This window comes from Cololabis saira, chromosome 7 (genome assembly GCF_033807715.1).
Source record: "Cololabis saira isolate AMF1-May2022 chromosome 7, fColSai1.1, whole genome shotgun sequence".
NCBI lineage: Eukaryota > Metazoa > Chordata > Actinopteri > Beloniformes > Belonidae > Cololabis > Cololabis saira.
The window spans coordinates 22,677,383-22,749,471 of NC_084593.1; the positions used below are offsets into that span (position 1 = coordinate 22,677,383).

The 72,089-nt window shown below is 39.0% G+C and overlaps 3 protein-coding genes across 3 annotated transcripts; 1 reads left to right on the plus strand and 2 right to left on the minus strand.

The window, feature by feature from the left end:
- Positions 1–1,853: 1,853 nt before the first annotated feature.
- On the minus strand, positions 1,854–36,191 carry abcb7 (ATP-binding cassette, sub-family B (MDR/TAP), member 7). The gene is made up of 16 exons (XM_061725088.1): positions 36,031–36,191; positions 32,395–32,466; positions 32,231–32,308; positions 31,010–31,123; positions 22,081–22,213; positions 20,256–20,524; positions 18,242–18,330; positions 18,020–18,107; positions 13,414–13,588; positions 12,733–12,890; positions 10,381–10,544; positions 10,126–10,255; positions 8,209–8,380; positions 5,476–5,579; positions 4,678–4,785; positions 1,854–3,305 (listed from the first exon to the last, which is right to left on the minus strand). The coding sequence occupies exons 1-16, from the start codon at positions 36,178–36,180 to the stop codon at positions 3,087–3,089; spliced, it is 2,223 nt and encodes a 740-aa protein (XP_061581072.1). The 5' UTR covers positions 36,181–36,191; the 3' UTR covers positions 1,854–3,086.
- Positions 36,192–36,205: 14 nt separating this feature from the next.
- uprt (uracil phosphoribosyltransferase (FUR1) homolog (S. cerevisiae)) lies at positions 36,206–43,411 on the plus strand. Its single transcript, XM_061725091.1, has 8 exons — positions 36,206–36,551; positions 38,536–38,772; positions 39,381–39,423; positions 39,512–39,581; positions 39,750–39,812; positions 41,013–41,174; positions 41,826–41,924; positions 43,003–43,411. The coding sequence occupies exons 2-8, from the start codon at positions 38,537–38,539 to the stop codon at positions 43,107–43,109; spliced, it is 780 nt and encodes a 259-aa protein (XP_061581075.1). The 5' UTR covers positions 36,206–36,551; position 38,536; the 3' UTR covers positions 43,110–43,411.
- Positions 43,314–50,903, minus strand: zdhhc15b (zinc finger DHHC-type palmitoyltransferase 15b). The gene is made up of 11 exons (XM_061725090.1): positions 50,765–50,903; positions 50,394–50,420; positions 50,016–50,110; positions 49,665–49,785; positions 49,332–49,401; positions 47,236–47,268; positions 47,028–47,148; positions 46,739–46,871; positions 46,441–46,567; positions 46,007–46,125; positions 43,314–45,108 (listed from the first exon to the last, which is right to left on the minus strand). Exons 1-11 carry the CDS (start codon positions 50,880–50,882, stop codon positions 45,065–45,067), a joined length of 1,008 nt encoding a protein of 335 aa, XP_061581074.1. The 5' UTR covers positions 50,883–50,903; the 3' UTR covers positions 43,314–45,064.
- Between the last annotated feature and the right edge of the window lie 21,186 nt (positions 50,904–72,089).

Here is a 72,089-nt window from a genome sequence, read left to right on the forward strand (position 1 = left end):
CTCCGAGTGTAAATCCATCCAAGATTGTTTAGTGACTTCAATACTTGCGTTTTATGTTCTTAATACAGACAAAGAGAAAAAAAGGAAGAAAAAGAAGAAGAAAAGGCAATGTGTAACATCTGAGGCTCTTTCACAGAACCCTGGCAGATCACAGTGAGTTATGTTCTCTGAATAATTAGCGAATAACCTGTTTGGGGAAGCAGCTAAACATTGCTGGGAGTCACTAATGAATGGTCTAATAATTGCCTCCTAGGTTAGATTAGAAGGACACCATTAACATCAAATCATCTGCCCGGACATCTGACGCATGAAAGGAGGCCCATCCAAGCGTAATCATCCAGTTGGTTTCTTTTTAAGCAGGGTTTAATCAAAGTCTTCTTTCATCTTTAACGTGTGACTTCCTCTGGAGGTAGAGCAGGCTGCACAATGCAGCACAGCGGGGCTGGGGCTGTCACGTCGTGTGGAAGTTTTTGTCATTGTCGTTTTCAATTATAATCCCGCCGAAAGGGCTCACAGAAATTGTAGTGTGATGTCTCTGGTCCCAGAGGAGGAACCAGAGAACTGCGGGGGTTCTGGAGGGAGATCTAATGTCACTCCATCCACCAGACAAGGAACACAACAGGAGTGTTTTAGTGCCGCTGTTGTGTTGATGTCCTGATCTCTTCAGCCTCCACGACAGATCTCATCCACGCAGACTTGGTTTGTCATTTATATAAATTGTTTCCCCTTGTTTGACAGTCCTTGCCTGCTTAGTTTAACGTAGCTGTGGACTTCATACCGGATCAATGTCGCCAGTGATTGGAAACAGCAGTAATATCGAGATTTACTTGTACTGGCTCCTCTGAGATGCATTTTACTTGGAGGTCATTGTGTCATAATTCTCCATCTTTATTCAGTGATTTCTTTTTGCAAATTTTACAAGATTGTGACTGACAAAACCATCTGGGTGTTACTTCTGAGAATGATTCCTTTATTGAACAGATACGCATCCATCCTCATTAAGAGGAGTTTTACATTTTCAGATTAGACAAGTCTTAATACATAAATCAACATATAATTACAAATTTACACTGCAAAAACAGTCCCCCTAGAAATAGGCCTAATATTTCAGAAATATGCTCAAAATTGTCTCATTTTAAGCAAAAAATATATTTGACAATTAGGTTAAAAAAAATCTTTAAAAAAACCCAAACAGGCCATTTCTAATTTTCTTGAAACAAGGTTTAAAAAAAAAATTAGTTTGGAGTGCAAATAATTAAAAACAAAATAGCTTGGTTTTATTGTAGAGACATGAAATGACCTCACTGTAGTCGGGTATGTTGGAGCAGAACAACATGAAACATGCAGTGTGTCAGTTAGACCAGAAATAAACTACATTTAAACAAACCAAAGTTGGGCTCATGATTTTTAATTTTTTAATGTTTAATAAAAGGAGTTAAAGACGAATTCAGTCATTGTCATGTGGTTCGTGGACTTTTGAGGTCTCAAGCTTTGGATTTGGCCAGTGCCGTCAAATATTGACAAGCTTGATAATCAATTATATGAAAAACATCCACGGCTGATTTAAGGGGAAAACTAAATAAAAAAAAATAAATAAAAAAAACAAGTTATAGGAAGGAAGATGGTACTTTTAGGGACACTTCCATGTCATCCTTACATCCTGAAGATTATATATATAGATATATAAATTTACAATAGTTTGCAGTTGCCTTTCTTTTCCTTTAAAAAAATAAAAAGTATTTACTACAGGCACGTATGTCACAAATACAGCTCCAGCCTCCCTGGCATCCTAAACAGGGTGAGTGGGTACAGAAAATGGATGGACAGGACAAAAGAAAAGAAAGCATAAACGATGTGGTTTCAGGTCTAAAAAAAAAAAAAAAAGGATGATGAAGATTTTATTTTTTCATTCAAAAAACATTTATTAATCTCTCAGAAGTGAAGTCACACATCAATATAGCCCAGAATATTTTGCAAAAGGTTTCACATTGCGTGTTGTACAAGACACCCAAATATTACCATTTCCTTTCTAGGTACAACTGCGTGGCAAACTGTCTAAGAAAATGCGCAGAACGGAGACACAATAATCCTCCAAAGAAATCAGGACAAATATGTTCTGTCAGGTATTACATATTTACTTGTAAGCGTCAGAATGAAAACTCTGTATTTTTGGTCATACAATCTAATAAGCTGTCTTTGATCTGGTAAAACCCCTCAAATCGCTTTGCGTCAGATGGATCGGCCAAGGGTGGTTTAAAACAAAACAAAAACACAATACCACCCATTATGGTGCAAACCATTTCTGATTTATTTAAACTTCTACCTGTTACGTTACGTTTGTGGTACACAACTCTCATACGAGCAATTCATTTGTCAGTTTCTTCCACAGATCTAAACACTGTTATGATGTTAATGTTATGATTTAATTGTGTCTTTAATTCAACTATCTGTCAGATTTGACATTTTTAGAGCAAATATTCAGGACAGTGGCATTATGACTAAATCTCTTAGATGCCCTGTATCTGCTTTATAAATAGTGTTAAAATGTGCTTCAAAAACTCATTTAATCCTGGTATTTACCTGTGATCTCCTTAATGCCGAAAAAAATTGATATGTACACACCTTTAATATAAAACGCAAACTAAAAGTTCTGTTTATTTCATGAATAATTAAAAAGAAAAATCAATACAAATGTGTCAACATCAAGGCATGTTGTCATATGTCTCCAGTGAAATTGAGGATGTTAATAAACCTGATTTCAAAAATAAAGAGGGGAGGGGCAACAATGATGATTGACAGCTCTACCTGTAAGAGATAAAAAGTCTCTTATATTTTGCTTTAGCTGAGACAACGGGCTTGTATGCTCTGTCTCTGGCTTAGTCGGTGCAAACTGCACTCGCTCCCTGCTCTGTTCTGCTCCTCCTCGATTTTGGTTGAGCACGTGAAAAGGAGGAGGGGTGGTCACACAAACGGGGGTTTGGCTGGAGTGGGTTAATGGGGAAGTAAGCCCACCCTGTCAAACAGATCAGGGATTCCAACATAGGCCATCTGCGAGGGAGGAAGAAACATGGCGCTGGGTGCTTTTCTCAACAAGAGCAGTTCCCACAGCCCTTCACACTGTTGAGGATCTCCTCCTGCAATTTCTTCCTCTCCTCCTCCTTCTGGGACAGCCGCTCAGTGGGCTGCTCTTTAGAGTTCATGCTGTTGTTGAGGATTTTGCTGTTCTGAGCATTCCACAGTTCTGCATATAAGCTGCCCGGGATGTTGAGCAGGGTGTGATGGTTGCCTCGCTCCGCCACTTTTCCCTGTCGAAGGAAAAAGGAGGAGAAAAGATACGGATTAGAACAAAAAGAAGAAAAAAAAAAAAAAAAAACGGTTCGTGAAATGAAACTGAAAGAGTCCAATAGTTGGCTTCTTTTTTTATGACACAATACTGACCAAGCTCTGCGGAGAGTAACCCCCCCCTCTACAATCCCTACCGCCTCCCCAACAACTGTTGCGTTCTTTTCATAAAAACATGGACTCGCAGACACACGCGCGCATATCTGCACGAAACACACATATCCCTCCCACGCAGTAAAAACACAAATGAAAGCACCCCTTCCCCCACCTCTCGTGAGCATGCAGAGGTGTTGGCATCATCTTTAGTGCACCCGAGATGAGCATGTGACTGCATCTGCTCATTATTTTAATGAGCACCCCAGGCAGTCCTGTGCTTGTGACACTAGCAAACGCTATGGCGACATCACACGCAAACGTGCCTCCTCGCCACGACCCTCTGATCCCTGCCATCTGACTCTGGAAACATGGAACCAAACATGCTCGGCTCGCCACAGTTCAAAGAAATCTCTTCTCATTTTATCCTCTCACTCCAGCACTGCTGGAAAATGTCACCTCACCTGTGTTACATTCTGTATTAACTCTTACTTTCTAGATAATAACCAACTTCACTCGTCTCTACTGGACTTTACAGCATCTCCAAGTACCACTCACTGCATGTGGCAGCCTTTTTTTTATTCAATTAGATATTCATGTGACAGCAATGCACAGAAATGATCAGCTTGTGTCAGAGTAAAACAGACAAGGCTGTGGGTCTGTGTTACCTCCACTCTGACCCCCCGATGAAAAAACTAAAAAGCTGTGAAGAAAACTGGTTTGAATGTGGACTGAAACACTGTATATAGTCCTGAATAAGGCCTCATCAGTGTCTGGGAAGCTGGCCCATACATTATTAGTCACCGAGACAAACAAGACATGCCATCTGACCAAAACAGCTAGTCGAGTCTGACTGCTTTAATGAGCCCTTATGGAGAGAATAATACATTCTCTTTTACCAACAGTGGCCTGTTGTCGAAGTTAATGAGAAAAGCTAAACAAACCATGTTTTCATCATGTACATTGAGGAAATAAATCAGAGCTTAAAACAAACAAACAAACAAAAAAAAACAAAAAAAAAAGGCAGCATGTGAAATTCTTGTCGCTTCCAACTATGGTGTGTTGAAGGTTACGCCGAGTACAGGCAGTTGTCCTTCTCTTCAGTGGAAAACAATTTAATTGGACCAGCGATTAACACTGTGCATGTTTACGCTCCGAAGCTCTCAACCTCAGTACATTAAATCAGGAAAAATGAAGTCAAAAAATATACGTGAAGTTGAACAGAAGCTGATGAGCTCTTACCTGATTGAGCACTAAAATCTCATCTGCATCTACGATGGTGGAAAGCCTGTGGGCGATGAAGACGGATGTCCTGTCCATCACCATCCTCTTCATTGAACTCAGGATGTGCTGAAAGCACACAAGAAAAATACCGTCATCACTCTTAAGCCTTACATGGATATCCTCTTGATCCTAAAGAAAATATTTTCCAGTTTTCAATAATGGTGGTCAGAAAAAAGCGCATGAATGACAGAATATATATGAAATATATTCCCAAACTTTGATTTGACAGGGAAACTGAGTCAATAAAATGTTGCTCAGCAACATTCACCTTCATATGCTTTTCTTTCCAGAGTTTACATATGATAATTTAAAGACATCACTGTGATGAAAGGCAATAGAAACTCAATTAACAACCGCGTCTACTGCCCCGCTCTTTTTTTCTTCAAGTTCAGAGAAGGCTTGCTGAACTTTCTCATTAAATGTAACATTTACAAAGACTGTGTGGTTTAAGCTGCACTGGAGATTAAGTAGGAGAAAACAGAGGCAGGTGGCGAGGGAGAGCATGGGGGTGGTGTGTGTGTTTGCCTGTGTGCAGGGTTCGGGTGTGTGTCACAGCAGGTACGTGACGCAGGAGTGAGATGAATTATTGTGTACCTACAGCAGGTGACTGAGTGGGTGTTTGTTCTGCTAAATGTGTATGCTGGCGCAATGAAGTGTCAACCCGTACGCCAAGCACTGAACTGGCATTTGTGGGTACATTATGTATGCATGCCAATATCTGCCAGTGGAAATGTGTTCATGTGCGGTCGGGCCAACCTCTTCAGTGATGGAGTCGAGGGATGATGTTGCTTCGTCATACAGCAGGATGGGTGGATTCTTCAGTATTGCACGGGCGATGGCGACACGTTGCTTCTCCCCTCCTGAAACAGATTACACGTTACACATACCGGGCTAAAAAGCCAAAAAATGTTTGAAACATGTGAAGTTACATAAAGTGTCTGTCTGCTTCTTTCTCAGCAGATAATCACCACAAACAGAGGGCCATGGCTCGGATATTACCAATGCTTTGAGGTTCAATGCGGTAAAACAGACTTTCATTTAATTGTGTGGAAAAGTCAGCAGGGCTCAAAGACTTCTCCCACTGTGTATGACTCGGCCTTTATTACATAGGAGGGGCGTGTGCGGCTGCTTCAGCGAGTGTAAACATTGCTGGTGGAAGAGACGGGAGAGTTGGGAGCCTCAGAGCCCAGACCCTCCACCCCCACTGAAAAACAAGTTAGTCACGTCTTTATTTTGTCTGTTCCCTCATTCACCCACCAAGTCCACATAGACAAATCTGTGCTGATGCCAACTGTTTTAAAACGTTGAGTGAAACCGCACACATTCTGTTTATGTGGGCTAAATAAGCTGCTTTGATAACAGGAACCTAATTTTACACCATCCTGTGCAGATCAAACGAGGATGAATTCAACTCTGATGGTAATGCAGCATATAATACTCAAAGTTCAGTCCCAAATAAATAGCTTTGCAAGTAGTCAACATATTTTTAATGTCCTCCAGCGAGTTTCACTTTGTTTCGAGTGGTTTTAAGTTTTGTGAAGTAACTTTTTTTGCACATTAGCGTCACAGCCGTGGAAGCGTCTGTGTACTTACACTTGTTTGCTTGTTATCTTTTGTTTAGTTTTCAGTATTTCAGTGTCTTATCATGAGTTGTGTGCAGTGCTTTTGCGTGCACTGACTGCAGCATAGCAAAAACATTTCAGAGGATGCATGTTTATTTTCAGCGATTTGGCACATTGGCTACATAGCACCATGTTGCTACAGTGAAAGCAGGGATTTCAACCATGCTTTGCTGTTTCAATATAGAAGCTTTTTTGTTCTTCGGTGTGCTGTCGGCTTTGATGTCTTTGCTGGTTATACTGGGCTTCAGGTGGTAAACAAATCCACATGTACCATTTTCTGACTTGCATTTACGACAGTGATGGAGTGCAGCTGATCTGTAGGGACCCCTTGAGCAAATAAAAAACAAAACAAAAAAAAAACAGAAAAACAACACAATTCTTCTGCAGTGCTGCTTTATGAAAACACACTCCTGAATGTCTTTTTTACCCTCAAATCTATTGCTCCCCTAAGAGTTTTATAAGCTCATGTCTACAATAAATACTATTTAGAGATTGCATTTTCTATTTCTCTACTGAAGTAATGTATAACATCCATGTCTTGGTTTGTATAAAAAGGGTTATTTTATATGCGATGATTCCTTATGCAACCTAGGTTATATTTGCAGCATAACTAACCTACATGGAGAACTGGAATGGAATTGCAATGGGTAAAGGTGTTTATTTCTGATGACAAACTAGCTCCTAAGAATGATGAATTTACCTGTGAAGGTTTTTATTTTTCCTAAGTTAGAACAAATGCCAAACATTTAAGTGATTACGTTTACATGCAGTCAAAATTCGGGTTATGGTCAATATTCAGGTTACTGAAACATTCGGAATAATCTGTTTCCATGCGTGAGCAAACAGGGTTATCCCTGTATACATGGTAATTAATCATTTGGGATATCTGGATCAAAACAGCGACGCGCGGAGAACGCAATTCCTGCATTTCCGCTTCTTCCTGTATCCAAATTCAAAACAACAACAACAACAACAAGCAGCACAGCGGATAATCGACAGCCCAGTAGAAGTCGCGGTGCTTGATCTGGTCTGGCGTTCGTACAAATCCTGCTTCGTGCAACTTAATTTATTTTGGTTAAATGCTATGCAGATGTGTTTGTCGGCTTGAAATACTGTTGAAGTCTGTGTCTTGCGTGCACACACACCATTTTAACTTGATGTTGTCTTTTGTTGTTGTTTGTACTGTATGTTAAAAAAAAAAAAAAGAGCAAGATTCCTTTTAAAAAGAACATGCGCAGATAACAAATTCCTGTTCCTTTTGATGGGGATATCCCGTTAGGGGTTAGACATGACCAAATATTCGTGTTAGAACAGGAGTAACCCAGGGGTCATATTCGGGTTTTTAAAAAGTGGAATATGAGCAAATTCCGGTTATTCAAAGGGGTTATTGGTGTTTAAATGGCCGTGCGCAACCAGGTTATTGCTAATATTCCGGTTAGAAAAGGTTTATTGACTGCATGTAAACGCAGTCAGTGATTTAGATTTCTATAAGTGTTGCTGTTTCGTTGTCGCCTTCTTTTTTAGGAGTGAGTGGTTTTTATTTGGTCAAAATAAAAAGAATCTTTTTAGAAACTGCCTACATCTTTAAATCTTTCTGAAGCCTTACAAAATCAGAGATTAGAGACAATAATTATCAGTTCATTCTACAGTGTAAATAACATGCCAGACAACATGCAGTATGTCATAACATTTGCCTTCTTTTTATTCCTTGTTGAATTTCTATGTTGGAGTAAAGCTATAAGGAGATAGCAACCAAATCTTTTTCTCCGTTTTGTAAACCACCCAGGGAAAAGGGTGAAACACGGCTCCGTCACTGATTTGAAGTGAAGGACCATATTCAAACAGCAGACATAAATGTGCAGCAAACCTGACAGCTTGAGGCCCCGCTCTCCAACCTGGGTGTCATAGCCGTGGGGCATCCGGAGGATAGCATCATGGAGGCCAGCTAAACGTGCCACTTTGTACACCTCCTCTGGTGTAGCATTAATGTTCCCGTATTGCAGGTTGTAGAAGATGGTGTTGTGGAACAGAACGGCATCCTGACAACAAGACCGTTAGAGAACAAAATGAGGCTTCAGAGAATGTTTTTATTGCAGCAAGGAGACAAACAGAGCACAGATACATACAACAGAATAGGAGGGAGAAAAGGAGGAGAGCAAATGACAAAAATATGTTCATGCACCATCTGTTCAGATAAGCCTCTGAGCTCACTGAAATGAAAACCTACAGTCATGTGAAACAGAAAGCAAACGCTCTTTCCATTCCAAGTTTTTATGCATCAGGAGATATTAGGGAAATAAAGAAATGATATTGTCCTCATCAGAGCTTAAAATGTGGCAAATACAACCTCAGATGAACAATACAATGTATTACCCTGTGGCATTAGCTACTGAACAGAAATTAAGCCAAAATCCAGAACTACTCAGTTATTAAGAAAAAATGATTTTAAAAGAACAATAGAAACGGCATGACTCAATAGCTTTATGAACCACTTTTAGCAGCAATGACACTGCTACAGTTTACTGGGGTTTGCAGACATTTGCTTATGCACAGCTTTGTTTTTGTTTGACTGCTGTATAGAGGAATTCACCAACAAGTCAATAACTGCAAGGTGACTAGGGACAGGTATCGTTAAGATTTCATCAATATCGGTTCTGCTCGGCAGAGCTTCAGCTATGACTAAAGTGCAAAAATGTAAACCAAAGTCAAATGTGATGTGATGCCAGGTGAGCCATCATCAATAACAGATGTGAAGAGTTTACTTTAAGTAAATAACAATAATGGTACTGTTTGTCTTGGAGCTCAATGGTACTGCAGCACTAACCAGCCAGAAGCAGGACCAGTTTAAGACCATAGATCAATACCCATCTCCAAAGGTGTCTAGTTCTTGTTGCTGCGAAACAAGCCCAAATCATCACAGCTCCACTACCATGCTTAATATTTGCTAATAAGGTATTCAACCTGATATGCTGTTCGATTTTCACCATACATGGTGCAGTGAATTATGGGCAAACGTGTCCAATTTGGTCTTGTTTAACTAAACGTCAGTGTCCAGAAGTTTGTTTAGTAGCAACTTTGCAAACCTAAGCTGTGCTACCACGTTTCCTTATTTGTACTCTCATAAACGTCAACATTTAACATGCTGATTGAGGCCTGTAGGAGGGGTGACATGCAGCTCTTGGGTTTTCCGCAATTTCTCTGCAATGCGGAATCCTGCTGACATGTTCACTACTGGAAATAATGTCTTGAATGTTTTCCACGTATGAATAATGTTTTATATACTGTATAATTTAATATATGCATTATAGATTGTAACACTGCTTGTACCAAAGTAGGAGTACTTGTAAATGATAAAACTGCACTTAAATAGCAGTACCTGGCTGCTATTTACCATCTTTATTTCTGACAGCAGTAGGGCTGTACTTTGTTTTTCCACACACTCCTTTTAGTTGCACAGTCTCTTTCTTAAAATCTGATTTTAAGACCTTTTAAGGATGACTAGTTCCTATTTTTTCCCCCTTCTTTTAAACCACATCCTGGTGTTTTCCCATAATAGTAATTTACCTAATTTCTGAGGTTATTGCTAAAGGTTCATCTTAAACTGTCCGATGCTTATCGTTGTGTATAATAACTAGTAGTAAGTCAAAAATATATCACTCTCTATTTAGGATCACGATACAAATACACGATATATCTTGGATATACGCATTTAGAAGAATTATCTATGTGTATCCGTAAAATTACTTCTTAAATGTTTCTTTTACTGTGTTGGTGTGTCACAGACCTGAGGCACGACCCCCAGAGCTTTCCTCAGGCTGTCCAGGCTGATGTCTCGGATGTTCTGCCCAGCTATGTAGATGTTTCCCTGCTGGGGCTCGTAGAAGCGGAAAAGCAGCCTCACAATGGTGCTCTTACTGCAAACAGATGTCAATTATCAGAATCCTTCTGAGGTCCTGGCATCCACATGTGCATGGAAATGGATGACAAACCTGGCTGAAAATATGACATTCATAGTATGCTTCTTTAAAAGGTGACCTACCCTGAACCACTGCCACCGACTACAGCCACCTTCTTTCCTGCAGGCACTTCAAATGACACTCCATTTAAGACTTTCTGGCCCTCTAGGTATTCGAAATAAACGTCTTCAAAGCGGATGGTGGCCTCCTGCGGCATGATAGTTAATGGTGGAGCAAGATCCTTCTCCTAGAGGAAACCATCAGAGGGTTGAGACAATGCAAAAAAAAAAGTCCTCACATGATACACACAAACTTCAGGACCTTGAAATGGACATAATGATGGGGCATATGGGCAACATGAGGTACATTAAGCTGAGACATTCACATTTACACATTTGAGAGGCCATTACGATAGAGACCATCTGATCTTCACTCTGTCCTTCATGGTGACTGAAGAATCAATAGGCATGAAAACTTTTGGTACATACTGATCTCAGCTGTGCTGTGCTGCAGATGCAGCCAAGGTCAGCAGTGAATAAAACTCTGTCGCTAGCCTGAGAGTGAAAACCTATTCTTCCCAATGTCTCTATACTACCTCCTAGCAACAAAAATCATCCACAATCCATCTCTGTTAATTAATACATAACAAACAGACCATTAGTATAAATAGATGATAATTTTACTCCCTACAACACAAATATGAATATTTTATTTTGTGTCACAGTTTCAAGTGGGGGAGTTTTGATAATTGTACATCTAAATAATAGGCCAATGTGTTCCATATTCAAAAAAAAAGAAAAGGAAAGCATTCAGACGATAGTGGCTGTTGGGCAGCACCATTCCACCGGGAGTCACAATGGAGAGGAATATTACTGATGAGTGAAAAATAACTGGACAGATTCATTTCTCCTCCTGTAATTACAGGCTGGAAATGAAAATGGCCCTCTTATTGTTTGGCACCAGGCACACATTTACAGTTAAGCGGGCTCTCATAACACAAGATGGACAGTGGTATTGTATTAAAAACAAGATAAATGCAATAAAATGTCCAACAAAAGCAACTGCTAGCTCTGAAAGGGACGAAATACAAGGCTTATGTTTTTAAAACCTCAGCTGTTTGGATTTTTAATGCTGAATTATGAAAGAAACAGATCTGTTTGATTTTGGTTTTGATTGTGACATTACCCCTAATTTATCGTGTGTAATGCAAGTGAGGAAGTTGGTCGTCACTTGAAAGGCAACCAAATAATCAACGGATCCGTTGACAAAGAAAAAAAAGGCGAAAGAGATACAGATCCGAACTCCTAAAACCCTGGACTCCATAATGGAGATATGAAAACAAGTGATACCCCATCAGTAAAGTTAAAATGGAAAAATACAAGATGTTGCTACTCATAGTTGTGCTGAAATCTGTCATAATATCAGAATAGAGACGACTGAGTCAGAGTAATGTCGCCAAGTTGCTACAGGTGGTAACAAATCGAGCACCTGTGTTACACCAAGCATGTAATTATCATGCTTTTATGTTACACTAAAACACATCTTTTTTTCCCCTTTACTGTGAATCCCACTGCATCCTTATCCAAGAAGTTCTACCCAGTGATTAAATGTTTTTGCTTTTTGTGTAAATGTTACAACACAATCCAGGAAAATACCAGTCGTTGTTAATGGAGAACAAAGAAACAGAACCGGGAGTACATGGAGGTTTGTTTTATTGTTTTTTGCAAGTGTGGAAACCTAAAAAGTAGTGATTCCCATGAAATGCAATTTCTATCTTTAGATATAATCAATTAATTACTGTATATAAATGACCATCCAGAATTATGTGGCTTTTGGACAACCTCAAAATAAATGAAGATGATTGGCGACCTGGGAGCCACAATTTCTCCAGCATGAAGAGGACATTTCTGGACCGGAGAGATGAAAAATTTACTCTTCCAGCCAAATGGCTGAATTTATGATTTTTCCATCGAGATTCACAATATTCGATGCACTTATCCTCTCAGATGTGATTCCGTCTCCTATTTATGCTTTTATATCGGTTGTGCTTGTTGCTTTATTTTTTTGGGGAGTCTTGAAATTACTTTTGACCAAAAATCTGCCTCATAGGCAACTGAATAGAGTAGGTTACATAGAACCTTCTGGATGAAAAAAGGTACAGCAGGCAGTCAGGCTTCAGTTGGCCCAGCTCTTGAAACTCACATCAATCTTGTTTAAATCAGTCATATGGACACCATCTCAGTATCCTTCTGTCATCCAGCCGAAAGGACAACTTAGCCCCTGTAAAAAATACTTTACTTTCTTTTTGTGTTACTGCTAAAAGCATCTAAGTAAAAGGCCTTACAGGTCTTTAAGTTGGACTGAACCCTATGCTTTTGTGGGACGATTTAAAAGAAAAAAGTGTGTGATAATCTTGTGTCAGGTTAACAAGTTACCTTGATCCTTGGGTCTACACTGAGAAGGGTGAAAAGAGTGTGCATGTCAATGAGGGCCTGTCTGGTCTCTCTGTACACCGTCCCCAGGAAGTTAAGAGGAAGCGAAAGCTGGAAGAGCAGGCCGTTGACCATCACCAGGTCTCCGATGGTCATGGTACCTATGCAAAAGCAACAGAACAACTTACAAATCCAGCTCACATCGATGCAATTTTAGATGTAAGATTTAAAAAACATTCATGTCAAAAAAAAAAATTCTCTTTCAAGCTGTAGTGAAAGCAGGAAGAGTATATCCACCCCCCTGTGATTTCATTTTCTGCATCAAGGCGATTTTATTTCATATTCATGCCACTTCTTCATGCTTGCTGTGCCTTGTTTTCATTTAGTATCCGTTATCGAGTTCAGTCAGGATTTTTACTTGTCTGTTTCATCTTTTTGAATTTGTTTTGAGGTTTTTCTCCCCCCTCTACTTCCAAATTGCATCTCCCCCATTGTGTTGCTACTGAAAATCAAGTGTGGAAAAAAGAATAAGATTCAGGTCAGGTGAAGTCCTTTCCCCACTCTTACTCTTGAATGCTGTTAAAATTTTGTGACAGCTTACATCTGAAGGAAATTATTTCCAGGATCACTGCCTCTGACCTTAACTTACATTTATGCATCACCTACATCTCCAAACTTTCTCACCTGCTGCAATGCCTTTGCTGGCCAGTAACATGATGGAGGTGAGGCCGACGCTGAAGATAACACTTTGTCCAAAGTTGAGCATGGCAAGAGTTGATGTGGTTTTTAAAGAGGAGGACTCGTAGATCTTCAGGTATCCATCATACCTTTCAGCTTCATACTTCTCATTGTTGAAGTACTGCATACAAGAAGAGAAAGAGAACAGGATGAAGCACCAGCCATAGAAAAGATGAACAGATTTACAAAAGTCAGGAAAATTTAAGTTCAGAAAGAAAGATGGAGAAGCACAAATATGGATGAGGTTAAAGGTTAGGAAGAATGGAGAGCAGAGTCATGCAGATAGGCACTTTAGCTGAACCTGCCTCAAGGCTGCATTTGTTCTCAGTGACCGCACTGAACATAGTCTGGCTTGGCCTTTAAGGCACCTTTTCATGCGTCTATATCTTCATCTGCTCCCAAAAGACTTTAAAAGGACATCAAGGGCGATGGAACGAAATCAAAATCCAAAGCCTGCTGTACGAAGCAGGCAGTGGATCTGAAGCGTCTGAAGCACATCGTGAATGTTATAAAACAACATTTACAAATATTAGACAGCTATAAGTGTGGGGGGGACCCTAATCGTCACTTCCAAGTTAAAAAAAAAAAGAATTGCTGCAGGGTAATCACTGCAAGCACTTACACAGATGTCTACACAATCAATAGATCACAGATAACTCTGCTAAGAATTACATCACACAAGCAGCACTAATTATGATTAAGACAACTATCATTAAGAGAAATAAAAATGTTCATAGAACGCCACAGCTCTCATATTCAGCTCATGTCATAACAAAAAACAGCCCTCAAATCTGCTCCTACTTAGTTAATACTGTTGCTGCCCTGCCATTTCTTTGGGTTGCATGTTTGTTTCTTTGCACTGTTTAAGTGGGCGATTTTGCTTCTCCAGCTAACAGTATTGGTTCAGTGTAGCTACCGACTTGTCACTAATTTGCATAGAAGGAAATGCAGCAAATCAGACGGAGAGAGACTGACAAAAAAGTAGCACATGGAAGACAAACTGAAGCAGTGTAAGGCTCCGTGTTCAGGTTCTCTTCCAGCCCTTTGTGGAAGTGGAACGGATTTCTGAGTGGGTGGAGATCTAATTACATATGCACACTCACAGCTCAGAGTGATGCTAAATCTGGCCGCATTGACACAGATGACACAAAATAACACTGAACAAAAACAGGACACAAAATTATACATTTTGAATAAAAATCTCCTGGGAACAAAAAAACATTTGGAAAGGGTGGCAAAACATTCAAAACTTGATGGAAAATGTGTTTGTATGCACAATGAGGTTACCTGGAAAGAGCCTTAAAAACAGCAAAAGATGCAGATAAATAATTACTATGACACAGAGTGTAAAAATAGAAAACCCGATGTTCATATATCACAAGACATCAGGCAGGAGTTAGATTCTTTCACTCAGCCTCTAAACCTGATCCTGATCCTTTGTTTCTATTTAAAATAAAGCCATCCACATTTTAGGTTAAAACTGCAACTTCATGTTAGTCACTGTTTATTTATAAAATCTAATGAAATAAATTTAGTAAAATGCCCAGTGTCCCGAGTCAAATAGCTTATTGTTTAAAATGAGTGGAGTAACATCTATTGATAGGTGGAATCTTTCAAATAAATATGACTACATTTAAAACCAGGAAACAATGATCTGTCTGTATTTTTGTTGTGTGTATAATGTAATGAATGAAAAGGATGCATTGTTTTTAGCAACTTTTTCTTTTATTCCTTAAAATGAATATCCCTCTTAGCAGCACACAAGTATGTAAAAATATGAATCCATACCCGAACAACTATATCTACCTCTAATAACATTTTATTGTGAACTAAAGTTCACAATAAAATGTAAAACTGAGCAATCCCTCAGTTTAAATGACAACAGTTTAACTGTATTTGTATAGTTCATACAGTGAGAAACACAGTCAAAAGTATGTTCTCAGTTATTTTGATGGCTGTATCATTCATCTCGGTGAGAAAGGTTAAATATAAAAACATGGAGGTGGAATGGTTATGGGAGAAATGTGAAGGTCTCTTGGTTCTAAGATCCATTGTATGCATGCATATGACACATTCTGCATAATTCCAGTGACAATATAATGAAGCCTTTACAACCTACACAAAATTTTTATTTTTGTGGCTAGAGCAAACAATAAATTATGGCTGATATTGTGAATTACACACAATGTAAAACACCAAAGAGAAGTAGGGTAGCTCCATTAAGTTGGTGGAAAACACCAACAAAGGGAAAGTAGTCACATGATCTTCATCCAACATTATGCTTGGATCCTGAGACCTCTTCTGTTCAGCATGCACATGCTCCTGCGGGCTCAAATTATAAAGTACAACTAAATAAACTACCATAGCTATGCAGATGACACGCAGATAGATATCACAATGTCACCAGGAGACAGAGGCCCTGTACAGGCTCTTGGTAAATGCATTGAGGAGATGAATGACTGGATGTGCGACAACTTGCTCCAGCTAAACAAAAACTAAACTGAGGTAATTGTCTTTGGAGCCAAAGAGAAATGATTACAGGTCACCACAGAGTTTCAATTTATACACTGAAAAACTACCAACCAGGCCAGAAATCTGGGTGTAGTGATGGACTCAGACCTAAATTCGGAAAAAAACACACTAAGGCAATAACAAAGTCTGCCGACTATCACCTCAGGAATATATCAAGGTTAAAAGATCTGATGTCACAGCAGGGTCTGGAAAAACTAGTTCATGCAATCATCTTTAATGGCTTGATTATTGTAACAGCATCTTTACAGGTTTACCTAAAAAGTCAGTTAGACAACTGCAGCTCATCCAGAACTCTGCTGCTCCAGTCCTCACTAAGACCAAGAAACTGGACCACATCAGTCCAGCTCGGAGGTCTTTACACTGACTGTCTGTCCATCAGAGGATAGACTTTAAAGTTCTGGTGTTGGTCTATAAAGCTCTGAATGGTTTAGGACCAAAATACATCAGTAACCTCCTTTTATCAGTTCCCAGAGTCAGAACCAGACATGGAGAGGCTGTATTCAGCTTCTATGCTCCACATGTCTGGAACAATCTCCCAGAAAGGCTCAGATCAGCTGAAACACTTGGTGTATTTAAGTCCAGGTTGAAGACACACTTGTTCTCAGCTGCACTTGAATAAAGCTCCAAATTTGCAGTTCCAAAACCTAATCAAACTTTTAACTACTGATTTTATTTTTTGTTTTTCTTTCTTTCTTTTTTGTTTAAAATTTTAAAATCATGCTTTTTATTTCTACTGCATGTTTGAATGTCTGTAAAGCTTTTTGAATCCCTTGTTTAATTGCGCTATACAAATAAATCTGCCTTGCCTTGTGTTAGTTATGAATGATAGACAGCAGATATACTGAGATGGGTCTAGAAGGAAAAAATGAACACAAGTGTGAAATCTGACATCGGGACTTAGATGGCATTTTATTTCTTAACAGAGAACACCAGCTAATTAGAAGGATTACTGTGTGTAAAATCTGCCTCGCAAAAATGTAATACCTTTGTGACACAACTAATATGAGAAACCACGTTTGGCGTTTTCACCCTAACTTAGCAGCTGCCACTTAAAGGGGGACAGTCAGTCAATTAAACACCTAAATTAATAAAATGATGTTAATGTTGCCTTTTAACTCTGACCTGACAGAATCACCAAATCCAACATACTATATTACAAGTCTAACATATGTTTACAAGGTAAATTCTGTTTAATTAATAGCTTACTTGCTCAAGAGAAGTGGAAAGTCTTTATATGAATGAGAAGTGAGGAGTTAAAGGAGATGAGACCAAAGTGGTCACATGATCTGACTATGATGGGCAGCATCACATTTGATAAAAGCAGTTTATCAGCACACACACCTCATACCAACTGTCCAGCATTTTGATCTGGGAGTTTTGGTTTGGGGTTTTATAGACACATAACCTGGGCCAGTACGTCAGACAAGTACTCCTCTGTGTACCAATTACTGTTGATATACAGGGGACAACTAATATTACTACTGTTCTACGGTCAAATGTGATGCCCTCAGTCTGACAGCTGAAGCCTGGTGGAAATTTGTTTATACAACAGGATAATTATCTGAAGCACACCAGCAAATTTACAACAGAATAACTGAAAAATAATAAAAATCAATGTTTTGCAATTGTCTGCTTTGAGCTCACAGTGAGCATAAATAAATAAAATCTCAAGAAAGTGAAGCAATGTTGAAAGAACAATCAAAAATTCTCCCAAAACACTGAGACATTAATAATGTCATAAAAAGTGTAGGATATACTTAATTTTGCACAGTTGCATGCATCATTCATTCATTTCCACACACTGCTTCTAAATTGTGACACAATATTTGTTCAAGAAATGTCAATATTCAGATGAGGTTGTGTCAAGGCAATTTCAAGGCCTGGTACAAACCAGATCTTACTCTTTTTCTTTTTCCAATTTATGTCCTTGTACATCAAACCTTAGAAGCAAAAGAAGATGCATTGTCTCTTTCTCAATTGTAAATGTAGGTTTGTGGCTGAGTGGAGGGTTGGAGCTTACCTTGACAGTCTCATAGTTGAGCAGTGAGTCAATAGCTGCATTGCCTGCTTCATTGTCTGCTTTATTCATCTCGATACGGAAGCGAGTCCTGCGTGCAGAAAGATGCAAGTGCTGTCATTAACACCTTTTTGCCTCCGAGTGACCATTTTCCAACCCAGTTGATAAATAACAATCCTGACATAGGGTTAAAAACAGAGAAAGTGAAGAAGTCATCATTCCTACCTCCACTGAGTGATAAGAATTGTGAAAATGGTATATGCTGATAAGGTTCCCAAGGCCGCTGCTGCAAACTGCCCACCACACTTGTAATACTGCAGAAAAGAAGAATGGAATAGAGCATCTTTTATATTCTGTAATTCAAAAATGTTCTTTTAAAAATGTCCACAGAACTCATTAACCACCAAGGAATCCAGTTTAGCACCAAACTGCGTTTTTGAAAGGGTTCAATTTATGATCATTCTATTACGCAATCATGCAACAATCAAACTTTACTAAATCACACTGTTCTATGCAATAGGGTGAAGAGAGGGTAACTTAACAGTATATGTACTTATGCCTCATTTGTTTTTGCAATCACATCTGGGCTCATAACAAGCAATCTGACTTCCAGAATACAATATCACGACAAAGCTGTCTGATGAGCTGTTCTTTCAGCAGTGTTCAAGAAGGGCGTGTATGGTAGGGACATTCTCCACAGGAAGGCGTTAAACTGCCACAATGCCTCTTTGGGATTCATTGTTAATTATAAATGACAGTTCACGGGTATTCGTTCTCCATTTAGAATATATACTAGACGATATCTCAGAAATGTATACCTGTTATCAAAAATGTCACGAACCACTTAAGTCCCCCTCAGAAATAGTTCTCATCTTAAAATGTCTACAAGATTTTTTCCTTCTTCCTATTATTATTTTTTGCGTGGGCCGCACAACAGCAAGGTGGTTAGCACTTTTGCCTGACAGCAAGAAAGTTCCTGGTTCGAATCCTGGCCACACTTTTCTGTTTAGAGTTTGCATGTTCACCTATGCAAACTGGTCACACACGCAAACGTGTGTGGGTTTTCCTGCTTTTTCCCCCACAGTCCAAAATCATGTATGTCAGCTGTTAACTGGTGATTCTAACTCCTGCCTGTCGCCCAAAGAGGGCTGGGATAGGCTCTAGCAGATCCCTGTGACCTCAAATAAGAATAAGCAGGTATAGATAATGGATAGAATAATTGTTGTTTTTTTGTGTGTGTGTATGTGTTTTACAAGAAACATCATGAGCTAAAAATCAGCTATGGTTGGGAATTTCAGCTGTGAATCTGCAAAGCAGCCCCCAACAGCCTCAACAAAGGTAAGCATGTACATTTCATACAAAACATTCACAGAACCAACCCTGATTGTGTGGAGGAGCTAATTTTTATACGCTTTGGGAACTGATGAAAATGAGGTGTTAGGTGGAAAAGACAAAACAAGCCAGGAGGAGGAGAAGCTACTTGGTGTGTTTTGATTGTTCAGTTTAAAGCAGTAACAGCATAAAATCAGACTCTATAAGCCTTAGTGTCTCATCAAAAGATGTGAAACTACAACATAAATGAATTCAATTTATTTGGAGCAATACCAGTATCCCATGATATTTGACCCCAAAACAGCTAGCTTTTACCATTTAACTATCAATAAAGTAAGTTACCTTTCCAATAATTGATTCAGGTGCAATTATGAGAGGGCATGTCCATGAACAAGTAATGTTTTTTAAGTTGTTTTCCCTCTTGTTCACACTTGCTGCACTCAAGCAGCGAAGCCTTTAGTTCAATGGGTTGCACCTGAGTGTAAATATCCCTGGTGTGGATCGTGAACAATGCATTTTTACTATGATTTAAAGTGACAGAATTAATATTTTATGATTCTGATCCTTCTACTTGGATGCAACCCTGTTTTAATATTTTTGAGAATCCCTCTAAACATGTACAGAACAATCACCCCAATATTAGAACTGGTCATTGCATAAAATAACAGCGTTTGCTGAGTCACAGGGACAGAGCTGGCCGTGTTATCTGCTAGTGGGAGAGATGTGGCCAGAGCTTTATTATCATATTCATAACATCCTGTTCGCTGAATGGAGGAAAAATGGAGATACCCCCCAAAAATTTCAAGGTCACAAGGGCTCTTCTTTTTTTTTTTTGATGCCCCAAAACTAAATAATGAACAAATTTGAAAGGATCAGATGATTTTTAAAGGTGATTTATCAAACTTACCAAAATAGCACTGACAAGTCCCATCTCAAAGACTGTGGGTCCTAGATTGAAGACGAGAGCACTGAGGACAAAAGAAATGCCCCGTGTGCCGCGGTCGATGGCCTTGGACAACGCCCCGGTCTGGCGGCTGAGATGGAAGCCCAGATCCAGATTGTGCAAGTGGAGGAAGACATTCTTGGCAATGCGTCGGATGGAGCTCTGGGCCACTTTGCCAAACACCGTGTTCCTCAGCTCGTTGAAGAATGCCGCACACGCCCGTGAGGCACCATCTGGGATGGTGAAGGAGACAGAGATTGTCAGGACAAACTAAATATACCATTTAAGCCTTTATGTGAAAAGTAGGTAGATTTAAAGAGCACAGTGACCTTGTGAGAATCTATTATCCTGAACACTGAAAACATTCCTGACTGACACTTTTTATTGAATGTCATACAAGATATCAAGACAGCTCAGACTAGGCAGGTTTTAGTTTGTTTGACTGCACTTAAGTGAACACTTGCATGAGGTGATGGGACACCTCTGTCATATCTCTGGTCTGCAAGCATTGCAATAAACTTAAAATCACAGCACCCTTGAATTCCTCTCTTACACAGCAGACTGAAGAAAGGAGAGATTACCTTAGACTGTAAAAAGTGTTGTGTGACCGTGAATGAAGCTACATGTGTGAGCAGCGTACAAGAAGAGGGAAATAGGTTAACTAGAGTCATGGAAAAATGCATCTTGAAGTTTTAAATGAACAGGACTCATCTCCGCACGCTTAAAGTTATTCTTTCACTGAAGGGTGGGGGGGGGGGGGGGGGGGTGCACTCAGCAAAGACTTTTTTCAAGAACATAATTCATATGTAGCAAAACCAAATGGTTAAATTCAATGAATTCAAGTGGCTCATGTTTAAAAAAAAAAAATAGATTATTTGATTCGATACCGCTCATACATTGGTATAAGCAGGACTATCACAAATTGATAAAAGTCTCCATCTGAGTGATACACGGTCCTCCTGTGGTGATTTCAGTGTGTTGAGTGAATACACACGGCTTGGTTGCTGAGACCAAAGTCACAGTGACAATCGTTGTGTCTGCTGGCCTTCACAGGGCTGTAATGTGGCGTTAAATAGGAATGCTCATCTAATGAACAATGTGTCCTCATGTGACAAGGTGGGATGAGTACTGTGCAACCTTTCCAGCCAAATTACACCATTCACTGCAGGCTCAAATACAAAGCCCCAGGTGTCCAAAAAAGAAGCACAAAGAGCCTAATTTCTCTCTTAAAGATCATCGGTACAATCTTCTTAAACAGTAGTGTACAATACCTTCTGTAAATGGCCTCATCAAAATAATATTCTCCTGGGTGAAGAGTACAATAAATCACCCAACACCAACGTGACTTGTAGTCGGTGTCAGGTTCGCACTACCTATTCATATATGTAGTCCTTTTTATTCGCAGTGGGAAAAAAAAAAAAACATACACTAAATCAGGTAAGAATTTCACATGAACTCATGGCCCTATTTGAACAACAAAAGATGTACTTCCTAGCCACACAACGCGTAAAATCATATGCAAAGGACGTACACAATTTATTCCCCCCATGCTTTAAAACTGCATTCATTTTTGAAAAGTCATCAATAGTCACAAAATGGTTGTAGGGATTGAAAGATTTGAATTTAAATGCAGAATGAAGCTTATAATGTAAATACTTTGAGGGACAGGTTGCAAGCAGCAGTGATGTATATGCATATGGTGGGAAAGGTCAGCCTGTAGATAACAGAGTCTCAAAGTCCCCTCTGATGAGCACGGCACCTGCCAATGTAATACAAGTCTGGAACTTACAGCCGATCAGCACAGCCGTTGCCATGGTAGCCACAGTGCTTGGCGCGTCATTCAGGTTCAGCATGTGCCCCGACATCTGGTTAAGCTCGTCTACTGCATACTTAAACATGAAGGGCACCATCACATTGGTTAGCTGTCAATGAGAAGGAAGAAACATTCAGAGGAGGAAGGAAACAGTGGAAGCAGTTTCAAAAAGTAAATTACAAAGTAAAAATACTCGTTACAAATGACAAGCCTTTCAATATTCAAGCATAATCAATATTTTTTCTTTACAAATTCAAAAAATAATTGATAAAAAATATAAACTTTTCCTTAAAGAAGTATCACAGTTTTTGATGTGCTTTTTGCAGCCAGGTAATCCCTGAATTTTACCAAGTTTGACCGATGTGATCACATGAGACAAGATAAGTAGTTTTCACAAAAATGTAACACCGCACAATTTAGAAGCATCCCAGAAGTGGCTGTTCATTTGGCTTACGGGCAGGAAGTTAAACACGCAAGACAGCAAAGAGAATTAACTCAATACTTTAAATAAAAAAGCTCATGCAAACTCACAATCATAAAAATGATCATTTATCATTCAATGCAGCTTTCCTAAATGCAGGCAGTTTGCAAAGTAGTAATTAAATGTGACAATATTAGATTTTTGCTCGACAAAGACAGACTTCTATCGTCTGGCAAAAGAAATTCAGAACTTCTGAAATGCTCCTGATACGGTGTGAAGCCCTGAGGGGAATGAAGTAAAAAGAAATAAAATATGTTGCTTGTAAGACATTGTAGATAATGCCTGAGCAATAATAGATTGTTGTGGCCAATGTATTTTGCCAGATATTTAGCAACATATGCTGCTATCAAAATTCATGATTTTAGGCAGGGATTTCAAGGTCACGACCAAATATGCGCTTATGAAGAATCTTGCATGACATGAGGCTCTACGATGATCTTGGTCTGTAGCTGTAAAGTGGCTATGAGAGCAAATAGGGGACAGTCTTTTCTGCTTCTTGGCATCACAAGTAAATTAAAACATGTTTAACATTAAGTCTTCTTTCATTCAAAATGTGTGATTCAACGACATAGTGAGTGTCAAGAACCGATAGGAACATTAGTTGTGGGTTGTAGTCACATAAATAATGACCCTACAGCAGTGGTCTTAATTCCTGGTCCTCAAAAGCCACACCCTGATACAAATGACTGTCACCACCAGAGCTGTGCAGACCTTGATGATGACCTTTATTTAGAATAAGGTGTGTTGATGCAGGGACACATCTAAAACATGCGGGACAGTGGCTCTCGAGGACCAGGAATGGAGAAAACTGCCCTACAGGATCCTAAATCATAGAGAAATCTTTAGCTTGCAACTTGAGACAAGGCGTATAGTCTTTTGACATGAGAAACCATAATATGTTAATCATAAAAAAATGGTAAAGTCTTTGCAGAGCCATGTAGTGTATAGCTGGCATCACTGTGAGGACTTGACTCCTGGTCACTGGTCTGCTCACCACTAATGTATATCTGACTGCATTAGTGCTTAAAGCATTTTTTACAACATAGTCAGAATGAAAAATTGGCAAAATTCTCCTCAGAATTAGAAAAACAAGTCTTACTCAAGGCTTATGAAGACAAAAGGAAGAACAAAAAGGAAAACAGAAGAAAGAAAGTTATCATCTAAAAAGGCAACGGGCTACCTGCACATCTGGCAGGGAGACAGAATTACTGATCACATAAACTTGTGCATGATCGTTCACATGAACAACACAAAATGCAATCTGTCATTTCCTCATTGAACAGCATTTAAATGGAGAGTAATTAACAGTATTTGCATATATGTTGTGGCAGCTCTGTGGTGTAATATTTAAAATTCCAGGCTCCAAAATATTGTTTAAATTGCATAAAAGATTTGATAAAACAAAATTAGCACTGTAACAACTGTCGAAGTGAGATAACATCATCATAATCTGATCATCTTCTCCTGGTGTAAAGGACGCTTATTTGTTTTGCCCGTATATGTTTTGTCAATCCTCAAAAGGAAATGCCATTTTGTGACCAAGCCCCAGCCTTAATGAACGTGGGCTTAAAATACTCCACCTAGACTGAACACAATCTACCTCCCTCCAGGTTAGGTTCAGAGGGCTTGGGACCAAGTTTTTTTAACCAGATAAGACTTAAAAAAAAAAAACTTACTGGAACACTCCTCTGCTCTTTTTAACTTATATGCCAATACTGTTATATCTAGATAAGCCCCACACCTGGTCAAATTAATGGGTCTAAAGTCTTTTTATCCTGATAAGAAGATTTTTGATAATCTTTCCTGTAAGACTTTTAGTTCTGGGAAATTCTTGGGCCGTCTCACATAGAGTGCCTTTTTGCGACCATCCACAGGTTTTCTATTGCCCCTTTCAGACATGAGATATGGGACATAAGGTGAATGGGTTCATCCATCTGATAAGCAACAGCATTTACCCACAACACTGGTCACTTTTGTGTTAATCGTCCTTACAGCCATTTTCAGACATGCTAAGAAAGTGAATAAAGATCCACGGTGCACATGTATCATCTGTAAAATACAAGATATTGGGCAGTAATCAAAAGAGTTGTAATAAAATAGCATGTCCTTTCACCATAACAATTCGTATTGATGTGCTCAGCACTCGACAACAAACTTCAGTTGGAGAGGTCATGAAACCTCCAAAATGTTGTCCAAAAATGGACAAAAATTTTGCCCAACATTTCTCTGTTCAGTACAGAAGCCCAACAGGATACAGTAATGGTCCCTTTCCTTTTCATCTTCACAGTAGATTTCTTAAACCACGCAACAGACTGTTACCTGAAGAAATTTAAATTAATTCCACTGGCCCGGAAAAACATTTACAAAAAGTCATTCATTCCATCTGCCACAATCATTCTGAACAATATCAAATAGATTGTTGCACTTTTAACAGGCACTGTCATGTCTGTTCTAACTTATTTACTGTTTTTTAACGTATTTATTCTTTTTATATTGTAACGTGTCCTTATGGGAATGTGTGAATGTGGTTGTGAGGAATTTCTGTCACCATTGGGACAGACAATAAAGTATTCTATTCTATTCATTCAATACTTTCATTAGTTTAATTTCAATCACTGGACTCATCACAAACAACGGCCACAAGGGGTAGAGAATACTGGTGCAGAACTTTCTGGACTGGTGATCGAGAACTCATGTTCAGCTCAACGTTGGTGTTGGTACCTTAGTCTTCAACTGAATAACAAACTACACTCGAGAAAAATCAAACCATTGCCCTTTACACAAAGGGCCACAGCAGACCCCACCTGCCTCCAAACCTAGGTGCTTTGAAGTTCAGGGAGAACTCCCGAGGACCTCATATGACTCTGTGCTGGCATCATCGAGAAAGAAGCAGCTGAAAATATCACGGTTCAAGCATAGCAGGTGTTATAAACAAATTGCCAGATAGAGTTTTAACTGCACTACTAATTATGTATCTTATAACAACTGTAAGAAACTAAAATACTGTACCACAAAAACTCTAATTTCACTCACTGCAATTCCTTCTTACAACTTTGCACTGATATGTATTTTTTTTTTCTCTTTCAAGTAATGCAAAAAAGTGAGCAACAAAGTGTTAAAACGGTGCATGGGCAGAACTGAAATAGTGATGCGTGTGAAAGGTAATGGCAAGAGAGCAAAAACATCAAGTGCAGATCAAGCACTCCAGACTATTTATGTTCTCGTTTATTTGGCTCAGATGCTTAGGCTAAATGACAAGGGGTTGTAGTTAATACAGAAAAGCAATGGTGTAAAAACTGTATCGACAGTGCAATTATATTTATTTTAAATAAATTAATCTATTGATACTACTAGCTGCTATTTGTGTATTTCCCTAAATGCAGCTGCTGCAGTTCTGCCTTGCGCCGTGTATAAAGTCATTTAAACTTTTCTACGGTAGATCTGACCCAGTCAAACCGCCATCACAAAATTTAGAGCGTCATTTAGATGTGAAGCTGGCATGTTCAATTACCATCAGATTAATAGAAAATAATGCATGTTTGAGAGGGAATTATGATATTTAGATCAGGCGAATAACAGTTTGTGCAGTAGCTCATTTGACGTGTGGTCAGGATTGTCACCATGTTTTAAGCATCATCCTGTTCCATCCAGCCACTTTCAATGCCTGCTCTACCCTGTGCAGGGTCATGATAGGGCTGGAGCCAAATCTGTCTGGTATTTAATTGGCTGCAACACAAGTCCAATACATTATCGATCTGCACCCCGGCATAACAGTTGGAGCCGATCTTTTGAGTCCTGCTCACCATTTCAAAACTAAATGAAGCAAAAAGTCTCGATTTTAAATTTCATCTACATGATGGGATTTTTCCCCCAAAATGTATTAGACTTGTTTAGATGTTAATTTGGAAGCTGCTAATGCTGAATATAATAATGACATACAAAAGGTGAATAAAATGTGATGAAATTTCTGTGAAGGCCGTGTTTAAACTGCTGCACTGCAGAGCGATGCACCACCACTCCTGAGATGCAAAATGATTGCGTTTCTAGGAATCGTTCAAGTCATCAATCTGTTAAGTTGTCTTGAGTCTTCAGACCTCAACTGGAACTCCTGCTAAACTGTTAATTGTTTTTTTTTCATTTCAATTCATAATTATATTGTTCATTATCTACATTACACTGTAAACTGAAGAAAAGGCAACTTGAAAATATTTTTCCATCTTCTTATAGATGCTATGTGCTCACATTACCCCCCTGCTGCCGGTGCCATTGTTTGAATAGTTGGAGTACTTATAAACTTTCATGAAGCTTTGAAATGTGCATCACTTTGGTTTTCATAACGATGAAACTGAACAAGTGGCGTCTAAAAAGCCACTTAATAAAATGTATCAAATCTTTAGGCTTACGACCAAACACCTTCTAAAAATCATACAGAACTAAAATGGACTCCAACCATTCATTTTCTATTCCTGCTCCATGCTGTCCAGGGCTGGAGCTTCACTCAAAAGTCAGAGGACATTAGATGGTGCACATCTAGGTTAGGTTTCCTGTTAAAATTCACGTACCTTCCAAACTGTTTTCACCTCTCCTGCTATACCTTTTCAGGATTAGTTAATCTTTTATTCACTTCACTGTGTACATTTACAGAGATCTTAACCAAAGGTTCTCCAGGTTTTCCAGGCCTGCGTAGACCTGTGACTTTTTCCTAGGCCTCCATGGTGCTTCTTTATGTATACACACCCCACATGCTACAAAAGGTGAAGTTTCAGAGTTACATGGGAAATCCAGGTGAATTTCTAGTACATGCATGTACGCTATGATGAGATAGTGTGCATATGTAACCTTCTGGACTGGCTCTGCTAGTGCGAGAGAGCAGGCTGGTGCTTTCTGCTAATAGAATTGAAATGGTTATTAAGGCTAATTAAAAGCACAGAGACATCTGTGTGACTCAGGCTGGGCGGTCCGCTGCACATTAGGGCAGAGAACACTGAATCACACAGCAAACCACTTTCATTTGAAGCCCATTTCATTTGAACCTGTCAACCTCAAACACAGGGAGAGGTTCATTTAGGTTTCTTCCCTCCCGTCAAAATCTCCATGATGGGTTTTTTGATAAAATGCTAACAATTATATGGGAACAAAATAAAACTCTGAGTCAATCCAACTGTAAAAGGAAAAAAAGAAAAAAACCTAATAACGCACCACTTACAATTGCAAAAAGCTATATCTCCTGGGGTTCTTGCTTTATACACTAGGGTATTACACTCAGACAATAGAAGTCCTCCAAGTCCCTCATCAAAAAACAATATCTGCCACTTTGCTACCAAGACAACAGAACATAAAAATAGCTTGAGCCTATTATCAAAGAGCCAAAACATGTCTTCAATTTTGCCACTAATACATGATAAGGTTGGATGCAGTCTTTTAATCCATTAACAGCCACCACAGAAGATTAAATAGACACCGTGTCAACCTGTACCTGGCAATATGTCATCCCATAATAGAGATATGGTGTCAAGTAGCAGAAAAAAAGGCTTCAGGCTATGGAGAATTAGCTTATGGCATGACATACAAACTGGCAGAGAGACAAAGAGGGCATTATTTGAGGCCAACGTGTATACAGTATAATAATTTACTTGAAAATGTCACTGATAATGTGGCTTGCAGAGGTGAGAGGCACTATAACTCAATAATTATTCAGTTGATTTAAAAATTGCATCCACACAGCGGGTGATTTCAGTTCAAACAGACAAACTGATGAAATGGAGGTTAACTCCAGCCAAGCAGGATAATAGTAGGAGTAGATTGGACTGCTTGTGTGTATTCTCTGCTCCTTAGCACACACTAGAGGGAGCCGTGCTGGGTGGCAGCAGGACATACTTATTTAGGCACTTTGAATTTGTAATTGTTTTCCAGGGTGTAAATTAGACACTATCAACAAAGGAAGAGGAAATACATCACACACTGATTGATGCATGCAATTAATTATTTAAAAATATGCTCAAAATGTTTTTTGTTTTCATTCTTACATGGATTTTTCACATACTGAAATCCCTTCATGGCGAGTCTTCATGATGTCTGAGCAATAAATATTTTTAATCTGGCAAATGTCAGTGCCTTTTTTCCCCCTCCATGGATGTTTTTCTCTACGAATAATTACTATGGGTCCTAAATGCAGTGCTGCTTTCAGCTGCTGGACTTTGAAGCACCTTACCGGAGAACAAACATTACATGACCGTGCTTTTCATAGAAAACCTCTTTTCCAAAAGCATTGTTGAACAGGAGTAATTTTCCACTGAAAAGTAATAAAAGCAGATTCAATACTTGCTGAAGCTAATCAAACACTATCTTTAATGAAAAACAATGATTATGAAGACTTTTTCACATGCTATACCTTTTCAAGGTCTGTGGTATAAAAGGTTTTCCCCACATATCCCTTAAAGACTTAATGACCTTAAAAGATTCGATATCCACCCAATAAATAATCTTTTGGTTCAAACTGACACTATCTGCAGCACTGATTGAGCTCAATGCTTTGATTGTAAAAAGACAGAACTCATTTTTCAATGAACGGCCTTGCAAATAGAGGCTCTGGACTTCAGTAACCATTCCAATTAAAAATATACTATTGTTGACGGAATTTCTAGTATCTCTGAATCCCAATCCTTATTATGCCCAAACCTGAAAGGTATGCAAGAGAAAAAAATAAGTGTGAATTACCAGTGTTCTTTGGTTTAACCTTTGTAAAAACAAACATATTAAAATGGGCAACAAAATACAAGAATCTCTCTTAAAACAGTGGAATTACAGGTCAAACTACCATACAGCTACGGCTGACATTACATCAGTCTGACTGCTGAAAACACCGTCAATGAAATACGTGTTTTTAGGATGGTGGAACTGAAATGCGGCTGGCTGCATTGCCAAGTCCTGATGTGCAGGCGCAAATACAGTTTACAGTGTTTAAGCACTGCCGCTGAATAAAATGCCACTTGTTTAATTAAAAGCAGAGCAGGCAGAAAATGAACCCCTTCTTTACAAGGCCTATTTCTGAGATTTCTGTCCAAAAAAATGACAAAGTCAAATTACATATAAACTTGAAATCTAAATAACATGGCTTAGCATGGCAGTTGATGAATATACATCAGCACCTACAATGCACATCCAAATAGCATCTGAAGCTTTGAGAGCTTTTTGAAGGGGTTAAGTTTAGACAGAATTCAAAAAGGTTTTTTGTTTTTTTGTTGTTTTTTTTTTTTAATCCCCAGGTACAAAACTATAAAAATTAGTTTTATTTGATATGTGTAAATTAATTTCAAACATAACTATCTTTGTCAGTTGACCTCTTCAGTGTGTGTCTTATACTTCCCCAGGTGAAATAACTGCTGAAATGTGGCTGTTTGGACAAAGTAACATGATTGACGCCTCCCTGGAGTCTTCACGGCCAATAGACTCAACAGGCAGTTCACAAGTCCATGTCACTTACAGCATTATCCAATCAGAAAGAAGCCAAAATTGCTTTTTTTTCTCAGTAGTCCTCGTTTTATAACAAAAAAAGTTTAGAGTCAATTTTATTCTGATTTGTCACCAAGACATGGTATGATATAAACAGAGTGAAGATTTGACCTGGAAAATTATTTAAGTTGGCAAAACCCCAAAAGAATCCAATTTGACAAATTTGTGTATGAGGCATGATTGATACTACCAGACTTGCCAACCAAACATTTGCTTGTTTGTGTTGGTGGAATACCATCTGTGAGAAGCTGCTCACCACATAAAATGTTGGCAGCAGATGCTGTATAACCAGCATATAGCTAGTAAAAGTGCCATACCATCTATCATACCATCAACCATGTATCTGAGATCATCTTGTCAAAGCATATTGTTCAGTTTTCCAGCTGTACCAAGAAGTATCTAGAAACAGAGTTTGGCTCCATATGTAATGATGTCCAGGATGTGATCAAAGAGGATGTGAACAGACAACCAAAACAAACAGAGCAGACAAAAGGTAGGGTTGAAACTGAACCACCTGCTTCAGTGTGAGCGAGACAGTGATCTTGGGGTGTCATATGAAAAATAATTGGAAAAAAGTTTTTTGTTTGTTTTAAATAAAGAAAAAAAACACATTTAGAAAAAAATAAAATAAGAAAGACAGTAACAGTACAGTAAAAACATCTCTGTCTTGTCCAAGTTAGGTAGGCGCAGGTGCACACATGCGCACACACTCACAAAGAGATATTTATATTTGCACATGCTTCAAAACATTCATAAATAATTGTTTAAGTCACTAATGTAGTGTTTTGTTTTCTTATTGATCACATACTCAGGAGCCTTGTTTAGAAGCAGTGTTAATCAGTAGCCTTAAGTCTATGCGTTTAAGAAATATATAAATAGAGATGACATTAGTAGGACACACAGCAAACTAACCTTTGCTCCAGCAAGAAGGCCCAGAGAGAGAGCAACACGGGCCCGTAGGTCTGGTCTATCCTTTGGCCAAATGTAAGACAGCATCGCTGACAGAATCTTGGCTGAATTCACCTCCTTCAGCAGATGAAAAGAAATTAAAGGAAAACATTTATTATCATTATTATTACACTTCTCTGGCTTTGGTTTCCATCTGTCATGCGACTGCATTCAATTTATTCAAGTAGTATTCACTGCAATATTAACTTTTAAACCCATCTTATATCTGCCAATCCTGCCAATTAATGTGACAGTGTGTTCAGTGTGACAATCACAGAAACCTTAAGATGGGACTTTGGGCAGACACACTGAACATCAAATGCCAAGAGAAGTCTCCTGGGAGTGTCAGCAACAGCAACGACAGCAGAGTCTCCAGGTGGACTTGGGCATCCTGTCTGACACTACAAGTCCCAGGAGACACCTGAGCTGTCATCCCAGCTGAGACTGGGATCTTGCTGGTGCCAACGTGGCTGTTTACCCACGCTCCAACACACATCTGCCACAGGGACTCTCCACAGGCCAAAGAATTTGCAGTAATTCCTCTAATCCACTCAATATGGTGGCATCATGTTCCAGCACTGCTGTATGGCAGCACCTCCTAGCATATTGCAGTGAAACTGTGTCCAACACCTGCCTTTAATCAAATACAATCAAGCAATGTGTGAGAGTGTGAAGGGAGGATAATAGATTAATACACAACTGAAGAAGCCCAATGGGCTTACTATAAAGAAAAATAATCTGAGGCCTAATATTAATGACATATTTATCAAAACCTAGATAAGTAGTTTAGACTTGAGAGTTAAAATCATTTTATGATGCAGATCCAAAATTATTCAATTAATCTATAATGCATACTTGCTATATAATCTTGATCATTAAAAAAAAGAAAAACAGAAAAAAGGCACAGATATTACCACTGTGGTACCTAAATGACTGATTGATTACTTAATTATTCCAGAGTTTCTACCCACAAACCCAGTTTTTGCCAAAGAGGAACCAGGTGCAATTTATTTTGCAGAGTCCAATTTTCTAATTTTAATCACAGCTCTGACCAGCTAATTTGGCCAATTTCAATTTTACTTAGCTGAACTAAAATCAACTAAAGATAACCGGCTAAAAACTGCGAGCTCAACCAGCTTTATTTTTAGCCACTAAGCCTTTAAAAGATTAATATTCAGTACTCACCACATTTTTTGGATCTGTGTTTAGACCTCCACCTGCATGTCCATGCCAACATGTCCGTGTGTCTGTCACCTGCAAATGCTAAGGAAATGTAATCAAAGAAATATTAGTCTTTGTTTGATTTTGTTTAATAGATACAAACTTAGCAGCTGGTCATAAACACTCACTTTTGTTGCCTCTAAAATCTGACGACTGTTTGGGCTCCATGCGGCTGTTCGTGGGTGCGGAGGAGAATTTAACTGAAACACATGAAATAGCTATATAATTATTGTTGTCTTATTTTCTTCCAGTCTTTGACTTTTCAGCATTTAAAAACATTGTAATAGAATAAGCTGAAGGAAGAGTCTAAACAAAACAACAAATACATTAATTCAGATACGAATAAGAACAAAACACATTCTTCTGAGCAATTTCATAGAGGTTGGGTTACTCAAGACAGACATAATGTACTCATCTGAACCTCTGTGTTGAAGCTACGGTTGTATAAAGATGAACAAAAATAAATATCCTCATTGAATAAGAGTGGGCAAAGACTGGATGCTTTTGATCCCCCTGAAGATGCGACGTCAGAAATAAAATTTGATTAGGGCATTTGCACTTTCTTATTCTAAAGTCAATGTGTATGTTTTACATTAACAATGAAAGTGATCTTATGCTAGAAATTTTATTAAGTATGGGTTATTGACAGATTTCTTTCATCTCATTTATTTCATTCTCAACAAAATTAGATTAGATTCAACTTTATTATCATTGCACATGTTAAAGTACAGGGCAACGGAATGCAGTTAGCATCTCACCGGAAGTGCTTGTGCAGTGAAATAAACACAATGTACAGCATATACACATACTGTATATATAAATATGTATGTACACAGTGCAGATTAATAAATACTGTTGTTATAAGGTGCAGGTCAGACATGAATGAGTGATAATATACATTATAAACAGATGAGATGTGATTATATGATTTACAACAGATTTGAGTTACAGTATGTACATGGGTGATGAAATACTGATCGCATTGACATAAATCGAGAGACAGAAGACAAAATAACAAACATCTACAAAAAACCCAAACCATATACATTACCTAATCTAATATGAAACTAAACCACTTTCAACCACAAACTTTATAGGGTGTCATTTCAATTTGCTTTACTGGGCAAAAGATCAAGAAATGTTTAATTTTCAACAAAGCACTTTCCCAGGTCTATAAATGGGAGAAAATCTAGTTTGACCTGTTGGACCCTGATCATTAAAACTTGTGTCTCTTTGTGAAGCAGGTTCGCAGCAGAATCATAGGAAGGGGTTGATTTTTGGTGACAAAAATAGTCAAATCAGGGTTGAGAGGAAGCTGAACGACGCAAAGTTAAAATTCAGTCACAGAGTTGAACCAAAAATTAGGTCAAAGGTTCACCTGCCTACAGGACAGTGACCCTAAGCAAAAAGAGAAGAAAAGAATGCTGCTCTGAATTTCTGACAACTGTGGATGTCAGGGTCTGCTAAAGCAAATGGATATTAAAAAAAAGAAAAAATCCAGCTGTGCAAAGCATGCAGCAGTGCACCAAATTTGACTTGTCAGTCTAAATGTTCCTAAGGAGAGGTGTTTTTTAGTTTAGTTTTTTTTTGTGTTTTTTTATTAAACTTATGTGCAAAATATCCTGAAACTCCCATGATTGGTCACACTGATGAGGGAAAATATGAATTTTAATTTTGTTCATATTTTGGTGCCTCGACTAAAAGGATCCAACATACAGGACTGTCTCAGAAAATTAGAATATTGTGATAAAGTTCTTTATTTTCTGTAATGCAATTAAAAAAACAAAAATGTCATACATTCTGGATTCGTTACAAATCAACTGAAATATTGCAAGCCTTTTATTATTTTAATATTGCTGATTATGGTTTACAGTTTAAGATTAAGATTCCCAGAATATTCTAATTTTTTTAGATAGGATATTTGAGTTTTCTTAAATTGTAAGCCATGATCAGCAATATTAAAATAACAAAAGGCTTGCAATATTTCAGTTGATTTGTAATGAATCCAGAATGTATGACATTTTTGTTTTTGTAATTGCATTACAGAAAATCACAATATTCTAATTTACTGAGACAGTCCTGTATAACATCCCTGTCAAATAATCAACAAGTTACTCAAGAGGTCTTCGTAAAATTGGAGATTTATTTGACAACAACACTCTCTTCTCGTTTGTTGATCCGAAACAAAAATATGACATCCAACAAAACCATTTTTTCAAATACCTGCAGATAAGAAGCTATATATTTAAGTTACAGAAGTCTTTATCTATACCTACTCTTAGCCCTATAGAAGAAATAGCTACAAATCAACACCCTAAGAAGGGACTGACTTCAAGCTTCTATGCATCAATCGTGGAAGGATCAAAGGTTTCCTCAGATAGGAAAAGATTGGCATGGTGTGAGGATTTAAATTCAGTAATTTCCATTGAGGATTGGCAAAAGACTTGCTTAAAATCCCAAACACAAACGATAAATACCCATTTTAAACTACTTCAGTATAAGTGAATAATGAGAATATATGTAACACCAACTCAACTAAATAAATTCAACCCCAACAACCCTGACACGTGCTACAAGTGTGGTAGAGAAGGCACACTATATCATTGCCTATGGGATTGCCCACTGATTCAGACCTTTTGGAGTGAAGTGATAGATATGATTTTGAAGGTTACATGTGTAAAGCTAATATTAGACCCCAAACTTTGTATTCTGGGTATTTTTCCAGTTAACCCTAACCTCAACAAAGCAATTAAATCTATGATTATTTTTTGCATGTTACAAGCCAAATACACTATAGCAAAGTCATGGAAATCCACTACTAAACCAAGTATTAGTGTCTGGCTTGCAGGACTATCAGATTCGCTGGCACTGGAAAAACTCACCTTCACGTTAAAGGGTAAATATTTAATCTTTGACAGTATGTGGAGATCTTTTATGGTGTTCTTGGAGGGGAGGAAAGCATTGGAGGCAGTTTCCCCCTGTATGTAAGCCCATCAACAAGCAAAATTACTATATATTTATTATATAATATACGTCTGATTGTTTATTTCTTTTCCACTTCTTTTATTTTTTATTTGAAATGCTTTTCTCCAAGAGAGATTATTGTTCATCTATATTCTTGGACTGTAAATAACACATGCTACTGCCCTATGATGTTTGTATCATTCAAGAAGAGCCTTATTGTGACAGTTTTGTTCTGCACCTGAATTGTATTTGTTGTATGTGAATATTTACTCTGAAAAATTAATAAACACACTTGTTTAAAAAAAAAAAAAAACAAGTTACTCAAGACCTGAGATGACATTTACGCTGCAGCTTTAGTCGTCCCGGGTGGGACACATGATCTTATCTAACTTGTAAGTAGTTACTACAGGACCCGAGACCACTGTGGGGCAATGAGGTTATCAGACACAACTGATAATACCCACCACCACTGATGAATCTCATGACATCCAGTCAGAACTAAATAAAAAAGGCAGGACTTTTGTAAGCACTGAAAACCATGTAAACTAAAGGAGAGATGACGCAAGTCGAAACTGAAATAAAGTCAGCATGCTCGCTGGTTGTCGCTCAACAAAAAAACTTTAGACACGAATATTTTACATTACAGTCACCAGTCTTTTAAACAATCCAAAGAAGCTGACACACGTTGCTATTTGAGTGTGCGCCGCTGTAAACGTGTTAGATATACTATTACTTCACTATTGCCCTTGCTTGACTTCAAAAACACCACGTCCTCTCCGACCAGCCGCCTCGTCACTCACCAAATATGTGCTTCGTCGTTTGTGGTTCGTCCTGTCTTCTATGCGACCTTTATTCCAAACATGATAGGAGCTCGTTTGGCGAATTAGCCGCGTTAAAGTTCTCGTTTGAACGTGGGAGCCGCACTTCATCAACACCAACATCGCCGCCATGTTTCCGAAGGACGACGTCACCGGCTACGTCACATCCGGTGGCGCGTCCCCGCTAGCAGGCGAGCGGCTCAGCTCAGCGCCACGTTTCTGGATATTTATCGGATTTTGAAGCACGGATGTTGAGTGTCTCCGTGTTTTGAGCAAGATCCAAATGCGTTTTTTTGTTTTGTTTTTATTACAATAGCTGTGGTAAATCGTATAATCAAGAATTGAAGGTAAAAGAAGAGCACACCGCCTCCTTTTGTCAGAGGGCGGGTTGGTGTAAATGTGGCGCTAGGACAGAGAAACGCTACCTGACCATACCTGTCAAGTTTGGGATTTAAAATACAGGACATTTTCCAACGCTGTCCCACCAGCCCAACCGAGATCAGGTATCTTACATTTTAAAACAGATTTACATTGCATTATAGTTATAACTTTGCTGACACTGAAATGCTGTAGACTCAGGGGTATTCAACTAGATTCGGCCGGGGGCCACATCTGCAAAAGGACTGAGGGAGGGCCGCACAATTTGAAAATTTGGGGGTTTTCAAAAGGTATTTTGCACTCAAAGACGAAGACTTATGTATATATAATACATTTGTATTATACATTTGAATATATCTAGTTTACATATGAATTATGTATTAATTGTCTCCAGATATAGTCATTGTGAATGTTAAATATAATATTCAAATAAAGAAATATTATTTTAAATGCAAGTTCATTTTGAAACCATGCATTGTGCAAACTTAATGAAGTTGATATTGACCTACTTTTAATAAAATACGCCATAATGACAAAGCACCACTTTCCACCAAGATTTCCTTATTTGAATATTATTATTCATTAATTTTATTTATTTCAAACCAACAAAACCACAACTCTCTTACTAAAAAACAAGAACAGAAAGTTACAGGACACCATTGAACAGAACAAACAACAATACCAACAGCAGACACTAACAAAACAAAACAAACACTGTTTGAAAAGGGGATGGCAGAAGCAAAGCTTATTAATTTCCATCCCCCGCCAACACACATATAACAAAAACAACCACAACACAAAGTTACTCCCTTAAACCCCTCTTCCCCTCAATCATTTCATTTCTTTACATCAGTTTATCTCCCCTTCCCTTTTATACATTACAAAGACTGCTTTTCTGTACTTACTTTTAAATTGACCGACACTTTGACTAAGTTTAATTCCATCATCTAAACTGTTCCACAGAAAAACCCCTCCAACAGAAACACACATACTTTTAAGAGTTGAACTTACACTCTGTTGTTGTAATTTAAGTTTTCCTCTTAAGTTATTATATATTATATTAAGCATTTCAGTCCATAGTAGCCAGTTTGATGTTATAAATAAGCAACTAAAATATTAACCATAAGCTCCTTTATTAATGACACATCTGTGCATTATATCAGCAAAACAAAACAATCACATGAAATTATAGGAGGCTTAGAAGTTCCATCTGAAATGCAAAGTCCTCACTTATTCAAATGAAAAAAATGTCAGGCCAATCCTAGAAGCCTAATGATGTCAACAAGTCCTCTGTACAACGGAGGTTAATAATAATGTGACAAACATTAACACTGTGCAACACTGGCAAAAAATCTGAAATTGAAAAAAATTATTATTTTTTTTTTTCAACAAACAACCCCTTTTTTGAAATATGACCAGGGGCCACATAAAAGCTCCTGGCGGGCCGCATGTGGCCCACGGGCCGCCAATTGAATATCCCTACTGTAGACATTCCTATGTATGTAATTCCTATAATGGAGCCAACATGAAAACACAAAGGGGAATTACAGCACATTTATTCATTTTAAATATTTTTAGTTCATATACACATTAGTTGTCTTCAAGTGAAACATTTACATTTTCTTTTTATTTGTCATTTTCACTCATGTGGCTCTCTGGCATTAATGACTGATGACACAGACGCATGTTTCTGTCTCCAGCTGTATCTTTCAGAACTCGTAACTGAGCCCGTCCTACTCCTCTTTAGGAAAGTAAATTTGGTTTCCCATTTTTAGAGATATTTACACCAAGTCTTCTTCTTTTTTGTGCAGAAATATCTTCTCCCTACTTGCATCCATCAATCTCTTGGTTTGCTCCCGTTGTCGCCACTAACCTCGCGAGAACTGCCACCCAGCCTACAGCAGGTGGCAGTTCTCGCGAGGTTAGTGACATTTCAGTTTGCTGTTTAAAAATAATTATATTATAAAACGGGACATTTATGGGAAAATTACTAATAAGGGAGGACGGTGGGAAAGAGGGGTAAAATACAGTAGTTTCCCGGCCAAAACGGGAGACTTTACAGCTATGTACCTGACTATAGCACAGATACCTCCCCCATCTCTTACTCAGGATGCCATGCCACAACCAGCAGCTGAACAATGTCAACAGTGGCCAGGAACACCCGATGAAGCAAGTTCGGTTTGCAAACAGCAGCAGCAGCAGCAGCAATGTCCCCGCAGTTGTGTCCAACTCTGAGTCCAGTGACTCCTCCACACAGTCTGTCAGCCCGGATAACCTGGGAGCTCAGCTAAAACTGCTTCCTCTCAACGACCAGATCCGAGAGCTGCAAACAATAATCAGAGACAAGTGAGTTTCCATTCCTCTATGATGACAACAAATCCATAAGTTGACAACTATATTGAATCTAACTTGCATGTTGTCTCCACTACTATGAATACATGTTTTATCATCATCCAATGATAAAAGGATGATGACACTGGAGCAACAATGCAAATTCATAATTCATTTGTTTGACACGCATATTTTACGATGCATTTCTCAAATGCAGTTTTGGGTTTAGGTGCTTAACTAATTGTAAATGGCTTCGATAAAGTTGATTCCGGATATGAGGTAAATGTCATATTGTCAACACTAGAGGGGGAAAAAAGGGAAGTTGCCTTCAGAGAGACATGAAGTACATTCACCTGTGGTTTGAATAGATTTTCTTAGACGGTGATATTACATTTTCAACTTTTCAGCCTTGAACAGAAATGAATGAAATTGCAGTGTTGCACAGGCATCAAAGGGACTTAAGTTTGTGAGGAGGATTTATGTGCTTTAAGCCTCATGTTACACAAAGATAGGATAATACCACTGTGTCCTATATAGGGTTAAGGTTTACAGTGAAAGTGATTATGTCAATGGTGTTAGAAGTACTGATGATGACCTAATCAAACATGTGTTAATACTTTCAGGACGACCAGTAGAGGGGATTTTGTCTTTTGTGCGGACCGACTGGTATGATTGATCATAGGAGTCACTACATGCTGTAACTGTATGCTTCTGAAAGTCTGTACATATCACTTTCTCCTTCGTCCTACAACAGATCAGACTAGTTGTTGAAGAGGGCTTGAATCAGCTTCCCTTCTCCGAGTGTACCGTGACCACTCCAACAGGCGAGTCACGCTTCACCACTACAGTTAGAAAACCCCAGAGCAATTTGCAGCCACGAATAGATGCAGGGCTGCCTTCCTCCAAGATGATTTATGACTGAGTGGAACATTTTGATGTTGTTGCGACTGGTTGTATTTGTGACATGTTTTTTTGTTTGTTTTCCGTTTTAGGGTATAAGTATGAAGGTGTTAAATTTGAAAGAGGCAACTGTGGGGTCAGCATTATGAGGAGTGGTAAGTAATGCTTTTGTAGCACACATACAGGCATTTGATGAGTCCGAGTGCATATTTGATTTTACCGCCGTCTGCTCGCGCTGTAAATTCTGAGCTCCACATACTCACTAAGTTGCGGTATAAGCAGTCCGTTTTGTCACTCGTTCCCAATCCCTTGCATTGCCTCCCTCCACTTCCACTGCAGTATGCAGAGGTTAAACCCAGGGAATATTTTACCCCAACACAAAAAAGTTGTTTTGTTTTTTTTAGATTACCCAAACCTTCCCGGGACAGTCTTGCAGTATTGAAGACTTCTGACCGGCGGAGTATTCCCAGCCTCTTATTTGAGCCATTTGGGGAAATCTGATAAGTTTTATGGCAGGGCAAGTTTCAATTTGGGTACAAATGCAGCATTCAGACTTCCTGGTTTTACTGCTCTGTGTTTTAATTTAATGTGAAGAAAGGAGTGAGGCAGTGCTGTAAAAAGTTAATCTTGTTTCGTTTCAGCCATGTTCTGAGAAACCAATAAAAATGCACACAATGCAGTAGAAATGTGTACCATTAACTGAACTGTATAAGATACAGTTGTATCTGCAAACACTCAAGTGAAAGTGAAATTGATGAGGTTAGAATGGTTTTAGATTACAAAAATGTCCTCCTCTATGGCTCCATTCAGAGGAGGTAAAATAATCTGTTAGTGTTTCAAGGTCCCAGGTGCTTTTGGTAAAAAGGCATATTCGTTATTTATCCTGCAGGTTTAACAAGGCTCCTAATAGTCTTTTGTAAAAGCTTTATATGCCGTAAAATCAGCCATGCAAGCAGTGTGTGATGCAGCACATCTAAACACCTGCTCCTGTTTTTCTCTTCACGATGATGACATGTTGACACATGTTCTTCCCGGGCTCTCGCTCATCCTGTTGGAGGCGCATTTATTGTATTTTCCACCGAAATCTTAGCCCAGCTGTTTATTCTGCATAATTGTGGAGAGGAGAGCTGCAGAGGTCTTTTTTTAAAAATGCAGCTCACCTTGTGACTAAGGACGGCATCTTTATATCAGTTTAACTACATGGTCATCTTTGACGCAATGCACAGAAATACTTTTATCTCTCAGGGCAAATGAAGTTAAATCATAACTTAAAAAAAGCACACCAACTCAAAGCAGAGATGCATTTAAATGGACACCCTTTTGAATGTACTGATGTTCTACACATTGTCCCGCAGGTGAGGCGATGGAGCAGGGTCTCCGGGACTGCTGCCGCTCCATCCGCATCGGGAAGATCCTCATCCAGAGCGATGAGGAGACTCAGAAAGCAAAAGTCTACTATGCCAAGTTCCCCCCAGATGTGTACAGAAGAAAAGTGCTGCTCATGTACCCCATTCTTAGTGAGTGAACCAACTTTCTGTTGACTCTAGTCTACCACATGCAGTCATTTGTACATGTTAAGACATATCTAAATTTGTTCTAATGCAAAACAGTTTTACATATTTATTCATTCTGAAAATCTCCTCTGAGCTGACCTTCATCACCAAGTTCGCATTTCCATATCATTCACACTACTCTGATAATTACAGCTCTCAGGGGGGAAATTATAGACTGTCTGGGAAATGGCCACCAGGCCGCTGAGTAGCATAATGAGGGCCAACAAAAATAGTATCTTAATAGCCCTGGTTTCCCAGTGTCAGCAAGTGGCATTTTTGTGTTCTCACTTTGCAGAAACTTGATGGTGACCGAGCCACACTGAAGGTATATTTTATTATGTCAGGTTGATGAAACATATGGTTTAATTTATTCATGCCAACAGGATGGGAAATTAAAGCCTGTCAAGACTCAGGGATATCACTCAATTCAGTGCCTTTTCAGAGTTTTTTTGTAATAACAGTTGTGATATAATATTTCATAAATGCTATTGTTTGCGAACACAGGTTTGCAAGCTTTAAATGAATATATTGATCTTATTTTTACAAATTAAGCAGCATTGTGGCCAGCAAGATGAGCAGCACTGATTTTTCACTCTCTGTGTCCTGTGTCTCCAGGTACAGGGAACACAGTGATTGAGGCGGTGAAGGTGCTAATAGAGCACGGAGTCCAGCCCAGACACATCATCCTCCTCAGCCTCTTCTCCACACCTCATGGTATACCTGCATGCTATTCACGACCAGTTTTCTTTTGTTTTTGCACCAGATCATGCAATCCCATTTCTCCCTGCTCCCGTTTCTGCTCTGTCACGATTCTTGGTGATTTTACTGATGGAAATCACAGTTGTGTGACTTTATCCAATATTGGCTTTAGTTAACCAAGAACATGCCCCTTCATTAATATTGTGGGTAATTTGTGGATCTGTATAGCCGTTTTATATCCATTAACTGCTGACCAGAAGCAGTGACATTTAATAAGGATATTCATGATTTCTTAGAGAAGTATCTCCAATTATTTTAATTCCACGACCTTTCTTCTTGTTAATGTGTCAAGCCAGAATTAACACTTAAAAAGACACATTTAAATCTAAAGGGCATGTTGCTATCAAATGTTCTCAGTAATTCAGTGTATTGAGTCTTTTTTATCACGTTTTGATGCTTTTATTTACTGCTGGGTGCATAGAGAGAGGGGACATCTGGGGAAAGAGATGTGCAGCCAAAGGTTCAACTTGCTAGGAGTCAAACCACGGACTTGTTGCTTGGAGGACACAGCACCTATTATTGTGCAAAACCCTCCCCAGTTCACGTGTCCCTCTAATACATTTTTTTATTCATTTTGTCCAAAACATTGACATATACAAAATGTGCTGTCTTTGATGGTTCCCAGAGAACTTGATGGTATTATGCTGCACTGAAAGCTGAAAACCTCAACGTGTGCTACGTCCAATTTGAATCACCAGTATTTTTATGTTGTGTATCTAATGAGCATGTTAATAACATTCCATTGATTCTTTTTTTTTTCCATTGGTAATGAACGTATGGTTCCACTTAATGGATTTACAGTGGTTGGAGTGAGTGGTGACTTTTGTGTGGGAAACAACTGTGATCTGATTACCTTTTAAACCTACTGACAAGCATCTTTTTTCCTCTAAACAAATGACACATTAACAAGACGAGCTGGAGTCTGACAGAGCAGAGAGGGAATAGCGTTTGCCTCTGGGTTTAGCAAAGATGAAAGTCATTCCTGAGCTACACGCTTGTGCTTCATGTAACCCAGTGTTTTTACCTCTTCCAGGGGCCAAATCTATAATCCAGGAGTTCCCAGATATCACCATCCTGACCACTGAGGTTCATCCGGTAGCTCCGACACATTTTGGACAGAGATACTTTGGCACCGACTGAACTAAGGACAACCTGAGGAACATGACCGGCAATCAGATTTCAGTTTATTTTTGTTGTATATTTTGTCTTGTACCTCCTCATGTTCTCCTTGTTGTGCCAAATTCCTACCAAGCTCCTAAACTGATGCAAAATTGTTCCTCTGATTGTATTTATTTTCCTTTTGCCGTGTGTGCTTGTGTTGTAGAAACCACAGAGTTCATCAGGGATTATTTTATTTTGCATGTTGAAACAAATGATGGATAAATTAAGAATTTATATTTGTTTAAAGACGGAACAAATAAATAAAAGTCTCATTTCTGGTTGATTAGAGGTTGGGGGGGGTGTCACAATAATACAGTTCAAAAGGGAACACATGCTTTAACAGTTTTGAACTACTCTGCCAATTGGACATACTCTGTAATATGCTTAAAATATCCTACTTTTGATGAGAGCACACTGCTTCAATAGTTTAAAGTGTCACAGAAGGAAACAAAATATAGAGACTGCCTGCAGCAGGTATAACTCATTCAACAGAATACATGGAAACAGCTAAACAATAGACACAAGACCATATGAAATGGTATTAACACACCCTAAAGATTGTATACACTTTTAAACACCTGCCTCAGAGCAAACAATCTGTAAAAGTAATTATTGGACATAAGCAGCATTCAGTTTGGCTTACACAACAGAAATAACACATGAAACATTTTAAAGTGTCCAGATCAAAGAGCATCAAGGCTTTTTACTCATAGCTGAATAAATAAATACTATTTCAATATGTTTCAATAACATTAAAAATTAAAGACATAGATGGGTATATTTAAAGAAAAAAAAAAAAAAATCAATATTGTGGGAGACCACTGTCCTCGACCAGCCAGTGGATGAGGATCAGCTAGAAATATGTACAGGTATGACTGTTTCGATAGATCAGTAAGTAAAAGCACAAAAAGTGCATGTCTTCTTCCACACATGACTTTGTCCATATGACAAAAGCTGTTTTTCTACTCATCAGTTATCCACACTTGTGTTTGAATCACAAGGGAGAGCTGGCCTGGTGGAAAACGCGATGGTGATACCAGTATTTCTAATAGTCACGGTATATTTCATAAACTTACCTCAGACTTATAAGTAAAACTATGCACCGTATTTTTTTTTATCATTAAAGAAGCCAACAGCTTTTATATCATTATATACAGTATTTTAATAATGCTAATTTGCTTTAAAAAATGTAATTATTTGCCATCATACTGTAAATAGATATATGTATGCAAGGTTAATTTCTCTGGTATCACTTGTCGATCAGATATGTAAAGGACATTCTAACCACAACATGGAAATACTAGTGAAAATCATGAGGTTCTTCCATAAATCTGTGCCAAGAGAGTCTTAAAAATGTTCTTTCACAGGCAGAATGATAGGCATGAGGGAATGCTGCTTATCATCCTGCATGAAGAATGATGGCTCCACGGAGAAACCTACACCCAACAAAGAGGAATAGATATGGAAGTAAGGCGCAGGTCAAGTCAGGTATTGTACAATAACCTTGAAGATGCCAGGCCGGTTAAGAAACCACTCTGCAAGCCCTAGGGCGCAACACTTTAAACTCAACCGAACTCTGATGCAGAGGCATGTTAAACAGCACAAAAACAGAGGTTTCCCTCAACAAATCTTTTTTTTTTTCCTGTAGGTGAGGTAATACATGACAATTTCTTCTGATTAAAACTGAGGCCCCTTGTTAGTCCACTTGAGACAGGAGAGGTAATGCTTCTTCTGGTTAACCAGAGAGCTACGTTGTTCATTGAGTAAATCAAAAGGGGAAGATTGGCGATGATGATCCATATCCAGGTTGTAATCCACTCATTTGGCCCCCTTCAGCGACAGCGAGTTCCAACTTCTACATAAACAGGAATGCATTCACCTCACACAGCGTGAGTGTGTGAGATACAAGTCTACATCCGCCGTACCAGTGTAAATTATTCCTCCATCTGTATGGTCAAAGAAGGGTCTACGTCCTCGACTGGAATGATAGAAAAATGCATTTCAGCGTGCAGTTCATTGGTTTTTTTCAGTGATTTGGTTCTAACTAATGAAACTCGTAGTAAATGGTGTATTTAATGCAACCACCAGGTGGTAGCAGAATACTACGACTGAAATCCAAACACTGCAGCAACACATGGGGGAGCCTGATGCCTCCAGATCATTAGCTTATGATCAATACTGTAGCTTGGATGATTACTGAAGCTGAGAAAATGCCAACAACTTCCACAAAGAATTTTTAACCAAATACATTAAACTTTGTGTACACAAGAAGGCGGATTTCTTTATTTGTTTCTTTTACATATGAACCCTCCAAGGAGATTAGCTGATTATTTTCATCCAATTTTAGATCTATTTTAGCAAATTCTATCAAAATTAGATTAGTTGCAGCAAAAGCTTGATTAAATATTTTAACGCCAACACACACCTGCATGTATTTGACAATTTTTTAAACAAAACAATCTTCCCATGAGTAACAGTTAAATGATCCCACAAAGGTACAGTAATTACCCAAATTTAAACCTATATAGTGAGAAAACAGCTGCACACATTTGTCTTGTTGGATGTTAACAGATTTGAAAATAAAAAAAAGAAACAATAACTTAGCTCATGCATATTTCTGCTGCCACTAATCTAGGTTGTGGGAGTTTACAGCCATCTTTGGTATGAAATATGTGCTTCATATTGTGGTAAAATATTACACCTTCTGTAGTTATAAAGGTTTGGCTCTAAAGGTGTTGCTACGGAAAAAATGTTGGTAAAGTTTGTCACATGCCCTGGATGTTGAAATAGATTTCAGTTGCAGGTCATTAAAACATCTGATTCTACAGTTTCTGTAAACTGCAAGTCAAAATGTGGCAAAATTTAAGAGGGCTTACCCAAACTTCCTTCCTCAGACCCCTCATCTGACTCATCCCACATGTCCTCATTAGCTAATAAAGGGTTGCAGGACTCAGAACTCTGACTCTTCAAAGGAAAGTAGTGGCCGTTCCCTTGGCTGACATTCAAAGAGCACAAAAGGAAACTGAGGTTAGTTAAAGATTCAAACCGTTACCAACTTTCAGTCCCTCAACTGGCATTTTGTTCATTAGTTTTAATGTGAGCACATGTAAAACCACTTTGAATTCTGTTCTATGTTTCATATAACACATTAATCAGCATCCCTGTATCTAAATATTTCAGTGAAACAGTCGGATAATTAGATGTGGTGTTTTATCACTTTCAGATCCTATAACTGAACTATGTCTACTGCAAAACTCTACTCCAAGACTTTACTGGCATCTTTATTATTGTCTTTTGACAGCAAACTCACCTCGTGAAAACAGGGAGAAACCAGATTCTCCCATTTTCTCCGAATACCTGTTGTAGGTTTTTACGTCTGCCCACATTGAACCCGTTTTTGTCGGGCCCACCGGGAAAAATTGGAGCTGAGAAGGCCTCTATAGAGAGAAAAAAGGAGCTATAGGTCAGCACCGGTTTTCATGCCACACATAAGTTCAGAAAACAAATTGTTTAAGTATATATATAAATATATATATATATATATATGTATTAAACTTGTCTTACATTTATGATAAGGAAGCTTTAGTTATACAATTGTAAATTCTTACCTAAAGTGGATCTGTTCTTGGTTACTAACCAACAGTGGTAGGCAAAGAGGAACATGAGACTGAAAAAGAACATGAGGGCCACAAACATGAGGAAGAGGACATGGAACTTTGCAGGTCCATTCGGCAAATCTCCCTGAAAGAGAAAAACAGGACTATGAACGTGAGAAAACCAAACTGAGATGTTAGAAAAGCAATAACCTACAATCCCAGGTGCCAATAAATTTGCATTGTACCGTGACTACATATTCAGATGCTATGCGAGTGATTTAAGAAGAAGAATGGTACTTACCACCCAGAATTTGAGGAAATACTGAAAGACTGTTGCTGCGATGAAAATACAGTACAAAATAGAGTAAGCGAGGAAAAGAAGAAAAAACTTGTAGTTTGAAAACCCAACACAGTTGTTGACCCTGTGAGAAAAAGAAATCCAGATGTCAGAGCACATTAAATGCACTGATGTGTTCCTACTGTCAAATCGAGGTTAAGTTTTACCTTACCAAGGACAGTGATGGTCCATCTTCAAGACACACCTTAAAAAAGAAAAAAAAAAGATATATTCTTACTAGTTTAGTTTCAGAGGTGGCAAATCCGGCTTCAGAAAGTAAAAGTCCTACCATGTATTTGTTCTGTCCATTGACTCAACCAGCTGATTCTAATCAGCACAGCTCTTCAGCCAGGTAGATGAGCTAATTAGTGAACTCACCTGGTTTTAGTGAATGGACAGAACAAATATATGGCAGGACTTTTACTTTCTGAAGCCGGATTTGCCACCTCTGTTTAGTTTATTGTTTTGCACAGTTTTAAAAATATACAGGAAATATCAAATATAAATACTATAGGTGCAGGAAGAGGCAAAAACCCAATGGGCTTATTTGAAGCCTCCACCGAAGTTATTAAAATGTAATGTGTTATAAAGAACAGAAGATTAACATACAAAAACAAAAAGTATAACTACACAAAAGTGATGGCCAACTAATAATGCAATATATAAATAATAAAGAATAAAGACAAAAAAATAAGTGTGTAAAAGTATGCATGGGATATTGTTTTTACAACTTATATTACTTATATTGACTCCTGAGCAAATAAGATGTTACATGTCACTATGAGTGAAACACACACAAAAAAAAAGAACATGGATACATGTACAACATTACATTGGGAAAACAGTTACAAAACAGCAGTCAAGTGGTCTTTGCCAAGTGGGAAAAATCATTCCACAATTTAGTGCCCCTAAATCTCACCGAAAATTGACCTCTGCATGTGAGAAATTTAGGAGGATGAAGATCTGAGGATTGTCGAGTTGAATAAGAACCTGTGAATTTAATTTAAAGTAAGTCTTGAACTGTCCAGGAATATTCCCTTCACTTGAATTTAGCTTATAAATAAAAACGCATATCTGAAAAATATTGATATCATAAACAGTAAGAATCTGGAGTTTGTGAAATAAAGGAGTAGATGAAGCGTGCGTGTGACTCTGATCGAGTTGCAATCCTAACAAAACATTTCTGTAGAACCAGAATTTTGTGAAGATTTGTAGGAAAAGTATTTGCCCAAACTATATTACAATATGAGAGATAAGGATAAATTAAACTATAATAAAGTGTAAGGAGACAACTCGTCGTGACAAGATGACTAACACGCCTTATAATGCCAATGGATTTATTGATTTTTTTGGTAACCCAGTCAATTTGTTCTCTCCAACTCAAACTCTCATCAACAATAATAACCCAGGAATCTTGTAGTTGACACCTGAGGCATACTAACAGACTCAATATTAATTTTGCATGAATCCTTAGGGTATGATTTTTTGCCACTAAAAATTATGAAATTTGATTTCTTTATATTCAAGGATAGTTTATTTAATCTGAACCACATAGCATAGGCAGTTAAACCATCATTGGCATCCTTAATCAGTGAGTTGAAGTTTGAATGAGAGAGCACTAGGGTTGTGTCATCTGCGAACATTATTGGACAAAGGAAATTTGAAACATTAGACAAATCATTAATATAAATAAAAAAATAATAATGGTCCAAGAATGGACCCCTGCGGAACTCCACAAAGTAATCTGGCCTTATTGGAATAGCAACCATTAATACAAACAAATTGCTTTCTATTTGAGACATAATTTTTTAACCATTTGTATGCAGTATCGTGAAAACCGTATTTATGTAACTTATCCATTAAAATTTGATGGTTTACAGTATCAAACGCCTTTGAAAGGTCGATAAAGATACTACAGGTAAATTCATTATTCTCAAGTGCAGAGGTAACTTTGTTGTTTGTCAACATTGTTTTAAGACTGGGAGAAAAGCAGTAAATACCTGAATCCACTTTTTCACATCTTAAATGTCTTGATTTATTTCAACTTCCAACTCTTCTTTCAATGTTTTTCACACTTATTCTGACAGCTACCGTATTTTCCATCTCACGTAGCTGAAGCACTGCAGTGTAATCACTTGCAGCTTCTTTGTGGAAAAGAAAATGTACCAAAAAAAACAAAACTGTCAGGGCAGTCTGTGTCCAACAAATATCTCCTTCCCTGATGGAATCTCTCTTAGTGGATGTATTGGATAGGAAAGAGAGGCTTACGTTTCACAAATGGAGCAGTGGTGACAGCGGTCGGGCTTCAGTACCTGGCATCGGTCGCAGAACCTGATAGCTGGAGACAAGAGGATGGGCAACATTTGATCTAAGCATCCTCTTTACATACTTCCTGTGGTCTAAACCCTACTCTCAGCAATCGGCACTAATGAAGGAGATGCATTGGCTGATTACTCTGGATGGGAATGCTCAGGAGAGGATCCCGACCTAATTGCCATGGCCTTCTTGCTTTCACCAAACACAGCTTATGTGTGAGATGACGGACGATGACTAATGCACCTGGACCTTCAGCCCAGTGGTTGTGCCAACAAGAAAACCTACCTCCAGATTGAGCTCGGGTGAAAATGGGCAGTTTCTTTGCAATCTCAGCCAGAACTTGTTTCTGGGCATCTGGTCTCTCTTCCATCTCATATCGCTGCTTGTCTGAGTACGACAGCTGAAACTAGAACCAAAAGACACAGATTTCATGTATCTCTGGTTTATTAGTAACTTTATCCTCCCACCGTAGTAGTAGTAGTGTTTATTTCGAATATGAATCATATAAAAAAAGAAAGAAATAAGACAATCGTCTTAACATGAGACATAACAAAGTACATATTCGAAAGGGAGTGAGAAGAAGTAAAACTTATAAACTCTCATCCCCTCTCTGTCATCTATTACTGTTCAAGCTACCTTTTTGCACGGTGTTGCAGGAGAGGTAAATATAGCCTTCCAGTAGGTCCAGGAGAACATCACAAAGCAGACATGAAACACGAGCAGGTAGGCCACTGTGTACACAAAAACAACCGCTTTAGCACAAAACCACCTCAACTTCAGTGCTGATAGCAGATACTATACATACTTAATGTTTTTGTATTTATATTCATTGTACATATTTATTGTATTATTATGCAATTTTATATAACGTTGTTCTTTATTTCTAGCTCTCCCCACAAAGTGCTTATGCTCTTTGTTCAGGTTGTATTTTTCAAATAAGAATTTGTTCTTAAATTGCTTGCCTGGGTAAATAAAGGTTAAATTAAACAAATAAATACATTAAGGCTATCTTACCTTTCTCCAACGTATTAGTGAGTGTAACTGTTGAAACAAGAACCATAAATACTTTAAAAGCTGGAGGTAAAAGGCTTGTTCATATTTCAACACAGGAAAAACAAACATTTCAAGGCTAATGAAACTAGCCAGATTATCAGGCTGGAGTCAGCTAAAAAGCAACAATACCACAACAGTTTTGCCTGAAAACAAGAGTTAACGCTGACCTGTTAGGCCAAGTCAGATTGTACGTGATAATTATGCGGTATTCAAACAAAAGCGCACACACTTCCGCCTTGTCTCATAACGCAATTTGTCAACACTGCTTGAACAATGTTTTGTGAGAGAACAGTCAACAAACTGAACGAGCCAGCACAAGCCGTCACACTTACAAAGACACAGCTCAAAGACGTAAGCATAGTAGGACCACAGGACGACGGCGGTGATGATGAGAACAGGGATCCAGGAGAAAACCCTCTGACAGCATCTCAAACCTCTGGAGAGAGCCATGTTGCATCCGAGCTCTGCGCTCAGCTGCGCTCGACTAGTATTCCTGGGACTCGCCCATCAGCGGCATCTGGGATCGATTCCCTGTACTGACGCTTCCCACACCAGCGCATTAAAGCCTGATTTACGGTTCTGCGTTAAAACGACGCGTACCCTACGCCGTAGCTCTGCGTTGGTGTAACGTGGAACCATAAATCAGCCTTTAGAAAATACAATTTAACCCAATTTAACAACAGTTTAACGCTGATATTTTTTTTCTGTCAACCATTTATCAAAATGGTCTGAATAAACAAACAAAAAATAAATAAAAATCACAAAAAAATAAGAAAAAAAATCACGAATCAAAATAGTAATAAGCGCAGTTGGCACCGTGAGTCACCTTGAAATGTAATTATTAAATTAAAATAATATGAGTTGGAATATAAGTCGGAAAAATTAGATGAATAAAAACATATTTGTCTCTCAATGAACATACCAAATCATGTAATTTCCTTATTAAGTAGTAGTATTAATAAAGTAGTATCGAATTGAATTGAATTTTACATCTTAACAATATAAGAAACAGACTAATAGCCAACTGCCAACTGGCAGCCTGGAGTATGAAATAAAATAATTCATGATAATGTAATTTTTATTATATTATACTTAGTTTTTATTGATTATGGATATTTTATCTTTTTCAAACCTCAATTCCAAAATAACTAAGGCGCTAGGTAAATTGTAAATAAAAAAAGGAATGCAATGATTTGACACATATATACATATTCCATTCCCAATAAAACATAACATATCAGATGTTGAAACTGAGACTTTTGCCATATTACATATAAAATTAGCTCATTTTGAAATTAATGGTAGTAAGCCCTCTTCAAAATGTTGGAACTCGTACCTATGGCGTGGGGATTTTACACATCTGAAACAGAACCATCAATGCTGAAAAATACATAGAGGTTTTAGAGGAACAAATGCTCCCATCCAGACACAAACTCTTTTAGGATAGCAGATAAAGACAAAAAAGGCAGATGGATTCTTATATCAGACAAGAATTGGACAACTTTCCTCTCCTAAAACTCCAGCAACTGCACTCCTCACTTCCCAGATGTTTACAGGCAGTTGTTAAAAGAAAAAGGGATGCCACAACAATGCCAAACATTGCCCTGGCATCAAATTCAAAACGAGCAAATATTTCCATGAAATGGAAAAATATATCAGTTTCAACATCTGATATGCTGTTTTTGTTCTCTCGGAATTAAAATATGGGTCTATAAGATTTTCATATCATTGTATGCTGCTTTTATTTACGTTTTACTGAGCAACCAACCTTATTTTTTTTAATTGGGGTTGCATTTTATCTGGTTATGACAAAACATAGTCTGCCCCAGCATTTGTGGAGACATGAAAAAAGCTGATAAATATAATAAAAATAATATAACAAAGCCCCTTACACAATAAACCCATTGTTAATGTCCCCCCTATAAGTCAAAATGTTTCCTGCCTGGAAGGTCTGAAGAAGGTCCCCCACCCACTGTATTATTGTCTGATACAGTGGCATCAGCATGCAGAAAAGAAACAAATATAAATTCGAGTAAGTAGAAAGGCGTGCAATGTTTTTTTTTTCCTATATTTTTAATTACATTGAAAAATAGTCTCTAAACAATTTGGGAAAAATAATAAGATGAAGGTGAGCCAGCTCCGATCCCCAGCTGGGCATGACCCATTGTGTGATGTAAGCTCATCAGAGTACTCTTTGAAATCAACTGCTCTGTGTTATGTGTTACATTAGGGCAGATTTTTTTCCCCCCTTAAGCCAGGATAATACTTCAGGCCACACACGTTGGCAATCAAGAAATGGCCTAATTGTTTTAACCTCTCAGAACCAAAGCAATGTCAGTTTTGATTCAGGACATAAACTCTGAATGGCTTCAGTTCATTAGCTTTTAAAATAAAGAATAGCATGCGCCCTCCGCACGTTAAATTACATCATCTTAGGCTGTTTCTCATTAATTTCATAGATTTTAGCTCAACTTACAGTGTGTAAACTTTGTTCTTCTTCTTGCCTGTATTACCCAGACATCCTCTCTCTGTGTCAAATTAAATCTAATACACCAGAGCTAAACTTGGTAAATAAAAGGCAGTACTTGTTACTACCTTATTTGAAGAAGATAATCAAAAAAGAATATTTAATGAAATCTGAAAAAGAACCCAATTCTTATAGGTCTTCATATATGTGTGTATATATATATATATATATATATATATATATATATATATATATATATATATATATATATATATATATATATATATATATATATATATATATATATATATATGATACCAAGCTGGTATTTGAGGATGCACCAACAAACTGTAGCAACTGACTCTGCTTTTGTGAAGTGGGCCTGTATTGTTGAACATCCCACATCACAACCTGATCAAAGCAAACGAGCACCCTCCAAAACCACTGAAGTTTGCTTATCATCATGGGGTTGTGGTTGATGATGCCATCACACCTGCTTCAACGAACCCACAGTCATCTAGACAAAGCAAGTAGTAGTGTGGGGATCATGTTCTTAATTTCTTTAGTGCATTTACCACCATGCAGCCTGCTTTACTGAGAAACTCCACTGACTACCTGACAAACAGACTGCCGTTTGAGAGACTGAACGGTTGTGTGTCTGACCAGCAGCACCTCAGGGGACTGTACTCTCACCATTCCTCTTCACGCTGTACACCTCAGCGCTCCAGTCGGAGTCCTGTCATCTGCAGAAGTACTCAGATGACTGTGTATTAGTGATGGACAGGAGACAGAGTGCAGAGAACTGGTGGACCGTTTTGGAGCATTATGTGGGAACATTTATCTCATCTTGAAGAGAACAAGAAAAAGGAGATGATAGTGGATTTTAGGACAGCCAGGATTAAGTCAGATGGTTTTTCCATCATGGGAGAAAAAGTGGATGTGGCAGAGGTGTATAAATACCTCAGTGTTTACCTGGACAGCAGACTGGACTGGAGATACAGCACAGTTTAAAAGAAAGGATAGGGCAGACTTTACTTCTTGAGGAAGCTTTGGTCCTTCAGCATTTACAGCAAAACGTATTCTCCATAAATTTGACGTGGACAGTGCAATCTCACCTGCAGTCTGTTGGTGGGGCATCAGAACCAGTGACTTAAAGGAACTGAACAAGTTGATAAAGAAGGCTGGCTCTGTTCTGGAGCCCCTGAAGATTATTGTGAAAATGAGGATACTTCATAAAATGAAGACGATCACAGAATACCCTGAACATCCTCTTCACAGCACAGTGATTCAGCATCAGAGTGTGTTCAGTCAGAGGCTTCTTCAGATCAGCTGCATCACAGACCGCTACAGCAGATCCTTCCGGCCCACAGCTATAAACCTCTATAATGACTCTTTGAAGAGACTGAAATCATTAAAACTACTGCACCCAATTAGTTTCCCTTTGGGCATTAATAAAGGATGTATTAAAAGGAAATTAATTGTAATCCGCTTTTGGATTTCAGGACAGACTACTTTCAAAGCAGTGAAAGGCACAGCCTCTCCAATTTGTGGAGGCTTGTGGAGATTCATCTTTATGGCCTGTTGTGGTTTCTAGTTTTGGGTACAAGTCAAAGCTGGACACCTGTACGCTCTGATCCCCCAGAAGGCACTGCAACAACTGTCATTCCTCCTTCTGAGGTGGCTGCATAAATATAGAAAAATACAATAATATTTCAGAGTGGCATGTGTCGTCTTCAAAATGAGATCTTTCCCAGGGTCTTCCATGTGAGTGTGTGGATGGTCCATGCATCTTTTTACTTGCATTTTCCTCATCATCCCATATCTTTCTTATTTGTGGTTAAAGAAAGTACTTCAGCTAGAGTTTCTCCTTGTGAGGCTGGTCGGTTAAGTAGTTTCCTTTTACTCCAGTTGTACATCTTTAAGACACCAGCTCCTCAGGAGGAGGTAAGGGAGGATTGTGTTTCCGGGGCGTCAGCACCAGCCTGATGACAGCCAACTTTTTCACCACTCAGTTTACAGTATGTCGTTGATGTCCTCTATTTTGACGCTGATCACCCTTAACTAAAGAGCGTGTGGTGGTCAGGGAACAGTTCCTGACAAATTGTTGCACACTGAAAAACCACGGGACTCATCAAAAATACGTTTTTTTTAATGGTCTCACTCAGTGCCACTGTGCTCCCATTTTGAAGAGATGCATGAGTGAATCATCTCTAAATGCTTACGCAGGATTGTGACAGATGTCAGGTGTTTTGCTCTGCTGGAAATCGAGAGTCTGCTGCTTAGTCTCGCTTCTGCAGGTGGTTCTCCTTTTACTTCTTGACATTCTCAAGCAGCTTCATGCTGTCACTCCAAAATAGAGAGCAGTGCACATGCATTCATGGGTGACAGTCTACTGTTGAATGGGCATTTATGACAGTGTGGAGCCAAAGAAATTGCTCCAATCTGTTGTGACACCTTGTGGCCTTGTCTGCTATTCAAAAGCACAGAAGACATGTCAACAAATGCATTTACTTTATGTGTCTTATTAAGCACACTCAACACATCATGTACTTTACAGTAGTTCCCTATGGGAGGCACTGTGAGACTGCTTTCAAACAAATTACTTGCAGCCTGCTGCCCGAGGTGTAATCTGACCATCATCATCAGCACACTTTTCACTGATAATTTTTCATACTTTTTAGTTGAATTATTAGTACTATTCTTATTAGTAAAAAGTTTAAATTATCTTAATTATTTTGATTCTCTTTGTTAAGATACAAGCAGGAAGCACAGTGATAATATTGGATTAATTGATTGAGCAATTATTGTTCTTTTTGTTATGATCATCATGAATCATGAAAAAAAATATTGGTAAACCTCAAATAATATGTGCACATAATAGCTAGTGACCTCCATCAGAACCAAACACAGATTCAGCTGTTTTTAGGTCTGTCCAGTACAGATGATTGCAATGATATTGATTAGGATTCCAGTCTATTTAGGTCTAAAAGAGCCAGTTTCCTGTATTTTCTGGTCAAATCTTAAAGAGAATGTAAAATAAATATGGATGTTTTTACAACTTTGATAACACAATAACAATATGGGTGCCTAAGATTTTGCTGCAGTACTGCAAATCCAAGAAAATAGACTTGTTTGAACAAAGATTTGAGTTATGACGTTCTTTGTGGAAAAAGACAAAGGGGGGAAAAAACGCCCTGCAGAAAGCCAGTGATGTCACTGTGATCATTTCATGATCTCTGCGTGTGCAGCTCATCTTTAATATGCTGAACCTTGCTCCCCGGCCTCATTGGAGACATGGCGTATTCTCCCTTTGTTGTCAGGATTCATGGCCTGTTCGTCATCCACCGATGTTGGCGCCCAATACAATGCGTAACGAGTGGAAATGTCTCCCCATTACTGAATTCTGTGTAACTTTTCAACATGTCATGGGACCTCTGAGTTACAGGAGCGTTTAACAGTGGAGGCGCATGCGCCTTCCCCACAGTACCACCTGCTCTCTCCCCTTTGACGTAATGCAGAGTCCCTCTTTGCTGCGCCTCCTGGGAGAGGGCTGTGAGGCGAGCTGCACCCAACGCTAGCCCAACACTCTGTTTCGAGGCCCATATCTTCTCTCACTTCAACACTTTTGTCCTTCACTGGCTCTCCATCCAGTTCCTGCTCCCTCTACTCCCCCTCCGCCCCCCCCCCACCCCCCCTTCTCTTCAGGCAACAGTGTCGGCAGTCGGGTGATGACAGCTCTTCTCTCATTCAAGCGCTCACTGGAGGCAGGGAGCGGCCATCCATCCGTCAGCACGGCAGCAAACCCCTCCACTGCAAAGTCATTGTGACTAGCAAAATAGTAACGGCCTTTTAATCAAAACATTTGACTGGGTAAAAGTAAAAACACAAACGGCTCATATCAGCAGGTTGAGGCAGATTCTTCGTCTCTGAGATGTGTGCGAGCAGATCGAGTTGGAAGTGTTTTCTTTGCCGCCATGGTGGTAGTCTACATAAACAGACGGTCGGGGCTGGAGGAGAGCCGGTACGGAGAGAAGTCATGCGTGGCTCCAGAAAAAGTGTAAAAGAATCACAATGAATCGCCATTGCAAGCTTATTAACCAGCAGTCCAGCGTTATGTGGGGTTGCTCTTGAGCTGCAGCTCGCTGTTATGCCATGAAAATGAAGTGGCACTTAAGAGTGTGCATTTCATTTGACCCCTGAGACTCTCATGTCATATAGCTGTTCTCTGTAGTCACGGCCGATTCAAGGAATGCTGATGATGCTAAGCACTTGGGACAGTAATTAATCTGGGAGGTGTATGTGTTGGCATGACGGGGAAGGAAGAGAAATAGTGGGGTTGTTTATTTTGTGTGTATAGACTTCGTGTCTGACTTTGTTTTTTTGTTTTTTAACACCATAAGATGATGCATTATTGAGTTTGATAGTATTTCCATTTCATTCCCTGCATGCTTCTGCGTCTGGACAGGGAATCCATCATGTGTGCATCTGTTTGAAGTCTATATGGAGCTCATATTGGAAAGTCTGCATTCATCTTGAGATATTGTCATTGGTGCGCGTCCAGGTGATCAAAGAGCTGCTGTTTTGAGTTGCCCGCATTTAGACAAAAGGTATGTGTGCAAAAATCAGACATGAGCACAGGAGTAATTAGAGGCAGACCAGTTCAAAAAAGTACAGCTATGACTTCACAGACCATGGTCACACACGTCTTTTGCAATTTAGTTTAACACAACACAGAAATAAGCCCATTCTAAATTTAACATATTAACACCAGTGCAATGCAGGAAGAAATGTCTTGTTTTTAAAAGTTGTGCAACGATTAATTAATCAGCTTGGAGTTATGGAGAATAATGCAGGCCTTTTCAGGATTTTTACGTCATACGTGTACATGCTCTGACTCTGAGGACGACTGCAGAGCCTCAAGGTCTGGTTCTCACCCCACTGCTGGACACAGCAGACTTCAGACGTCTGGAAAGCTGTTGAGTTGCTGTGACATCAGCAAACGGCACTCGGCGGAGCCGGAGAAGCCCTTAAACAGAGTTTTATTTCTGCTTAGCCTCTGCTCATATTCACACTTAACAGCAGAACAAACAATGACAGGGCAGGGAGGAACTGCAGACACCTCACCCAGCATGTGTGAAAATAAATCTGCTCGAGGGTGGAGACCTGTTTGTGTCTTCAACAATCATGGAAATTTCAGTGGCCACGCCACATAGGATGACTATATGCGTTTTAATAAAGGAATTTCATTACACCTTGTGCATGTCAGGCACTCGGGGGCAATTTCTGTGTTTCCATCAAGACCTCCATGGAGTTCTTTTCATTACTTGATGCCGGCAGGATTTAAATTGAAAATGTATTTCATCAGTATCATTGTTCACATTCTGCGCCTGTCATCAAATCGTTGAATTGCACTTTGCCAAGTGATAAAGTAACACAATGTGTTTAACCACATGATAATGTTTAGAGGAGAACATCAAAGGGAAAATTGTAGCAGCTTTGTCACTTTCAAGAGCCTTTTTTTTTAAATCTATTTGGAAAGCTGAATACTGCTGGTCTCTGTCTTACGTTAACCATTTCATCGCCACTGGAAATAACTCATGGAAAATCTGAGATCCAGGAGATAACCCTTTTCTCCTCAAACATAGTGAGAACAAAAGCCAGTCCTCTTACGTAGAACAACTTTCAACACCTTGAGTTGACTTTCCATGAATACAGTTCAGCCATCCATCCATGTATCCATCCATTATCTATTCACACTTTGAGGTCACAGGATGAATACAGTTGGCAGTTATTACTGAGGTATGGGGCACTTAAACGCAGAAGACCATGGGGGGAGTAATAATAATAGTAATTATGATGATAATAATAATAATAATAATAATAATAATAATAATAATAGTAATTATGATAATAATTAATAATATTATAAAATATAAAATAATAGGCAGCACGGTGGCTTAGTGGTTAGCACTGTTGCCTCACAGCAAGAAGGTCCCCGGTTCGACTCCCAGGCCCGGCAGGGGCCTTTCTGTGTGGAGTTTGCATGTTCTCCCCGTGCTTGCGTGGGTTTTCTCCGGGTACTCCGGCTTCCTCCCACAGTCCAAAAACATGCATATTAGGTTAATTGATTATTCTAAAATTGCCCGTAGGTGTGAGCGTGAGTGTGATTGTGAGCATGGTTTGTGTGTCTATATGTGGCCCTGTGATGGACTGGTGACCTGTCCAGGGTGTAACCCCTGCCTCTCACCTAAAATGAGCTGGGATCCAGCAGACCCCCGTGACCCCGCAAGGGATAAAGCGGGTAAGATAATGGATGGATGGATGGATGATAATAATAATAATAATAATAATAATAATAATAATAATAATAATAATAATAATAATAATAATAATAATAGGTACATACACACACACAGTTGTTTGACAATGCACTGCCTCAGCTCCACAACCTCTTGTGACCCTGAAAAGGATTAAAGCTGGTATTGAAAATGAATGGATCAACAATCTTTCATACACTTACATAATTTCTAATCTTTTTAACATTTATTTATTCAGTATCAACAGCCTATTGAATTACTGCTCTACTGAACTTCAATGACACTTCAATAGATCGAGACACAGTCGCGTTGCTATGGTTCCCATGGTAACATGGCGTAGTATCTAGTTCAACTGCTCAGGCAAATACCCTCAAAATGCATATCATACCTCTCACTAGATTATTTACAGATATGTCATGGATATTTGATGCAGCCTATTCTCTAAATGCAGCAGTACCACTTCTAGCCACATGGGGTATATAGATCTGCTGGGCTGACAAAGGAGCGAATGAAAATACTGTGTAATACAACTTTGTCCCACGTTTTGTGACTTCCTATTTCAACTGGAAGATTAACTTTTTTGTGATATACCGCCCCCGTGTGGTTATAAGTGGTGTTGCTACATAGAGTGGATTTAATTGAACATGGTTTTAACTTTGATTTGATTTTTGGTTCAGGTTATTTTCCTGCAGGACCAACTATAGATTCAGTGCTAAAAGAAAAAAAAAAGAGTATTGTAGCTATTATTATTCTGCAAATAGAAATGCAAATGCACTGACTGACTTAAAATTATTGTTGGATTTCTGTCTGTCACTATAATTTGGTTTGATGAAGATCAAGAGATTTCAGTAAAGTTGAAATGTGAGATCAACAGTCGTACTGATCCATTATACTTTAATGCTGTTTCAGCATACTTTGATCCGAGATATGATTACAAAAATTGTCGAAGGATTTATAGACAATTTGATCTCAAATTCTAAACATAAACTGAACATTTACCATTAATTAACTCTGTGATTTAGCCAGATTAAATGAGATCCACCTTTGTGTACCTGTAAATCCTGGCTTTAGATTCTACACACCTTGCCAACCAGCTTATTGGGCTTTGCGGCAACCCCCCCACCAAACTCCCTGAATGAAAACAGCCTGAAAAAAGGACACAGCGTGCATGGCACAAAATATGACAAATTAACAACAACAGCAATCAGAGTGTTTATACACAGGGTTTGATGAGACACAGGACAGAACATCCAAGGACGGCAACAAGAGGAATAGACAGGGAGGGAGGGAGGGCCAAACATTTTGAAGATAAAAGACATAACAAAGACATCAGTAAAAACAAAAGAAACTCAATACGAGCCAAAAACCACGGCACACTGTATACTTGGTAATGGAAATGGTTATCACGAATAGCATACAAACATGGAGGAAAGAGCGCTACACAGGAGAAGGAAGGCAGTTGGGAAACTGCGTCTCTCAGCTTCAGACGCTGCTTGTTTTTGTATTGTAGGTGTTTGTCCAGTCACCGACACGTGGACGCTGCATCTGTGGCAGAGGTCTTGTTCCATTAAACACGGACAAATGCGAAATCCGGAACATCTACTGGCTCACCTCAAGGATGCGTCCTTTATCCTTTGTTGTACATACTGTATACAAATGACTGCTGTAGCACTTTTGAAAACTGTCACATACTGAAGTTCGCAGATGACACTGTTATAGTAAGCCTTCTGGAAAGTACTGAGACTTCACATGGTGCTGTGTTTGAATACTTTTTAAAATGGTGCGAGGAATCTTTTTTATCTTTGAATATTTTTAAGACGAAGGATATGTGTATCGATTTCAGACGTGTGTAGCCCTCTCCTGTAAGGAAAGTGATCGAGGGTGAAGAAGTTGAAATAGTTGAGTCTTACAAATGTTTAGGCACTATTATTGACAACAAACTGTCATTTGGAAAAAATTCAGACTCGCTATATAAGAAAAGCCAGCAGCGCCTTTTCTGTCTCCGAAAACTTTCTAAATACCAGGTTGATTCTTCCCTGATGTCTATGTTTTATCGTTCTTTCATCGAATCTGTCATCACTTTTTCTTTCATTTGTTGGTTTCAATTTTTAAAAGTCAAAGACAGAAACTTGCTCAATAAGGTTGTCAGTCTAAGCAGTAAAATCATCGGGTCGGCTCAACAAACATTACAAGAACTTTATAACAAACAGCTGATCAAGAAGGCAAACTCCATATTGTCTGATTGCTCACATCCCTTACATCAACAGTTTCAGTTTCTACCATCAGGTACACTGCTTAGACTCCCTTTTGCAAAGACAAACCGATATAAACACTCCTTTGTTCCCTCCGCTATTGTTCTTTTAAATGCAGGAAGGAAAAGGTAGTGGGTGAAAAGGTAGTGGGGGAAGCTTAGGTCTATACTACTATTGTAATTTATTATGTATATTTTATGTATATTTACCCATTGTGTGCTTCTCCTGTCGCAAAACTAATCGCCCCCTTGGGGACAAATAAAGTCATTGATTGATTGATTGATTGATTGATTGATTGATTGATTGATTGATTGATTGATTGATTGATTGATTGATTGATTGATTGATTGATTGATTGATTGATTGAAATATCAGATGGTGACACTAATAAACGTCAAAAAATATAAGATCACTTTCAGTTTAATACCAACTGCAATATTTGTGCAAGCTGGCGAAAAACAAAAATGGATTGTAACCCTCAAGATTCTTGCACAAACTCTTAGCGTGCTATAAAGCACATAACGACCAGAAAACATGGACATCCTTATTTTACTGAGTCCTAACAGATTATTCACTGATGGTCCAGCAGGGAAATGACTGAGCTGGATGGGGGGGGGCTCTTTGGGTTCTGATGATCCAGTCCTGTTGACAGATATATATGTCAGGTTCAGTCGGGATCAAATCAGTCTTTTTCCACTGACGTCTTTCACTCATCCCCATGAATAAACACTACGCTGCCGAGGTACAAAGGATGACCACTATCAATACCTCGCTCTCAGGATTGATGATATGAAACCATTCCAGTTTGAACTTGAAAAAGACGACATGCCCACAAGCCAGACTGTTACTAATTAAGAAATCTTAATGTTCACCGCTTCAACAGTTTCTTCAAGGTTTCCTGCATGTTATGATGTAGAGCTCACTCTCACCTGAGGTCCCGCTTGACGGGAAGACATGAAGGTTAATTTAGTCATCAGCGGTTTAGGCCCCGTGTACACGGAGCAAAAACGGAGGCGTTTTCATGCATTTTGGCCGTTTGTTTACACGAAAACGGAGCTCAAAGTCACCAAAAACGATAATTTCTCAAAACTCCGGCCAAAGTGGAGATTTTCAAAAACTCTGTTTTCCCGTTTGCGTCTAAACAGAGGAAAACGGAGATTTAGGCTTCAGAACGTCACATTATGCAACAGAAACGTCACCAGCGTCATGTGTGTGACCTGTGTTTACAATTAGTATGGCCACCGTCAATATTTTCTTGTATTTTACCTGTTTTATATTCTAAAGTCACACTTAAAAGTAACTCCACTTCTCTGTCAATCCAAACGAAAGACTCTCGTTCCGTCTTGGAAGTAAAGCCTGAATTATGGTCCCGCGTTAAATCGACGCAGAGCCTACGGCGTAGGGTACGCGGCGATGCGCGCCGTACGGTGTAGTTCCAGATATGCATGATCTTATCAGAGGGAGATTATTGAAAGCTCTGAGTGCAACATCTCATTTGTTTCTTGCAACTGCAGTGAACAATAATTCATGAGCAATCCATTTGAATCATACGCGAATGAATGCTCTTCAAGTTTAAACGCTCATAAATATTCAGAGGAATGCCTTGAGTAAAGAGGTGACCCTGTGTATTTCAGTCATTTACATTTCAAGTGGCCTGTTTTTTTCCCCCTCTCCCCTCTACAAAGTTTGCCTTGACAGTTTTCCCAGTTATGCACTGAAAGGATCTGGAGTTATCATCGTGGACGAGATTCCAGAGCAGGTACTTAAGGGAATCTGTTTCCATGCTTCGATTCAACACACACGGGCAGAGTGTCAGAGAGGAATAAATAGAACAGAGAGATGAACATGGGAGGCAGTGAGATGGAGAAAAGATGGCTAAGGAGTAATGAGAATGAGGAGCAGACAGGGGGTAAACAAAGCATAGGTACAGAAGATTAATATAAGGAGATGCATGAATGTGGGGGCGCTGACAAAGAAAGATCCACATACGAGGAGCAAATCAAAAGCATATGGGGGAGGAAAGGGATTTATTGGTTTAGCAATGCTGTCAGAGCTCCCAGTGCTGTGAGAGGAGGCAGCCAAAGGTGGCACAGTTACTGAGTTGTAAATGACATTAAGTAATCCCAACCTTTGCATGTAAAGCTTCATGATGTGGGCACTAATGTGTTTCATGCGCCGTGTTACCACAACAAACGCCATGAAGTTTTGCTCAGTTTCATTAGGAATGTAACAGATGCAGTCTAGAGCCACAGGGGGCTGGTTAGTAGTCATAGCACATGTTGCTGACCTTATCTGCACCCCCCAGAAACCTGGAATGGTTTGCTCGTCTCATACATGGATCCCTTTGAAGTGCAGTCAGTCAGACGGACAGCTAGACAGACAGAAAGACCGGCAGACGGGAAGGCAAGGGTATAACCAGGGCACAAGTGACATTTCAGATCACTGCCTATGCCAGCAGAAACACTGCATTAGCTGGTTTTGCTTTTAAAAATAGAATTGATACATAAACCAACTGAATTGCAAGTGGCTACTCGTATTGCAAAGAAATCTGATGTCAGTTTCTAAAAACCCACCTCATGCCTGATGATTTATACCATGCAGCCTTGGTGACTTGTGAGGATAGAAATTAACTTTAATAATACTTGAATATTGCAAATAACAATGGGGAGTTTTACATCGGATTTTCTTTCTCCCTCATTTGAATAAAAGAAGTGGTGACATTAAACAGCACTTCCAGACCGCAGACATGGTTGCACCCCTTTGAGACTGCCAAGACAGTTGTCTTGCCGGGACACAGACAACTTTGATGGCTCTTTAAAAGATAGAATATGTCACCCAACAACGATCCTAACTGGTTACTGCCACAAACTATACCGTTGCACGACACAAGATTAGAGATTTGTGAACTAATAAACAAGTTTGATATTGTTATGATGCCAAGATTTAGATAATACTTCTTTTGGTTTGCTCCAACTGTCAATTGTACCTAATGACTGAGACCACAGGAGTAGCCCCCAACTCAAGCAATAATAATAATAATAACAATAATAATAATAATAATAATAATAATAATAATAATAATAATAATAATAATAATAATAATAATAATAATAATAATAATAATAATAATAATGATAATAATAATAACACAAATAATGATCATAATAATAATAATATTAGTAATTTATGTAGTAGTAATAGTACTTTTCTAAACAATTTTACTAAGTGCTTTACAGAGAAGCAAAGGATTTTATTGAATTCAGTTCAGTTCAATTCACTTCAACTTTAAAGGTAATTCACTCCAAAATAGTCCAATTAATATAAAGCCAATGAAAAAAATAATAATAATAATAATAATTGCCTAGCTAAGGAAACCCAAAGATTGCACAAAAACTTTTCTTCGATACGATCCCCCGTCCTGTAAAAGCAGTGGAACCTCTGGCAGAATCAAGCTAAGTGCTGGCAACAGTGTTAAAGTCAGTGTTGTAACACAGTATATCTAAGTACGTAATTCTGAACGTAAGTACTATTTTTGCATAATGTATATTTGGACTTCAATATCTTTATATCTGACAAGTTTTGCTTTTCCTCCACTACATTTGCTAGATAAAATAAATACTTTTTCTCACTCCCCATTCTAGTTGATGATTCCCATTTGTTCTTAAATGCAAAAAAATCTCAAAACTAGTGAAAGAGTCCTGCAGGTCCAGAAAACCTGTAAAATCAACAAAGTGAAACTCAACCCGACTTAATTAGTTTAAAGTACCCTTGCTTAAATTTGCTTGTTGTGGCTCAGCTTGAACACAAAAATATTATACAAACAGTGATGTGAGATGATGGGTCAAAAAGTGTAGATGAGCTCTCTCATATAAAAGAAACGAAAAACATGGGAAAGAAACTAAACTGATATATTTATTTCAAAGGGGTCTCATCATTCTGTTGGCAGTGTCATGTTGGCGCCCTGGCAGCTGAGTTCGTCTCCCCTGCAGTGGATCCAGTATTACAGTCCCACTTCTCTCAGGAGCCACCAGCCAGCCCGACAGCTGCTTGGAGAGAGATTCTTGTGAGTCGCCGGGTCCTGTGGATCTCACCATGACTACAAATGCTCATTCAGCTTGTGATGCCAAGTATTCCCGTTTCAGAGATTAATTCAGCCCCACAGACGGCAGAGTAAATCTAGATGTCATTTCAAACAGTATCATAAGTGTCTCTGATTCATTGACGAGAAACAGCAACTGAACAGGTTGAAACATGTTTCTCTTGGATTTTTATACAACTCAAATAATAAGAGAAAGTGTCAGGCTTGAATTAAATTCCAGCTTCCGACAGAGGCACGGTTATTGTTCTGTTACTCCTCAGTTGAATTTTGTCTCGTGCTGGATGTTAAATGTAAGAATCTGCAGAAAATCCAATTGACAAGACTTTTATGAATATGAAATCAAACTTAGCATTTTCACTGCCAGAGATATGCTCTGTATATGATACAGTTTTCCCATTTCCATGACAACAAATTCAACTTGGTGATGTCATCAGGTAGCTGATAATGGACATGCTCTGTACTGATGATGTCACTACCTCCATACAAAAGAGTGCTCTCACCTTAAATAGTGTGGAAGAGACTTCTCATTTGCAAAAGAGCTCTGTGTTGAGTTAGGGATTAGGGGAGAATTAGAGTGCCAGTGTCACCTCCAAATACTTCCTCCATCTTTTAAAGTCACATAAAACGTTGAATCTTTGCACGTGGGCTGCAATGAGAACTTAGTTATATTGTATTTTCCATTCAAGGTAAGAAGCCAAGAAAAATATGGCATTACCATCAGCGCTACATCAAAGTGAAGGATTGAAAAGGGAGAAAGGGGAACCAGAAAGCGACGGAGAGAGAGGAGGGTAGAGTATACGCTGTTCCTTTTTAATTCTTTCTATCAGCTCTCTGACAAGCTACCAAACATGCATTGCCTCAGTGCAGCAGTTGAAGCGATGACGTGGGACAGCAGCCTGACTATGTGGCTTCTCCTGCCACACAAACTCACACTTCATATTTTTACCCTGAACTTCCTCATTTTATTAGTAAAGGAAATCTTCCACTTAGTTCATATGTAATTAATGGCTGCCTTTTGGTGAATGGATGAGCATTGATGGGATCCGACTGTTGCTGGGGTTTTTATGTATCACTAGGGGCCAACCAGCCCTCTGGTATTGAATGTTCTCATCAGGTTCCAGACACTTAAAAACATGTCTGTCATGTCGCCCGGTTCAGAGCAGCGCTCACAGACGTTTTTGTAACATTTATTGTCCTGGAACTTTGTTGTGAATCTTATCTAATTTATGACAAAGCTGCTTCACAACGTTCACATTTATGATGGATGTAATGACTTCTTAGATGTGAAAGCGTGTGTTGCTGTGACAACTTTCCTTTTATATTTATTTGTGATACAATCCTGTATTAAGTAAGCTGTTTTGCAGATATAATCTGTTTAAACAAATAATAAAAAGCATTTGTCAAATCGAAGAATAAAAAAAAATGTAATTAAAAAAATCATGAGGACCTTATTGCATCTTAGGTAAATAGAATCTCAAAAGACAACTAGTGACATATTATAGTTATTATTTATATTATTATTTACTTAACATAGACCTAGCCAAAATGTAGAAGCAGTGTGTGAAAACAAATTCTCCTTCCTAACTAGCCCTAATTCTGACATTCCTGATTGTTCACAGACTTTCCAAATTGGCCATTTCGGTACATTTTGGCACATTTCAGCATACGTGTGTGTGTCACTAAAGGTATTAATATCTTTCAAATATAACTATAACTGTATGAGTTGTCCTGTTCAGTCTCTGTGCACTGCCTGGTGGTACAGCTGCTCTGCTCTGGTTGTGTGTAAGGCCATATCTGAGGAGCTGACAAAGACACATCACTTCAGACTTTATTTGGTCAGAATGAGATATGCTTCACCAAGATGATTCTCCGTAGTCCAGCTTTTGTATATTTCTACCATCAACTGAAACAATCCAAGATGGCAAAAATCATTTTGATTTGTCTCAGAGACTTTGGATTACATGACTCAGGAGGAGATTTTCTTTGTAAGGTTATTTATAATGGCAAAAAGATCAAAGATAAGATTGAATTCAGAGTCAGGATGTAAGAAGTGAAGTAGTTTTTTTTTTCCCGCCCTCTTTATTCCTGTGGAGTTTCTTATACCCTCAAAAGCTATGATGGACAAGTGGCCTGTCCGGGATGAACACTCAGTGAGGTAATCCCCCCATGCCCGAAAGTAACCATGAATCCTGAATGAGAATGAATGTTAAAATCTGAAAATGTTTTTTCTTTTCTGGGTAAGATCATATTTATACAGAGACATTAAAATTCTCCAGGGTTTTCCAAACGTGCAAGCATACGTGTATTTTCTGGATGTGGCCGTAAACATGACTCCTAATGAACGCTAATGTTGTTGGAAGTTTAGACGGACTCACTGAGTGCTAAAAATAAAACCATATCAAGTGAAAATGTAGCTGTGTGTCTCTATTTCCCCCGCTCGCAAAAAAGGGAAAAGAAAATACAGATTTTTGTGAAGTACCGGGTGTTGTTATGACTTAAAAAGATACAACTTAATTTTGTCCTGGCAAACCAAAGACTGAGAAAATGAGTAAGACAAATGCAACGCTCACAGCTGTCGAGATATCTTTGATCAGAGGACAAATAATTACTCTTGTTTTAAGTCTGTTAGATACTCAAATCCTCATCTTTCAGAGCCAGACCCTCTGTTTTCTCTTAAAAAGCAGAAAACATGCAAGCACACACACCTCCAGAGTGAACTCTGGTGTTTGGTCACGCTGAGGACAGCTGGGGTTATAGCACTGGCCTGATAATCCCCATCCCTGACGTCTGTATTCAGCCAGTAATAGAAAACAGACACCATTAATAGCAGATTCCTGTCTGTGATTAATGATATTGATTCAGTTTTCCAAGCCCATGTTTTTTTCCTTCTCTCTCCCTCTGAAATATTTCATCAGCGTTGCCACGGCCAATTAGTCTGATTGCCCCGCAATGGCATCAAAGTCGGCTACGCGAACAACTCTGATGGGTCTTGGCCTGAGTGTTCGACATGCACAAGGCCTGGAAAACGAGCCTGATGTCTCTTATTAGAATGTCTCTCACATAATCAAACAAGACGCAGGGAAAATGTCAGCTATTTCAGCTATGTCTTTACGTCTGCTTGCATAATTGATTGCAAGGACTGAAACTTCTCGAAATAGCCACCAGAGGGTTGATATAGGTGGAGGCCTGAAGCAGAGACAGAGGAGCAGAGGCAGAAGAATGAGAAGACAGGAGAACATGTGTCCTCATAAATCACCTGTTATGACGTACATTCAAATGTGCTCGGGTTGACTGAGAAGCATAATCGCTTGAGAGATTAAAAAAGAAAGTGGAATTTCTTTATAAATACATTCCTCACAAGGAAATGTCATTAAAGAAGAGAATGTCATTCAACAGGGGATTTACTAGTGCAACAGTGAAAAGGACAAAAGGAAACAATCAGGACTAAACCAGGAAAAGGATTGCTGGTGAACCATAAACACCCACTGTGCCGCTTGCCATATTCCAGCCTTCATTATCTCACTGACCCATTGGACGATCCACACCTGAGGACAACTGGTACAGATAACATCCTGTTCAAAATTCTTGAGTGGGTCAAATGTCATAAAAACACCACACTGAGAGTCGGAAAGAAACAACACCAGTTGATGTTAAACTTGGCTGCCGTTAATGATGTGAAGTGCACAAAGATTTGGCATCAGTTTGGACACAATTAATGAAGTGATGATCTATGATTTTCTCCTCTGAAACCAAAGACGAACACTTGAGCAAGTTCTAATCTAAGACGAGTGGTTTCCCACAACTGCTTCATTTGAAACCTCTAAAATACACAAATTGTGGATGTGGATGGCCCATCACGAGGGAATCAGGCCTGCAGTTCCCAGGGTTGATTTTTAGGCTGTAGTTTATTTGGCTTTTTGCTTCTTATTATATAAAACCTTTTTTCTTTTTTTTAAAGAACAAAACGAACATCTATTGATGGATTTATATAAAAAACTTCCAAATACTGGAAAGCACAGCCAATAAAATGATCAACAATAAAAATGTAACCTTATCTATTTGATATTTTAGTGTCACTACTGGTAATAACAGGTCATATGAACCCAAGAAGAGACTTTTATTTAATGATTTTTGATAACAGTACTTAATTGACATAAAACAACATTTGGACTTGTAAAGGTGTTTTTACATTCTTAGTAATCAGCTTCATGTTCATCAGCAACAGACACCAGTTTTCTTCTTTCTTTTTTTCCCCTTGTCTGCATATACTGTATATTAATGGTTAATACCAAGTTTGGTAAAACGATATATATGCATTTTAATCATTTAAAAACATTTAATCTTTTTTGTGAGGTGGGTGGATGGGGGTGGGTGGATGGGGGTGGGTGGGGGCATCTGCTGCAAATCTAAAATGAGAGAAACACAGGAAAACACACAACGGGCACACCAGCCTTTGGAATCTGCAAGAGAGAAAACAAACGAACAGAAATGAGAACAGGCAAAGACACAAACAGCAACCATTTCAGGTCTCTAAAATTGAATCAAGACTAGGCTACTGCGATTATCAGTCCCCCAAAACTGTGTAGTGAGTAAGCAGGTGTGTATGTCTGTGTAACTGTGTGTGTGTTTAAGTGAAAACAAGATTTTACCTGAACTGCAACTACAGTGGAGGAGGGAGGGCACAACCACACCACTCAAGAGACCAGAAGGCCACAAGGAAGAAACCCGAACCCAGGCCAACGGCAGCCACGCGGAGGCCCAGAAGAGGGCGGGAGGAAATCCCCTGCCAGAAAGCCCCGCCCCCTCCCAGCAGGCAACAGAGGGAAGCCCTGGGCGGAGCCCCCAAGACCACGGGAAGAGGCAGCCAGGAAACCCACGACGATGAACCAGGACCCAGCCGAGCACCGAGCACCCGGCATGGGCCAATCATGCGACCAGGAGGTCCACACCCTCCAGGCCAACGACCCCCATCCGACGAGAGGCCAGCCTGCCCGGAGAGACGGGGCCACCTCGACAGTTGACACCCGCCCCTATGAAAGCGGGAACCCCAGACCCAAAGGAGCGCCCAAGTGCAAGGGCAGCGGGGGGAAACAGAGATGGGCACGGAGCATGGGAACCCCCCGGCAAGAAGCCACCCAGACACGCCCAACAACAAAGAGCCCCAACCCAGGTTAGACAATGGACATCCATCCATCCATTTTCTAAACCCGCCTTATCCTTTGCAGGGTCACGGGGGTCCGCCGGAGCCCTTCCCAGCCAACTACAGCGAGAGGCAGGGCCACACCCTGGACAGGCCGCCAGTCCATCGCAGGACACTCACCCCCACAGACACCAACATACACTCACTAACAAAGACATGGACAATCATTCTCTCATCACTCCCATCTCCCCCCTGGAGGCCCGGCACAGGCCAGCAGAACCCCCCCCCCCCCCCCCCCCCCCCAGGCAACACGGCGAGCCCATACCCGGTTCCAGCCATCAGTCCCTCCCATGGTCCCCCCGCCCCAGGTCGAATGCGGGAAACATGGGCGGAGGAAAACCTCAACAGACACCAGTTTTCAGCAGAAAAAAACAAAAAAAAAACTCTCGTGAGCACTTTTAATTTGTTGGAGCTATAAAGCAAATTGAGAAAGTCAGCGACTAGATGGGGAAGATGGAGGTTTAATTGTTTAAGTGAGAAAGGACATACATTCAAATGCAGAACTAATGGACTGCTAACTAATATGTGGTGTATTATTGTTATATGAGAAAGGAAAATGTGAAAAAGTGGCAAATGAACTACAGAGGAGAACAAACCTTCTGCAGTTTTACGTGTACAGATTAAATTTTGGTTGAATGACAGAGGCTGAGTTATGCCCCAGGGTGCATCTGGAGTATATGCAGGAGAATAAAAGACAAAGCAGACCTTGCAGTTTATATAAGTCCAACACGGTCAGGGCAACATTTGGCAGGTCACTGTCCCAAGTGTGGATACACTTTTCAAAATTGTAGAAAATACTTAGTGCAGTTCTCAATAACATTTAACACAAAGCTTGCCGGGCCAACATGTCCAACCTCAGGAAACACATGGTTTAAATTTGGACTGAAGTTATATTTTTGTGATTACAAAAAGAGTAAAGAGCTGAAAAAGTCAAGTTAAGATTTATTTATATAGCACATTTAAAACAAAAGTTGACCAATGTACTGTACAAATTTCACAAGATAATCAAAGGAATACCAATAAGGATGCAAAACTAAGAATGATTAAATCTATGGTAATAAAAGAGTCTTAATAATAATTAAAGAAGAGTAAGGTCTGCACTTAGGGGACGAAGGCAGGCCTGTGACCTAGGTGACATCCATCCAGCCATCCATCCGTCCATCCGTCCGTCCATCCGTCCATCCGTCCGTCCATCCGTCCGTCCATCCGTCCATCCATCCGTCCATCCATCCATCCGTCCATCCATCCGTCCGTCCATCCATCCGTCCGTCCGTCCGTCCGTCCGTCCGTCCGTCCGTCCATCCATCCATCCAGCCATCCAT

Bases quoted from the DNA above. Each gene is read 5' to 3' on its own strand.
- abcb7 (XM_061725088.1), bottom strand. From the start codon at position 36,180: ATGGCGGCGATGTTGGTGTTGATGAAGTGCGGCTCCCACGTTCAAACG. The intron at 32,467-36,030 runs GTGAGTGACGAG...CATGTGTTTCAG, and splicing joins AACGACGAAGCACATATTTG to TTAAATTCTCCTCCGCACCC. The intron at 32,309-32,394 runs GTGAGTGTTTAT...ACATTTCCTTAG, and splicing joins AGATTTTAGAGGCAACAAAA to CATTTGCAGGTGACAGACAC.
- uprt (XM_061725091.1), top strand. From the start codon at position 38,537: ATGCCATGCCACAACCAGCAGCTGAACAATGTCAACAGTGGCCAGGAA. The intron at 39,424-39,511 runs GTATGATTGATC...GTCCTACAACAG, and splicing joins TCTTTTGTGCGGACCGACTG to ATCAGACTAGTTGTTGAAGA. The intron at 39,813-41,012 runs GTAAGTAATGCT...ATTGTCCCGCAG, and splicing joins GGTCAGCATTATGAGGAGTG to GTGAGGCGATGGAGCAGGGT.
- zdhhc15b (XM_061725090.1), bottom strand. From the start codon at position 50,882: ATGGCTCTCTCCAGAGGTTTGAGATGCTGTCAGAGGGTTTTCTCCTGG. The intron at 50,111-50,393 runs GTAAGATAGCCT...TTGTGTACACAG, and splicing joins CACTAATACGTTGGAGAAAG to TGGCCTACCTGCTCGTGTTT. The intron at 46,568-46,738 runs GTAAGAATTTAC...TTCTCTCTATAG, and splicing joins CAAGAACAGATCCACTTTAG to AGGCCTTCTCAGCTCCAATT.